Source organism: Ambystoma mexicanum, chromosome 1q (assembly GCF_040938575.1).
Source record: "Ambystoma mexicanum isolate Mex_15411 chromosome 1q, UKY_AmexF1_1, whole genome shotgun sequence".
NCBI classification, from domain to species: Eukaryota; Metazoa; Chordata; class Amphibia; order Caudata; family Ambystomatidae; genus Ambystoma; species Ambystoma mexicanum.
Window position 1 is genome coordinate 869151799 of NC_090922.1, and position 72089 is coordinate 869223887.

At 47.1% G+C, this 72089-nt stretch overlaps 1 long non-coding RNA gene and 1 pseudogene across 1 annotated transcript; one reads left to right on the forward strand and one right to left on the reverse strand.

Annotated features, from left to right (window-relative positions):
* Nucleotides 1-5361: 5361 nt before the first annotated feature.
* On the reverse strand, nucleotides 5362-7296 carry LOC138559199 (endoplasmin-like; annotated as a pseudogene).
* A 19717-nt stretch (nucleotides 7297-27013) lies between these two features.
* On the forward strand, nucleotides 27014-39052 carry LOC138521913 (uncharacterized). Its single transcript, XR_011283168.1, has 3 exons — nucleotides 27014-27053; nucleotides 37580-37730; nucleotides 38581-39052. It is a non-coding gene; the product is annotated as an uncharacterized lncRNA (long non-coding RNA).
* Nucleotides 39053-72089: the final 33037 nt, after the last annotated feature.

Consider the following 72089-nt stretch of genomic DNA (forward strand, 5'->3'; position numbering starts at 1 on the left):
CCTCAAGGACCATGTTCCTCCACATTCCATCAATAAATGCTGAAGGGACTGGTTTAGTGGATCAGCACATCCTTCGCAATATTTCACTGCATTGGCCCGATGTTTCCGAATTTCTAGTATCTCCCCCGTGGGCAGAATGTTAAGCCTGGCCCTAAGAAAGTTATTCTTTATCTTCCCATCCATGAACTTTTCTAAGAATCGTGGGAGGAATCTGATATATGATACCCTATGGGAGTCTCCTTCCAACGAGACCCATAGGGAATGTAAGAGCAATTACTGTGAGAATCCATATGGAGAGAATAGAACCCCAGAAAAATGTTTCCATCCCTCAGAAAGGGAGGATGATTATGATCAGATCAAGGGTGAGTCCTTGGGAGAGAATGTCAAGCTTCCCAATACCCTCATATCACTGAAAGGTTTCTTCCCTCTGGAAATAGAAAACGTGGAAACTCTGGAGTACAAAGTCCTACGGTCCTCCCATAGATTTGATAACATTATAGAACCTGGAGGTAATGAGAAATCCACTTTATACCCTGAGAAGAACAGAACACCCGAGCAACCGATAGTGGTATCTCAACCCACCCTTCAAACCACTGAAATCTGAGTCGGAGCCCCTATTAGAGATAAAAACAGTCTTCCCTAGTCCCCTCCTTCTGGGTACATTTCTTGTCTGTTAAAGACAGAGAACTGTGAGACTTCAATGATCCCTGATCCCAGGTGTCCTGTCCCTCATCCTGGACAAGACTCCCATTACATCTAGGAAAGAGGGGGAAGCTATTTTTTTCCCAGGAGAAGACACCCTATCAGGACTATCTGTTTCCCGTGTAACCAAGAGACCCTTGACGTAGGAGGAGAAGATGGAGGGATCCCATCATCTAAACCATCATCCCCTACAAGAGGCGAAATAGATCCCTTGTGGGAAGAATTTTAACCATTCTCCCCAGGGACACAGCACCATGATAAAGGGGGATCGGAGACACCAGACCAACCTAAAGGTAATGGACCAAGTGTGGACATTAAAATGATAGGGGATAAAAAGGGAGCTATACCATTCCCTTTATGACATGATATGATATGATAGTTTAAATTTATGGAGCGTCAATACACATTGGGCCTCATTACACGGATGGCGGTAATGGTTAACGGCCGGTGACCGTTAACCATTACCGCCTTACTACGAGGTCCCTTAGCGGGTTGGTGCTTTAACGCCTGCTTTTTGCAGGTGTTAAAAACCAACCCGCTAAGGGACCTCGGAGCTAATTACGGCACCGCAAAATTGCGGTGCCGTAATTAGCGCCTTCCCCATTCCCATAGAGCCCTATGGGGCAGAAATGGGAATGGGGAAGGGCAATGGCGGAAGGGGGATTTACCGCCCCTCCAACCTTGGAATGGGGCGGTAAATCCCCTTTCCGCCAAGGCGGTGCCAGTATTTTACCGGCATGAGCCATGGCGCTAATAGCGCCATGGCTCACCGCCTACCGTGTAATGAGGCCCATTGTGTTTCAAAGCGCTTCAAGGTAAGGGAGGGAACAAGGGAAAATACAATGACATTCTTACAGGCCATGAACAGTAAGGATGTGAAATTAACTATCGTACTGGGCCTGACACCATTTCAGATAGTGCAAGAGCTAAGATATAGATAAGGAAGGGAGGGGGAGAGTGGGAAGGAAATGGAAACAGACAGGTGACTACCGTACTAGGCCTGACGACATTTCTGGTAGAGCCGGAGAAAAACAAAAGGTGAGGGAGAGGGGTGCAGAAAGGGAGGGGAGGAACAAAACAAGAGACTATCATACTAGGCCTGACAACGTTTCAGATAGTGGTGGAGGGAGGGGGGAACAGTAAGGGGATGGGGGAGCGACAGACGAGGTTGCTATTATACTAGGTCCAGGGACAATTCTGATACAGTAAGTGCGTAGAAGAAAGTAAGCGGAGGAGGGGAGGAGATAGGAAAAGGGAGAGGAGGAGAGAACAGAGAGTAAGCAGTCAAAAAGAGCGGAGAAGCAAGAGGGGAGAGCGAATACAACTGCAGAAGTCAGTAGTAACACAGAGGGCCTCATTACACGGAAGGCGGTAAGGGTTAACGGTCACCGGTAATGGTACCGGTGACCATTAACCTTTACCACCTGATTACGAGGTCCCTTTGCAGGTTGGTACTTTAACGCCTGCTTTTTAGCAGGCGTTAAAAACCAACCCGCAAAGGGACCAGGGTGCAAATTACGGTACCGCAATTTGCGGTACTGTAATTAGCACCTTCCCCATTCCCATTATGCCCTATGGGGCAAAAATGGGAATGGGGAAGGGCAATGGGGGAAAGGGGAATTACCGCCCCGCCAACCTTGGAATAGGGCGGTAATTCCCCTTTCCTCCAAGGCGGTGCCGGTATTTTACACCGCCTACAGTGTAATGAGGCCCATAATGTTGCAAGTCAGGATACAAGATGCAGATGGGAACAGCATGATTCAGGGTCACCATGAGTACAAGATGCAAAGGAAGTCCATCATGAGAGTTGAGAAAGGGTAACGCACTGTGAATCAATGAAGTCCATAAAAGTAAAATCCAGCATTGGCCACAAGATGGTGATGGTGAAACCAGAATGTAGCATGACAGACTCCTGTGTGTGGGAAGGGGGGCATCGCAAGGGAACAACATGGGGGACCAAGGAGGGTGGGGATGACCTGTGGGGACAGAGGGTGTAAACACATGTTGGTGCATTCTTACCTACTGTCTTAGCAGGGGTTTGGGTCCTGGATCCTCCTGGTCCGAATAGGTCCAAACAGGAGTTGCCCTTTTCTTTGACTGCCCTTCACTTTGGACACCCGGGTGAGAGACGCCCTTGATCTAAGAGTTAAGAGCAGGTGTAAAGCTCACCTGATATCCACGGGGACACCACTCAGTCTGGTTGGACCACTTCTGACCTTGAACCCCCCCCTTGGACTCTTGTTCGCCGAGGAACGGGTCTGAAAACACAGGAATTTGGGTTTAGTTTTATTGTCTCTTCCAGCCTGGAGCTCACCTCCCTTGCGCACCCAACGACCCCCTTGGTGCTCTCCTCACCTTGCTTTATTATATGGTGTGCTCTCCGTCCTGCTGCTCTGTGCAGGGACACGTTGTTGGATGGGTGCAGCACAGCCTAGTTGCTTCACTGGTGCGGGCCCTCAAAGTCCAGACCTGCTGCGACTCCTGTTTGTCCAGGTAAAACTGCTGGTTTGCCAGTTTGTCCTTTACTTTGAAATTGCCCCAATTAATGTATCTCCTTCTTCCTTAGGTGCGATTGGAGTTCTGGTGGTTCCGTGCTGCTTGGGACTGTGCACCAGATGGTAAGTGAAAGCGCAATGCACAGTGGTATGAGCCTTTTCTTGTGCTGACCTGTTTGTTCCCTCTTCCTTACAGGCCGCTGCAATGTCCCGGAATGGATGCTGCCGAGAAGATGAGGAGCGGTGAGTAAAGCGGAGCACGTGCCGCATTATTGATCTCTGGTGTGATAATCAGTATTTTCTTCTCTCTGGCAGGTCGTTAAAATGGCCCGGAATGGACGTGGGCCAAGGGCGAGTCAACCCCAGGTAAGCGTGCACTTATTTTGATTGTTTTCAATATTAGAGAATAAACGCTTACTAATGCTGCTTTTCCGTTCTCTTTTCTTCCCAGGTGCGGCTTTCCAGATCGAAGGAGCGCTCGCTGAGATGCTGTATATTCAGGGCCGAGGAGTGGAGGACAGAAACAGGATTCGCTCGCAGGTAAGTGTATACTAACAATGTTCTTGCAGGTAACAGGCTCAGGAATGCAGATGAGGATCCGAACAGAATGCGGTGAGCGTCACGCTGCAGCTAGCAGAGTAACGCGAAGCGTGTTCCTCAGCTTGGGCGTGGCTTATATAGCCTGCAGATATCCCAAGTGCCCCTAGGTCTGACCACACCTAAAACACTAGACCGCATAGCTCAGTTCTGGGACTGAGCTATGGGGGGCATCCATGTTGTCTAAAGGCTATTGCAAGTCCCAGTTCTCAAGTTCTCTGGCTTCACATATGAGCCTGGGCCAAAGGCGTCACGACTGACTCCAAGAGAGTCTTGGGTAGAATGGTAAGGCCCTTGAGGCCATGATGGAAGGCCGTGCTGCAGCCCAGATGGCTTGCCTGTTAGGGCCAGGGGCAGGGGTCATGACTGGACTCCCCACCAAGGCCGCTCTCTGGGTAGCTCTTTGGTCTGGCCCTGGCTTGGTGGGATGATTGTGATGGAAACGCCATATCAAACGTGGTGCATGGATATAATCACAGGGTTCCCATGTCCTCTCCTGTGGGCCATACTCCTTCCAGTCCACTAAATAATATAGTTTAGCTCTGACATACTTTGAGTCCAGAATGTTCTTGACCTCGAATTCCAGTTCTCCATTGACCATTACTGGTTTGGGTGGTTTAGTGACGTGAGTTCCAGATTGGACAGGTTTCAAAAGAGACACATGGAACACAGGATGAATGTGCATGTTGGAAGGCAAGGCCATTTTAACTGCTACTGGGTTTATAATAGATTCAATGGTGAAATTACCTAAATATCGTTGGCGAAATGTCTGGGTTCCTTTTATAGGCACATGCTGTGAGGTCACCCAAACTTCATCTCCAACCTGGCAGTTGGGTGCCCTTTCACGGTGCTGGTCAGCGTATTTCTTTTGGCGGTCTTTAGCCTGGTGTAAATGTTCAACTGCTTTTGGGAAGGCCGAGAAATTAAGGTGTGCAAAGTTTTAATAGCCGGCATTTTCAGAGTAGTGGGAACATCCAGTTCAGAGGTGTGTGGATGTCTGCCGTATATTGTGTAAAACGGAGTCTGTCCCGTACTGCTGTGCAACAAATTATTATAGCCGTATTCAGCAATCCACAGCAAGTATTTCCAACTTCCTTCCACTTGATGTAGCATACAGCGCAGGTACTGTTTGAGCGTTTGATTTGTTCTTTCAGTTTGGCCATCTGTTTGGGGACGGTGGCTAGTGGATAGTCAGAAATCGATTTGAGCCATGGAACAGAAGTTTCTCCAGAAGTTGGATACAAATTGGGTACCTCGATCAGAGATTAGTACCAAAGGGAACCCGTGAAGATGTACGATATGTTCCAGGAAGACCTTTGCCAGGATAGATGCATCTGGGAGACCTTTAAACGGCAGGAAGTGGGCCATTTTAGAGAATAAGTCCACGACCACTAGAATGGTATTGTATCCTTGACTGGGCGGTAGATCAGTGATAAAGTCAAGAGATAAAGTATGCCATGGCAGCAGTGGAAAATGCTCCCATCTCCTTCAAAATACTAAAGCAATTCTGCTGAAGGGGGCCGCAAACCCCACAAAATAGTTGTAGTGGAACAGGATGAAACGAAAATTGTTTTTGGAACATTTATTTGTTCACATGACAAGATTTTACATCATAAATAGTACACATTTACATTGGAGGAATGGTAAAAAAAAAATTAAAAAAAACAATCTGCCCCTCCAACATTTTACAGTGAACCGAGTAGCCATAGGCCCCTCCGACCCAGACACTCAAAAACCCAAACGATGAGGTCCCATTTACAATTCATCCTTCACATCTGTGGATTCCTGTGCGCCTGTCTGTTCTGTCTTTGCATCAGTCTGTTCATCACCTTCGGCTTCCATGTCCAATTCTTCTTCATCAGGTTCCTCTCTGTCATCAGTTGGGTCTGGCTCCTCTTCAGGCTCATCCTCAACCTTTGCGATAACATCAATGTTCAAGCTGAGCCGAAGCATTCTTTCTATTCGGTCTCCGTATTCCTTGGTGTCTTGTAACTGATAGCCCGATTTTATCGTTGCAGTTTCAAAGAGGACCACAGCAAGATCAGACACAGTTTGATCATCTTCATTTTCCTTGACTCTGCGGAGCATGTCCTTGATGAGCGGATGTCTAGGGTTCACTTCAAAGGTTTTCTTCTGGCTAGCATAGTAATTGGTGGAGATGTCTTTGCCAGTCTGGTACGCCTGAGCCTTCATGATCCTTTCCATATTTCCAGACCACCCATACTGACTTGCCACAAGTGCACAAGGGGAGTTGGTTAAATCGCTGGGAAACTATGGCCTTCTCAATCTTGTCTTTCAGAGCATTGTCCTTCATCCAGTTCAGCAGCGGTTCGTACTCCTTCTCCAAAGCTTCACAAGCCTCCTTAGTTTTCTCGCTTTCATCAAATTTCACACCTTCTTTGGCCACATTCTGGAATTTCTTGCCATAAAATTCTGGCAGAGCCTGGATGCAATATTCATCCACGGGCTCAATCAGAAAGACCACTTCATAACCCTTCTTCAGAAGGCGTTCAACAAAGGGAGAGGATTCCACCTCCTTGCGACTGGTTCCAGCCATAAAATAGATTTTATCCTGCTTCTCCTTCATGCGCTCCACATACTGCTCCAGGCTGGTCAGTTCACTAGAATGGGAGGACTGGAAGCGTAGCAGTTTAGCCAGGCGGGTCCGGTTGGAGTGGTCTTCAATTACTCCAAGCTTCACGTTTGTACCAAACTCTTTCCAGAACTTGTCATTGTATTGGTCTTCAGCTATCTTCTTGATCATGTCAAGGGTTTTACGCACCAGTTTCTTTCTAATAACCATAAGCAATTTGTGCTGCTGGAGCGTCTCTCGGGACACGTTCAATGGCAGGTCGTCAGAATCCATCACGCCTTTGACGAAGTTGAGGTACTTTGGCATCATGTCGTGGAAGTCATCTGTGATAAACACTCTGCAGACGTACAGCTTAATAAAATCACTCTTTTTAGAGCCATATTCATCAAAGAGGCCACGGGTGCAGAGCTGGGAATGAAGAGGATAGATTTGAAGGTGACCTCTCCTTCAGCAGTGAAGTGGATATGCCCCAAAGGATCGTCACTTTCCTTGGAAAAGGACTTGTAGAAGGCTGTGTACTCATCCTCTTCTACCTCCTTAGCCGGTCGCTGCCAAATTGGTTTGATGTCATTCATAAGTTCCCAGTCCCAGACAGTCTTCTCAACCTTTTTAGTTTTGGGCTTCTTCTCCTCGTCCTCCTCTTCCACTGTAGCTTCTTCATGAGATGACCTGTTCCTGTAGTTCCTTTTTGGGCAGTAATATACGATCCCTGAAATATGGTAGTTGGTCCTTGATAGTATAGTGTTCTCCCCATGTATTCCATTCTTGTAACAACTCGGGATTCATCACGCGTCGGATCTCTTGTTGTAGTTCGTCCTGAGTCATCGTGGTTGTGAGGCCCAGGAGCTTGTCATTTGGGATGATGGCCACTGGGTCGGTGGTCGTATACACCTGTTCATCAATACCCATATGGGAAAGGGCATCAGCCTTTCTGTTTTTGACTCTGGGTCAAAACGTGCTCACATAATCATACTCTGCAAAGAAAAGGGCCCAACATAGCTGTCGTGAGGATTGAGCCTTTGCTGTCTTTAGATATTGTAGATTTGCATGGTCAGTTATAATGGTGATAGTGTGCCTGGCCCCTAGAAGATAGTGTCGCCAGGCCTTAAAGGCTGATTTGATGGCTAGGAGCTGCTTGTCCGTGATAGCGTAGTTGAGTTCAGGTGGTGAGAATTTACACGACCAGAAAGCTACAGGATGTAACTGACTGGTTTTTTGGTCCCTTTGCGAGAGAACAGCACCCATCGCCATGCTTGAGGCGTCTGTTTCCACCACATACGGAAGATCTGGGCGAGGATGTCGTAGGATCAGGGCATAAGTGAACCTCACCTTAAGTTCCTGGAAGGCCTTTTCTGCCTCTTCCATCCACTGGAACCTCTTGTTGCTCTTTCTCAATAGTGATGTGATTGGGTGCACAATTTGAGAAAATCCCAGAATAAACTGGCAGTAAAAATTTGCAAAACCCAACATGCTCTGGATTCCTTTGAACAAGCTTGGGGCTGGCCAGTTTAGAATGGCGTCGACCTTATGCACATCCATTCGAATTCCTTTTGGGGTGAGGACGAAGCCGAGGAACTCTACCTCGGTAACGTGAAAAGAGCATTTTTTGAGTTTGGCATAGAGGTGATGTTGACGGAGTTTCGTAAGAACGGAACGGACATGCTTGATGTGGTCCTGTCTTGAACCCGAGTATACTAGAATATCGCCAATATAGACTAGGGCACAGACATCAATCAGTTCTCTTAGCACATCGTTCATGAAATACTGAAATGCAGCGGGGGCGTTGCAAAGTCCAAATGGCATTACCTGGTATTCGTATAGGCCATTTTTGGTACGAAATGCGGTCTTCTGTTCATCCCCCTTTTTTACCCGAATGAGATGGTACGCTCCTCTAAGGTGCAATTTAGTGTAAATTTGGGCATCTTTGACATGGTCTAACAGTTCTGGAATAAGTGGCGGGGGTAGCGATTTTTAATGGTGATTTGGTTCAATGCGCGATAGTCGATGCAAGTCCTCAAATCTCCTTCCTTCTTCAGCACAAAGAATAGGGGAGATGCTGCTGGTGACTTCAAAGGGCGGATGAATCCATTAGCCAGGTATTGATCTAAGTAGAACTTCAAATGTTGGTTCTCAGGTTCGGTGAGCGCATAGATCCGACCACAAGGGATTTGTGCACCAGGTACCAGGTCGATCTGGCAATCATAAGGCCTGTGCGGTGGCAAGGTATTAGCTTGTTCCTTCTGAAAGACATCTTGAAAGTCCTGGTATTCACTTGGTAGGGTACCGGTCACACCCAGAGTTACTGTTGCTGTTCCATGGACAGATCGGCTCGTATTCGTTGACTTCCTTCCTGTATAGTAACAGGTGTGAGTACAGCCCTCGGAAAAGACCAATTCCCTTGCACGCCAATCGATATGCGGATTGTGCATGACCAACCACGGCATCCCTAAAATCAACCGGAATTGAGGCGCCTTGATGAGGTCGAAAACAATAGATTCTCAGTAACCATCCTGACACAGAAGGGTTAAGACTGTTGTGCATTGGGATACTGGACCAGAATCTATTTTCTTCTTTGCTGCAAGATCCTGGTCCATGTAATTCCCAACCACTCCGCTGTTGATGTATGCTTCTATGGTATGCATCCTAGACGGTTGCTGGTGGTTGATTAGGATCATGGGCAGCGCAAAATGGGAGGTCTGTAGTTCACTTTCTTTGCTCGACAAATTGACCCCTACATTTGCTGGACTTGGTAGTTTTCCTACTCATTCATTCGTGTTTTCCTTATCCGTGGCTCCTACGATTCTCCTCGGCGGTTTTACTGGACACCCCTTGAGTAAATTACCTGCTTTTCTGCAGTATAGGCATAAGATGCAGCTCCCTTCTCTTGTCTCTTTCAGCTTTGGTCAAGCAGGTCTTACCCCTCCTAGTTGCATTGGTTCCACCAAATTGTCTGCCACCCACAGGGCATTGTCCCTTGACCGTACGTACATGGGGCGAGTGTCCGGTGTACCCCGATCTCGCCCTTCGATCTTGCAACCTGTGATCTAGTTGAACCACAAGGTTAATAAACTCTGCACAGTCTTTCGGTGGAACAACCACTTGGGCAAGAACATCTTTTAGCTCCCCCCATAGGCCGCGGTGGAATAGTGTAGTTCTCTCCTCCACAGGCCACCCTGCTTCGACAACGAGCCTGTTGAAGTTTGCTATATAAGTTAATAAGTCTTGGTTTCCTTGACAGAGAGACAACAGCTTGTTGTCTAGTGCCTGTCCATGAGTACGACGAGCAAAGAGCTTTTCCATCTCCTGCTGGAAGTTCCTGAAGTCACGTGGCAGTGGATCATCCTGACTAACGAAAGGTACAGACCAGTCCGCAGCACTACCACTCAGATAAGATAGCACAAAGGCAACCCGCGACTGATCATTAGGGAAGGCCCAGGCCTGCAAAGAAAATGGAGGCGACATTGGTTCATAAATGTTGCATACCTCTTAGGATCTCCCATGAAGCGCTCGGGTGGGGCTAAAGGAACTGCTCCTGGCAGGGTTATCTGTACCGGATTGGTTGGTGGCGCTGACATTGATGAGACGTTCCAAGGCAATGGGGCTTGTCCGGCCTGTGACTGGAGGAGTTGTCTACTCAAGTCGTCAGTGCGTTCCTTAGCCACTATTAATTCCCTCCACAGGGCATTGGTTTCCTGTTTAGCTGAATGAACCTCAGCATGTAACTGTCCCAGCATCTGAGCTAACTGGTCGGTTTCCGACGTTTCCATGACGCCCAGGTGGATTATAGTTTGTGAGGCTTCGCGTTCTGTAACGCTCACCTGATATCCACGGGGACGCCACTCAGTCTGGTTGGACCACATTCGACCTTGAACCCCCTCCCTTGGACTCTTGTTCGGCCGAGGACCGGGTCTGAAAACACAGGAATTTGGGTTTAGTTTTATTGTCTCTTTCAGCCTGGAGCCCACCTCCCTTATGGACCCAACAACCCCTTTGGTGCCCTGCTCACCTTGCTTTATTATATGGTGTGCTCTCTGTCCTGCTGCTCTGTGCAGGGGTGTGTTGTTGGAAGGGCGCGGCGCAACCTAGTCGCTTCACTGGTGCAGGCCCTCAGAGTCCAGACCTGCTGCGACTCCCGTTTGTCCAGGTAAGACTGCTGGTTTGGCAGTTTGTCCTCTACTTTGAAATTGCCCCTATTAATTTATCTCCTTCTTCGTTAGGTGCGAATGGAGTTCTGGTGGTGCCGTGCTGCTTGGGGCTGTGCACGAGATGTTAAGTGAAAGTGCGATGCGCGGCGCTATGTGCCTTTTCTTGTGCTGACCTGTTTGTTCTCTCTTCCTTACAGGCCGCTGCGATGTCCCGGAGTAGATGCTGCCGAGAAGATGAAGAGCGGTGAGTAAAGTGTAGCATGTGCCGCCTTCTTGTTCCCTTGTGTGCTAATCAGTGTTTTCTTCCCTCTTGCAGGTCGTTAAAATGGCCTGGAATGGACGTGGGCCAAGAGCGAGTCAACCCCAGGTAAGCGTGCGCTTATTTTGATTGTTTTCAATATTGGAGAATAAACGCTTATTAATGCTGCTTTTCCGTTCTCTTTTCTTCCCAGGTGCGGCTTTCCAGATCGAAGGAGCGCTCGCCTAGATGCTGTATATTCAGGACCCAGGAGTGGAGTACAGAAGCAGGATTCGCTCGCAGGTAAGTGTATACTAATAATGTTCTTGTTCTTGCAGGTAACAGGCTCAGGAATGCAGATGAGGATCCGAACAGAACGTGGTGAGCGTCACGCTGCAGCTAGCAGAGTAACGGGAAGCATGCTCCTCAGCTTGGGCGTGGCTTATATAGCCTGCAGGTATCCCAAGTGCCCCTAGGTCTGACCACACCTAAAACACTAGACCGCATAGCTCAGTTCTGGGACTGAGCTATGCGGGGGCATACATGCTGTCCAAAGGCTATTGCAAGTCCCAGTTCTCAAGTTCTCTGGCTTCACATATGAGCCTGGCGCCAAAGACGCCAGGACTGACTCCAAGAGAGTCTTGGGCGGAATGGTAAGGCCCTTGAGGCCATGATGGAAGTCCGTGGTGCAGCCCAGATGTCTTGCCTGTTAGGGCCAGGGGCAGGGGTCATGACCGCAGGAAGGAAGAGGCAGGGCTAAGAAGGTGGGTGGTGCTTAGGCAAGGTGACCTAGATCCACTTACACCTGCTCGCCAAATGCAAAGGAAAAAAGGCTGGAGGGCTCCTTAAGTAGGGAAAAGAGTGGCAAGCAGGAAGGTAGCAGGTGGGCGGGGCTTGGGCCAGGTGACCTAGATCCACTTGCACCTGCTCCCCATCTGCAACGGAAAAGAGGCTGGAGGGCTCCTTAAGTAGGGCAAAGAGCGGTAAGCAGGAGGCACCAGGTGGGCGGGGCTTGCTAAGTGGTGAAAAAGAGCAGCAACCAGGAAGACACCAGGTGTTCAGGGCTTACCCTAATTCCCTACCCAAGACAAATTATGTTTCTCTTATTTAGAGTCCGGCCATCCAGCAAGGAGTTGCCCATCAAACTGGGATAGATTTCACAATCATACCATTATTGAAAGAACCCAGCCAAAATAACCAAATTATGGGCAGCATCCATAGCCATGTTGAAAGACACTTGCACACACAAATTGCTGTAACCATCTTGGGGAAAGAATTTAAACTTATAATGCCAACTTGCCAGGCCCATTAGTTATAGGAAGTGACGTTCCCCATTTTGACCTATGGGTCTCAAAGATAACCCAAATAAAAATAAGAACCCAGATGGATGGACCCACAGGTAGGAAAAATGCTACCATATTTCTTTAAAAAAAGAGAACATCAAACTAAGGCACTGGTCTCTTGATCTTCAAGAGCCCAAAGAAAATAGAGAGTCAGAAAGATTAAAACTCTTAGATAATTTTCCCTTGAAGGACAAAGAGATCAGCATCTTAATAGGAAGGGTATGTGATGAATTCAGCAAAGCCATCCATACTTCTCTGTGGGAAATCTTCCCTCATGTGGCCAGAGGAAGGCAGAATCTACCGCACTCTGACCCTGGGGGTAGCTTTCTATGGGAGGACCACATGGGGGAGGACACAGCTCGGGGAGATGAAGTGAAACCGCTAGGTCAGACCACACCCCTACCCGTATTCCTTGGTGACACCCAAGGGCCTTTACCCCATTCTTCTATGGCATATTGTGGAGTGCATAAAGAATCTCCATCTTTTTTGGATCACCAGTCTTACTTATATTACCCCCTCTTCGATGATACTGAGGCGAGGAAGAGGGATGGAGTAATAAAGATCACTAGAAGCGGTAAACCAACACTGCAATCTAGTCAATAGAGGGTGTTAACAAGTGCTGGGACATTTTAAATATGGCACACCTGAACAGAGAAAGAGACTCACGTCTCCTAACGTCGGTTGGGTAATAGGAGGTGAGAAAGCTCCAGAGCGGAGCAAGGAGACTGCCGAGAGCGGCGTGCAGGCAATTTGGGCAGAGAAGGGTTTGCTGCACCATTGCCACAGAAGCAGGAGCTGCTGAATGAAGGAGAAGGCAAATCAGGTACCGAGGAGACAACGAGACGCGCTCCCAGTCAGCAAGTAAGCTGTGAAGGAAACGGTGAGACGCAAGGGATGCCGAAGCTGCCAAAGAAGACCGGTAAGCCCAGATAAAGAGATTGGGACACCAGGGCATTCAGGGCGAATGCTGCATACCATTAACGAGCGAGTGAGCACATATAAGGGAGCTGGGACATTTTGATACAGAGATTGAAACTGCTGGAAAGGGGGCAGTGACCCGATATATGAAGAATAAAATTTCCTGGATACAAAAGAGAGTGAATTCTGAACTGAAGAAGCCCTGGAAGGAAAGTAAATGTCACACCTCGGCGCGTTCCACACTACGACCCCGTGCTTCATACTTACCTCAGGGCCGACAGCGGAAAAGGACATCTGGCAAAACTATTGCGCTTCACCGTTCTGTTCGGCATTCTGCAGCGCCATTCTTGATAAAGTGGAGTATGCCCTGGAGGCTAACGACTACTGCACCAGCCAGACGGTTTCAAACTACGATTCCCATGAAACCTAAGGGAATTCGTAGTCCATAACATCACGTGTGCCTCCCCTCACTTGGCTCCACCTCCGCATTGATTTAAGCGGCTGCAGCCCGGAGGACGCTGCTTTTGTTTGAATGTTACAGCCGGCACTTAAGTTCCGTCTTTATCGCCTTGTTCCTGAAGCTCCTCTTTTCAGTTTCCAGTCTGCTCAAACGGAATTCTGTTTCCTTCTCCTTCATTCCGTGCTCCCGTGTACCGAACCCTCTTTTGAACTAAGGACTGCCTGTCTGCCGTCTGTTACCTTCTTGCTCGCCCGTGTACCGACTTGAGGATTGTTGTAAGGACTGCCTGCCTGCTGATTCTGTTACCTTCTTGCTCTCCCGTGTACCGACTTGAGGATTGTTGTAAGGACTGCCTGCCTGCTGATTCTGTTACCTTCTTGCTCACCCATGTACCGACTTGAGGATTGTTGTAAGGACTGCCTGCCTGCTGATTCTGTTACCTTCTCGCCTGTGTACCGAATTGGAAAACTGCCCAACGGACTGCCTTAGCACTTTTTTCCAAAGTTCTAAGTATTTGTTTTTTGTGCGCCTTTTCCACGCACCCTACCCTCACCTGCACTCCTCCTCTCGCTTGTTCTGGAATCTTTCCATTTGGCTCCACTATTAAAGGACGTTTGCTGTTACGGATTCTACCTGGTTCCGCCCTATAAGTGCACTTTGGGGACGCCTTGCAGTTGTGCACCCACCCGGATCTAGTGCGTCCCTCGTTCTGCCCGGGACTAGCTACCCGACTAACATTCCCCGTTTATTATTTTGCACTGTCGTTGTGTTCTGCATCCTGGAGTACAAGGGAACTTTGACTTCCTAGGGTAAGACTTTCAGTGCCTTTTTCTCTTTGTTATTTACACTACTCAGGATAGTGTCTAATTCCTTGTCTATAATTTCAGGGGATATCAGGGCATTGTAATTTCAGGATCCAGGGACTGGGATGTTCAGGTACTATTCTGTCTTATCTCCATCTATTGGTAGTTGCTGTTATTCCAAGTGATTAATCGTGTGTTGTTTCTTGCAGCTGGGTCCGTGGCAGCGTGTTTCTCCCCGCTCTTTCGGGTGATCGGTCCCTCTGTCTGGCACACCTATCAGCAGTGGGTCATATCATCAGAAAGGTAATTTTCCCTCATAGAGAGGAGGCTTGGGTGGAGGCTCCAACCCGAGCTCTTCAATCAACGCACAGTCTCGCTGGTCAGACCTCCTGTCTTGTCTACTCCCGTTCGGTGAGTAACAAAAACAGAAGCCATGGAAGAGACGGACCCTTTGGCTGCTCTGGTCCGTTTGGTATCCGACCTACGGTCGGATATGACGGCAGCACATGATGCCTTGCACCACCGAATTGATGGTTTGAACGCTTCCCGCCTCCCCATACACTGGGGGTTGACACGTCTGGTGCAACTGCTTCAGGTTCCGGTCTCTCTTCGGCCTCCACGTCGGGATTTACGGCAGCCCCTGTTCTCATGGCCACACAGTTTCAATTGGCACTGCCGGAACGCTTCACTGGCGATCCAAAGCATTATCGGACATTTATCAATCAATGCAAACTGCACTTTCTTTGCCGCCCCACAGCCTTTCCCAACTCGACCTCGAAGGCGGCTTTTGTCCTCTCACATCTAGGGGGGACGGCTGCAGCCTGGGCCAATCCGTTACTCGACGCAAATAGCTTTGTCTTGTATGACTGTGATGCTCTCATCACCGCCATGAACACGGTTTTTGATACCCGTTATAAATCCCAAGCTACAGACCTAGAGTTCCTGAACTTACGTCAGGGTACATCTTCTCTGTTCACTTACCTTACCAGGTTCAATCAACTCGCTGCTGAGACAGACTGGCCCGAAGAAAAGAAGTCAGCAGTGTTCTATAAAGGGTTGTCAGAAGAGCTGAAGGACACCCTAGCCACGGTACCAGTAGTTCCTACCGTATTCGGTTAACTCCTGGACTTGGTATTACAGATTGACGCTAGAAGAGCTGAAAGGAAAGGAGAACGCAAGTCAACCACACCAATACCCCCTCCCTTGGATTCTGTCAGTCTTCCTTCCTCTGTTCCGGAACCTATGCAGGTGGGGGCCGTCCGAGGTCCTTTAACACCTGCACAACGGGAACACCGGCAATCACACAATTTATGTATGTATTGTGGGTCGGCCGAACATGTGCTAAAAGACTGTCCAAAAAGACACAACAAAAAGGTGGGAAACGCCAGAACCCGGCGATAGATGGAGTCCCTACGCCGGGGGTATACTCTTTGGACTCTCACGGGGTCGCTTCCGCCCCAGTCAGCCTGCCGGTAGTCTTTACCGTGACCCCTGACACTTCATTTTCATCCCTTGCCATTATTGATTCTGGGGCCACCGGTAATTATATGGACTTTGATTATGCTGTAAAGAACAACGTACCAGTCCTGTCCAAAGCCTAACCCGAAATTGTACATGCAGTTGACGGTACATCCTTGATCTCCGGTCTGGTTACCCAAAACACGTCTCTGGTCCGGATGCAGACAGAGGAAGGGCATGTGGAGACCTTATCGTTTGATTTGATCAAAGCTCCTCAGTTTCGGGTCATATTGGGAATCCCTTGGCTACGACACCATAATCCCGCTATCGACTGGGCAAACAGGGTGGTTCAGTTTCCTTCCTCCGTGTGCAACGAAAAATGCTTTCAGAACACAAGTGTGTGTCCAGAATCATCCTCTCAGGCGTTGGTAGCTTCCATGGCAGTCATCGGGGCTGTTTCTATCACTACGCACATTCCTTCGGAATACCTCTCCTTTCGGGATGTGTTTGACAAAGGGGGGGCGGATCATCTACCGCCTCACAGACCATATGACTGTCCTATTGATCTGGTGCCGGGATCTAAAATCCCGGTTGGGAGAGTGTATTCTCTTACCATACCCGAGGACAAGCTACTGAAGGAGTACATCGACAAATCTTTGGTCACTGGGTTTATTAGACCCTCTAAGTCTCCTGCAGCGTCTCCTCTCTTTTTTGTCCCGAAGAAAGAGGGAGATCTCCGTCCTTGTGTTGATTATAGAGCATTGAATGCTATTACGATAAAAAATCAGTACCCCCTTCCACTGATTTCGGTCCTTTTGGATCAACTTGGTTCTTCTGTTATCTTTACCAAATTGGATCTCTGGGGCGCCTACAATCTCATCAGAATGCGTGAAGGGGACGAGTGGAAAACGGCATTCAAAACCCGGTATGGACTGTTCAAGTACCTAGTGATGCCCTTCGGAATCTGCAATGCTCCGGCCACTTTTCAGGCCTTTATGAATGACATCTTTCATGACTGTCTTGACCAGTTTGTTGTTGTTTATCTGGACGACATCCTGATATACTCACCCTCCAGTGAACAACACACTGAACACGTACGCTTTGTATTACAACGACTTAGGGAAAACCATCTATTTGTCAAAGCAGAGAAGTGTGTATTCAACTCTACCGAGGTCGAATTCCTCGGTTATGACCTTACCAACCAGGGCATCAGAATGAGTCGTTCCAAAGTTAAGGCAGTACTTGAATGGCCTGTCCCTACCTCAACCAAAGCCTTGCAGTCCTTTCTAGGATTTGCGAATTTCTACAGGCGTTTTATCCACTCGTTTTTGTCCATTTCAGCTCCCCTCACGGCTCTGACAAGCTCTAAAAAACCATATCGATGGAATGAGGAGGCACAGAACGCCTTTGAGGCTTTAAAAGCTGCGTTCTCCACCGCTCTGGTGTTACAACATCCTAATCCTCACTTACCCTTTCTAGTGGAGGCTGATGCTTCTGGTTCCGCCATTGGGGCGGTTTTGTCTAAGCGTTGTCCTGACTCAGGGGAGATTCATCCAGTTGCATATTATTCTAGAACACTAACCCAATATGAGCGCAACTACCCCATCACTGAAAGAGAACTCTTGGCCATTAAGGACACCTTCTCAGAATGGAGGCACCATTTACTGGGTGCACGTCATCTGGTCACAGTCTTCTCTGACCATCGGAGTCTCCTGGCGTTTCAATCAATGAAATGCCTCACCGCTCGGCAGGCCCGCTGGCATCTCCTCTTTTCCCAGTTCAACTTCACCATCACCTTCCGACCGGCCCGGCTCAACACATGTGCCAACGCATTGTCGCGTCTGGATCACAACCCGGGCAGTTCTGCATCAGACCATTCTCTATTGTTGCCTTGTAGGGTGGTTTGTGGTTGCACACCACAAACCACCCTACAAGCCTTTGCTTCGTTCCCTGGTCTCGGACTGGGTTTCCTCACATGCAGAGGAATGCATGGCCCTCAATCTCGATGTAGTACAGGGATTGCCATACATTCAGGGTCATTTATACTTGCCGCCTGGGGAGGCGCGTCTCCGCGCCCTGGAATGGTCTCATGACTCATTGATAGCGGCCCACCCGGGTCAACAAAAAACTCTGGACTCCTTGCGTCGCTGGGCATGGTGGCCCTCTATGTCTAGGGATGTGGTTGACTATCTGGCCGCTTGTTCTGTGTGTGCCCAATGCAAAATCTCACGTTCCAAACCAGTGGGTTTATTGCAACCACTTCCGGTGCCGCACAAGCCGTGGTATATGGTCTCCGTGGACTTCATAGTGGATCTGCCTCCGGTGGACGGTTTCGATACCATCTGGGTCGTTGTTGACTATTTCACCAAAATGGCACTCTTTATTCCATGTATGGGTCTGCCTTCAGCACCAGTTTTGGCATCTTTGTTCCTCAAGAATATCTTCCATTTCTTTGGCCTACCGTCCATCGTGGTGTCAGATCGCGGCCCGCAGTTTACCTCGCGATTTTGGAGAGCCTTAACTGCATCTTTACGCATTGACGATCGGTACAGCACTGCCTATCATCCCCAGACAGATGGGCAGACTGAGAGAGTCAACGCTACTCTAGAGCAGTTCCTCTGTTGTCTGTGCTTACACTTTCAGTCTTCCTGGTTGACGATGTTTTTGCCAGCTGAATTTGCCTATAATAACTCTTTGCACTCGGCTTCTGGTGTGTCACCTTTCTACGCCATGTATGGGCAGCACCCACAATCGTTGCCCTTGGATCCTTCTGTTCCCTTGGACAATCCGGCAGCTCAGGCATGCGTTCGGGACATCAAATCCGTCTACATGGCAGTTCGTTTGCATTTCCTTACTGCCCAGAATAGGGCCAAGAAACATGCTGACCGGCTTCGGATTCCTGTGCCGACATACAAGGTGGGCATGAAGGTCTGGTTGTCGACACGCAACCTGAAAATCCCTGGTAAACGCATGCTTTTGCCCAAATTTGTGGGTCCCTATTCTATCACTGATGTGGTTAGTCCTGTGGCGGTGCGGCTTTCTCTACCCGCCTCATGGAAATTGCATCCGGTTTTTCATGTATGCCTCTTGAAGCCCTGTCCTCCTGCTACTCGCTTACCACTCCGCCCTTCTCCCGTTCGGGTGCAGGGCGATGTTGAATACGAAGTGGCGGATATCCTGGACTTCCGACTACGCAGGGGTCGCCCGTTCTACCTAGTTGACTGGAAGGGCTACGGTCCTGAAGATAGATCTTGGGAACCGCTGCATAATATACATTCTCCTAGGCTTCTGCGCCGGTCCATACACGCAGGGGGTTGGTGCCGCCTGTGGGGGTGGATGCTGTCACACCTTGGCGCCGTTCCACACTACGACCCCGTGCTTCATACTTACCTCAGGGCCGACAGCAGAAAAGGACATCTGGCAAAACTATTGCGCTTCGCCGTTCTGTTCGGCATTCTGCAGCTCCATTCTTGATGAAGTGGAGAATGCCCTGGAGGCTAACGACTACTGCACCAGCCAGACGGTTTCGAACTACGATTCCCATGAAACCAAAGGGAATTCGTAGTCCATAACATCACGTGTGCCTCCCCTCACTTGGCTCCACCTCCGCATTGATTTAAGCGGCTGCAGCCCAGAGGACGCTGCTTCTGTTTGAATGTTACAGCCGGCGCTTAAGTTCCGTCTTTATCGCCTTGTTCCTGAAGCTCCGCTTTTCAGTTTCCAGTCTGCTCAAACGGAATTCTGTTCCTTCTCCTTCATTCCGTGCTCCCGTGTACCGAACCCTCTTTTGAACTAAGGACTGTCTGTCTCCCGTCTGTTACCTTCTTGCTCGCCCGTGTACCGACTTGAGGATTGTTGTAAGGACTGCCTGCCTGCTGATTCTGTTACCTTCTCGCCTGTGTACCGAATTGGAAAACTGCCCAACGGACTGCCTTAGCACTTTTTTGCAAAGTTCTAAGTATTTGTTTTTTGTGCGCCTTTTCCACACACCCTACCCTAACCTGCACTCCTCCTCTCGCTTGTTCTGGAATCTTTCCATTTGGCTCCACTATTAAAGGACGTTTGCTGTTACGGATTCTACCTGGTTCCGCCCTATAAGTGCACTTTGGGGACGCCTTGCAGTTGTGCACCCACCCGGATCTAGTGCGTCCCTCGTTCTGCCCGGGACTAGCTACCCAACTAACATTCCCCGTTTATTATTTTGCACTGTCATTGTGTTCTGCATCCTGGAGTACAAGGGAACTTTGACTTCCTAGGGTAAGACTTTCAGTGCCTTTTTCTCTTTGTTATTTACACTACTCAGGATAGTTTCTAATTCCTTGTCTATAATTTCAGGGGATATCAGGGCATTGTAATTTCAAGATCCAGGGACTGGGTTGTTCAGGTACTATTCTGTCTTATCTCCATCTATTGGTAGTTGCTGTTATTCCAAGTGATTAATCGTGTGTTGTTTCTTGCAGCTGGGTCCGTGGCGGCGTGTTTCTCCCCGCTCTTTCGGGTGATCGTTCCCTCTGTCTGGCACACCTATCAGCAGTGGGTCATATCATCAGAAAGGTCATTTTCCCTCATAGAGAGGAGGCTCGGGTGGAGGCTCCAACCCAAGCTCTTCAATCAACGCACAGTCTCGCTGGTCAGGCCTCCTGTCTTGTCTACTCCCGTTCGGTGAGTAACAGTAAACACGGCAAGCAGTGAGTCTGGGCCTTGCACCCACGTGAGCAGACAAAAAGCCCTGACTGAAAAGTGAACAGGCGCACTGCGATTGTGGGGCCCGCACCCAAGTAGCAAAATCATAAGACCCTGACACAAAAGTAAACCAGGGACAGGAGGAAAAGGGGAAAGGTCCCTGATTGTGAAACCATGGAAAATACTGAGAAGGCTCAGGGACAGAAAGTCCCCCTCATTCAATTGTGGAATAGTAACATTCTGAAAGGGAAGAACCATACCCCTTTGCAAAAGAACATTGAGGTCCAGAAGGCAAGAAACTGAATATCTGAAATAATTGTGTGATTGAAGGAAACTCAAGGGAAGAGTTGTCCCCCTTGAGATTGTGGAGTATATTAAAATATTGTGTGATCAGAGAAACTCAAGGGAAGAGACATCCTCCTTGAGATTGTGGAACATTATTTGTTTTCTTTTGAAAGGGACCGTGAAAAGCCAGAAGAAATCTTGGGGAAGGGAAGACCCCTTTTCTGGTCAAACTTTATTAGTTTTAATTTTTTTCACTTTTTGAACTTCATGTTTGGAACTTTGAAAGGAAGCTGCAAGTGTACAGTTTATAGACACCCCTATCTTCACTTTATATTGAGTTTAGTGTGTGAGGGTCAGCTTGGGATTTTGGACAGACGGTGAGGACTCTTTGTGATTCAGACATCCTGATACAGATGTTCCTTAGTTTTGTTGAGGCAGGGAAACCCCTCCTACAGTTAGGGACAGATAGGATTTCCCCAAACCCTTCTTTTTTTGTGAGAATAAAAGTATTTAATAATCAAAATAACCTTCCTTTGTCCGTGTCTTACTTCTGATTGCTCACATACAACTTTGACTGTGTCTCTCACTCTGCCAGGCAATGCCCCCCACCCCCTTGGTTGCATCTGCTCCCCTGATCTCTGTTGGCCCCCTATAAACTCTTTGACATCTACTGGCCTCCTTCCCTGTTTCCCCCTTCAGAGGAAGTGCCTCCCTTGGCTGCAGCTAACGTCCATGACTGCATCTGTCCACCCTTGACTGGTATTGGCCACCTGTACGGAAATGCCATCTGAGAAGGATGTAGAGCCCTGGCTTTTTTAAATGTGAATTAATTAATAAAACAATATGGATGATTCCGTCTCAGAAAGGGTGGTCTGCTAACCAGACTGCCCGTCCTTTCCTTGATGCTGCATGCCAAAAGCACAGTGACACATGTACCCTGCTGCATCAGTCTACTAAACTGCAGCACCTGCTCTCTAGAGGCACAGAGCAGGTTCAGAGGTCACAAGTGCCCTTTTGACAGCTGATGTGACAGCCAAGTCACTACAGTGAAGAGGCTGCCTTTATAATCTGCACCTCAGTTCCAGAGCTACATAATTCTGGGAGTTACCATCCTAATGGCAGTTTAATCTTTAAACATAAGCATATCTGAATTTTGGGTGTGGTGGCAATTAATTTACATAATTATTTAAGCCACATCTGATCTGTATCATACATGTGTCAACACTGTGAGACCAGGCCAGATTTGGAAGGGTTGTGTGTATGTTAACCACACACCCTGTCTCTGCCAGCCAGCAGGACAACAGACTGAAAGACTATGGGCCTCATTACACGGTAGGCGGTGAGCCATGGCGCTATTAGCGCCATGGCTCATGCCGGTAAAATACCGGCACCGCCTTGGCGGTAAGGGGATTTACCGCCCCATCCCAAGGTTGGAGGGGCGGTAAATCCCCCTTCCGCCATTGCCCTTCCCCATTCCCATTTCTGCCCCATAGGGCTCAATGGGAATGGGGAAGGCGCTAATTACGGCACCGCAATTTAGCGGTGCCGTAATTAGCTCCGAGGTCCCTTAGCGGGTTGGTATTTAACGCCTGCAAAAAGCAGGCGTTAAAACTCCAACCCGCTAAGGGACCTCGTAGTAAGGCGGCAGGGATTTACCGGCACCGGTATTTTACCGGTACCGGTAAATCCCTACCGTCTACCGTGTAATGAGGCCCTATGCCTCTCTTTTAATCCTTTGTGAGGTTGGGTTCAAAGGTCATATGTGCCCTCTGGACAGCATCATCAACAGCTACATCACTTCATTGTAAGGGCTGCATTTAGAAATATGCACCCCTGTTCCCAAACTACATAATTATATGAAATCACAATCCTGGTGGCAGTTATAATCTCATTTTATTTCCCCAATAACCTGTTATTTGCATTTTTTTAAACAACCAAAATTCTTTCAACATGTGGATCCCCCTCCGCTTGCCCCACCCCTTCCTAGCCCCTTCCTCCCTCCCCCCTGATCCGAGATCTCTCCTTGCTGTTGTCTTTTCTACCGAGGCATTTGGTTTCAACGTTGAAGTCCCTGTTGCCATTTCTTATGAAGTCCCCCTTTGTGTCTCTGCTTCTGTGTGAGTCTTTTATGGGTTGCTCTCACTTTGCGGATCGATTATTCTCAGAAGACCCATAGCCCTGGGGCACCAGGCATGGCATGCTCCAGTCATTAGATATCTCAGTAGGCTTGACCAGTCTGTGCTGAACTTTAAGTGTTCGCCTTGGATCGAGTATGTAAGCCACTCCATAGCCACTATTGACCACATTTTTGCAATCCATTCGTGTTCATGTGGAGGGTCTTTTGATTTCCATTTGTGCGCCAGCACCAGCACTGCCGACATCATCATTATGATATAAAGCTTACGGCTTGGCTTGGATATAATGCTTTCTAGAACCCCATTCAGTCCTATCATTTATATGCCCCTGTTCCCGCCCCCAGTGATTCCCAGGACCTGGCCTATTGCCTCATGTATTCCTTACCAGTACTAATCTATTTTTGGGCAATCCCACCAGATGTGGGCCCAGGTGCCTCCCCCCACGCACTCCCTCCAGCAGTGGTGCGAAGTCTGTGGGTACATTCTTTGCAGCCTGACTGGACTTAAGTGCCACTGAAGCATCAGCTTCAGCCAAGTCTCTCTGATTTGGAGTGGGCATTTATAATCTTAACACGTAAGCCATGCATGAGTACGGTTATGGTGATTGGGATTTCTATTAATTATTAAAGTCATATCAAATTTGTATAATACTTATATGAGCCTTGTGGGCCGAGCCTAGCCATGAACAGGCTATGCATATTCTCCATAGACTGGCTGTCTTTCTACACACAGTAGCACAGCAGCTAGTGGAAGCAGTCTCCCTTTTGATCCTTTGTGAGTCCAATTTACACCTCTCTCTAGCAGGTCAGCCTCTCAGCAAGAGCTGTCCTGGTAAACAAGAATCAAAGGGCATGCCCTAAACAAAGGGACTAGCTTTACACCAGGCTGTTGCATAATAAAGGGCCCATGATGCTATCAGTATGAGAAGGGCATGGGGTAAGTGCAATCAGAGGAAGCTCAGCGCAGTCGGGGAAGGATTCCACCATCTTGTTTCCCTCTGTACCTCTCCTTCTTTCCTTTCGTCTCCACTTCCTTTAGCAGAAAGCACTTTGGGTATGATGCAAGAAGGCAAAGACCACTTGTCACAAGAACAGGGATTCAACCCGTTAAAGCAGGTTTGCTTTCGTCCAATCAATTGTTAACATTTGTCTATAAATAGGGGGTCTCCCACCCATTCTTTGATTCAATTTTGGACCATCAAGAACACAGGGAAGAATTCATGTGAACCTCTTTTAGTGAAGTTGGATCTTTCCAATGCCCTCAGCCATTAACGTGAAGAAGGAGTTTTGCAATACCGAGGTAATTTCGGCTCCCTACCCATTACCAGGGCACTTTGTGGGTGACGCCTGTCGAGGACCATGACTTGCCACTCTGCCCAAACCTCCATAGGATGGGAGAGCATAACCTGAAAGCACTCACCCTGTGTTCGAGCCCCTGCCATAGGTCTCACAGCATCTGGAGATCTAAGATCCCTGTTCCACTGCATTGGACCGTTTGAACTGTGCTCACCGCACTTGAAAGAAAGGAAACTATCGGTGCTGCTTTTGGCATGCAATCAAACCTTAAACAACCTTTTACATCTGTCAAACTAGCATGCCGATGCATCATTCCACACTGAGCATGTGACCTATTTAGCTCGAACAATCAGCTCGCCACAGAAGGCAAACCCAAACCTGTGCTTCTTTGAACCCTGCATCAGATCACCAAGGTCACAGCATCGAACTGACAAACCTCCAATTGAACTGTTTAGCAGTGTGTCAGTCATCAACCTGAACCAGGAGTTACCACTGCCTCAAACTGACCTGACACTCAAACCGACCCTGGTGAGTTATCTCAACTGTATGACCCAAAAACTGCATTTGACCTGCATGAAGCTCCTGCTTTGATCAGACTAGATGCCAGCTCACCACTTCAGCTAGAATAATGTGCTGCACCAAAACCTGATTGGACCTGCACCTCAGTACAGCTCAACGGGTGGTTTGATGCTGTCAAACTGCCAAACACAAAAATAAGGTACTTTGAGAGGCCTGTACCCCTTGCCCACTTTTTGGATCTTAGAGATTAGTATGCCACCCTTGTTGCACCTTTGTCCTTCAACAACATATGTTTTTTTTAACCATTGTTGCATTTCCTGCCTTCTTACCCCTGAATCAAGTATCCAGAGTGCATATACAGTCTTGCTCATTATGCCTCTGTCTTCTTTTGCAGGGGTGGGTTTTTATACTGCTTTTAAGTGTTATCTGTACAATTGTTTAGTAATATATTTATATTTTCATAGAACCTTTAATGGATATTATTTTATTGTGTAACTGTGTTACTTTGCTAATTGGGTTGCTACTGGATTAGATTCACACTCCTATCAGTATAGCCTTCCATTGGCCCACATTACTACGTGGCCATGTTTAAAAGACTAAATAGGTATATTTCTTAGTGTTCTAGTTTTACCTTTATGACTGAGATCACTATTGGTTTGTTGAAGTGTAGTGGCTGAGTAGGCGGTTTAACCACTACTCATCCTTATACTCTTGCACAGCAGAAGACATTTTGCCACAATCCATTGACTGTAGCTGCCCCCCAACCTTGACAGGTATTGAGCTCCTCGACTGTACCTGCCATCCTTTGACTGCACCCCCTCTACTAGCAGGTAGTGTTTGCCTCAACTGCATCTTTGCTCTATGGTCCTTCATTTGCTGTGTAGGCAATCCTGTGTACCCTACTTGACTGTTGTACAACCACCTAATCTTTGCACTCCCCACCTCTCTAGCCACTACCATGCACCCCTGCTGCCTTCAACCGACATACTTGCCCCCAAGTCACCTCCTTCCCATCTCAGTCAGCTCTCATGTACCACAGTACACCAGACAATCCCCTGCTCTTGCAGTCAGATCCTGTCGCACACTTCCTGCCCAACCAGCTTGCCTCCTTCACTGTCCCACACTATCAGGCACCCACTAGTATCATGACACAAAGAAGAGCACTGAGCGTGAGCTAACAGCCCTGGTGGAGGGATCAGCGGTCGAGAGGGAATCAGAGGAGATAAGCAGGTGAGCAGACAGCATGAAGCACATGGAGCAATGTATGCGATTGCCATTATATAGCAATCCCACTTTTACCACAAGTGGTAGCCCCCTGTACTTTATGCTGGCTTAACTGGGTTTTAGACTTGTTTTCCATCCCAGTCAAGTTAAATCCAAAGCCTGTGGCTCGGAGGTTTATGTGGTCTGACTTAACAGTCCTTATGATTCCCAAGGTGAGGAAGCATAGGCCACGGGCAACGCATTTGTCTTAGAAGCAAGAAAACGCAGCGCCACAGAGGTTTGAATCCTGACCCCGTGCTTAGAAACCACAATGCTGGTATTAAGTGTGTTATAAATGAATAAATAAATAATAAAAAAAAATAAGGCACGTGTACTCCCAATGGGCCACTTCGTCTCCCAGAGCGTGGCATCTGTTTCTTAGTCCTCTGGCTAAGCTGGTGGTGGCCATTTCACTTCTGTAAGATGGTTCCACTGGGTGGAATTCATATCTGTCTGGGACTCCCTCATCCAGGTATCAAAATTAAGGTTGTCTGTATTTTCTTTGAAAACTAGAAAGGGTCACATGACTGATTATCCGTGATTTGTTCGATATCGAAAATGTCCAAAGGTTTTGTCTCCCGTGGACATTTCCGTCTTTTGCCAAAGGTAATTATTTCCTGCCAAAGTCTAGCCTATTTGCACTATTTGTCGCTCTTGGACTCCACTTGCACTTGCCAGCCTAAATAGAAAAACCTTTGCATACCTGTTTGTGTTACTACCTGATCCATTGTGGCATCTTCTGTTTTACAAGGTTACGTACCCATGATTGCATTCTCTCCTTGCAATATCTAACATAAGATTACAATACATTGTGTGGACCTTCTCTGACATGATAATAACGAAAAAGTGTGTACTTGTGAACCACCCCACTCCTCCTCCTGAGAGTTAGACCTGGGCTGCTCTGTCCCGTCTTCAACTTGGGGAGCCTGGTGAGAAGTGGCCTTCTACGAGCAGCAGGCTGCGTTATTACGACGGGTGCTGGGTGTTAGAGAGCAGATGCTCTCTAACACCCAGCACCTGATGTAATTCTACTAGCATTAGGCAGCGTTATTACAGCGGGTGCTGGGTGTTACAGAGCAGGCGCTCCTGCTGGGATCGATAAACAAAGCCAGAATCATTGGGTAAGGAGCTGATGTACACGTTTTAGGCTTTATTTCAGAGTGAGCCTTTTGCATAGTGATGAGTGTGTCTCTCGGGAGTCAGACAGGTTGTGTTGATTTATGAGGCAGACTCTGCCTTAGTGCGCGCTCCCCACGTCCAGCGCCCCCATCGGCCTCATTGGACCAGCGACGCCATTTCTCCGTGAGCCTCCAAGCATGGAGCACTGTTGCAGACCCTTGGTGTATATCATATGTTCTCCTAAAGGCCGGCACAGTGCGTTTATCTGCAGGACACCGGGATGTTTTCCTTCCCTGGATAACAGGCTGGCACATTTCATTACAGTTCACACGGTGCAGCTCTAACCTGCTTTACAAGTGATATTAAAGCAGGCTAGAGCTTTACAGGAGAACATATAATATACACACGTGTCTGCAACATTGTGCTCCATTGTTTTCATACGACTTCAATGATCCAGCGTCATATATGCCAGCTATGGCTTTTGGGAGTTTCAGTCCAAAACACATTAACGTACCATGCAGCTGCAATTGTACTCGGAGCTGGGATTGGGTGTATGTGTATCATAGGCAGTGTGGGAGGGAAGGGGTGCAGTGGGCGCGCCTAGACATACTGCAATTGATTTACTGGCACAACTGCACTTTATCACAAAACCAGCTGAGTTTTCGGGAGGGGCCGTTGTAAAGGACATAACCTGGGCATTTGTCCAATAGCTATGCCGTAGTATCCAACATTACTCATTTTGTCAGCCCCTTTCGTTTCCCCTCCAGTAAGGTGCTGCATGAGACATTTCCTTTGATTTGGCATAACAAGGCCGCAGATTTATTTTTACATATACATAACCACTGCAAACAGGTATTAAAAATTAGTTCCAAAAGGTGTGGCGACTGCTCCTCGTCCTGCTTCCCCCTTTACCTCCATATTGTTTGCAGGCACAACTCCCCCAAGGCCTTCGAGTCTGAGAAATCGCCTGCCCCTGCAGGTCTTTGCGGACTGGGGGAGCGCCGTTTGTTGGGGGGAAGTTGAGCCCCAATTGCTACCGCCAGACACCCCCGCCGTTTAGGCTCCCAGGAGGCGCTGTCTAGAATGGGCGAAGCCCCTTCCGGTTTAGCAATGGCTCATTCGGAGTCTTTGTCTTATCATAGGTTGCCACAACCCGCCTGTCCATCCTGCGACAACGACGTCCAGGCTCTGTCATAACTGTAGGGTGGGAGGGTGGGAAAACGAAGTCCTCCACTTTTGGCGGGCGCCCGGCTGCTGGGAGAGCTGCAAGTGCCCCTGCGCCGGGCGGCCGCCGCTTTTATGTCCCAAGCCCCGCCTCCTTCCTTTGTTGCCCTTCGCGGGCTTTCCCGGGCTCTTGGCGCCCTCTCCTCTGGCTCCTTTGCCGCCCTCTCCCCTGCCCCTGGGGGGGAGGGGCAAGAGAGCGTCAAGGAGGAAGGCCCCTGCCCCGGTTATCGGGGTGCCTCCTCCACTTGCTGCGCTCTCCGTTCGTCACCTTCATAACCTGGGCATTTGTCCAATAGCTATGCCGTAGTATCCAACATTACTCATTTTGTCAGCCCCTTTCGTTTCCCCTCCAGTAAGGTGCTGCATGAGACATTTCCTTTGATTTGGCATAACAAGGCCGCAGATTTATTTTTACATATACATAACCACTGCAAACAGGTATTAAAAATTAGTTCCAAAAGGTGTGGCGACTGCTCCTCGTCCTGCTTCCCCCTTTACCTCCATATTGTTTGCAGGCACAACTCCCCCAAGGCCTTCGAGTCTGAGAAATCGCCTGCCCCTGCAGGTCTTTGCGGACTGGGGGAGCGCCGTTTGTTGTGAGGAAGTTGAGCCCCAATTGCTACCGCCAGACACCCCCGCCGTTTAGGCTCCCAGGAGGCGCTGTCTAGAATGGGCGAAGCCCCTTTTGGTTTAGCAATGGCTCATTCGGAATCTTTGTCTTATCATAGGTTGCCACAACCCGCCACGCCAAAGGTGGGTTACCGCCCACCGTGGCTCCCCCTTTTCCTATTTTGTAGTTCTAGCAGTTCTGAGTACACCTTGCTGCCCAGTGCAACTCCGTCTATCCTCCTTTGACCAGGGATTTCACCTTTGCCCGTTGTGCCTGATCTATGGATACTTCAGTCCCCTCCTTCTTTCCGTCGTACCTTGACCTGCTCTTGCACAACCGGCTCCCGGTTTGACCACCGCTTTGAGGCCAACTGCCTCCCCTTTCCTCAAACCATCCCTTTGTAGCCCCAACTCTCACAACCCTCCGTGCCTGCTATCCCCCTGCCCCTGCAGGTGATTCTGGGCTGAGAGAGAGCCATTTGTTCGAAGAAGCGGAGCCCTCGTTGCCACCACCCGACGCCCCTGCCGTTTTAGGCTCCCAAGAGGCTCTGGCCCGACTCCGTTTCTTGCATAGTCCAACCACCTCCTTTGTAGACACCGCTCTCTCAACCCTCCATGCCTGATACCCACCTGCCCCTGCAGGTGTTTTGGACTGAGAGAGCGCAATTTGCTCGAGGAAGCGGAGCCCTCGCTGCCCCCACCAGACGCCCCTGCCGTTTTAGGCTCCCAAGAGGCGCCGGTCCGACTCCGCTCCTTGCCCAACCGTCTCCTTCGTGGACACAACTCTCTGCACCCTCCGTGCCTGATACCACCTTGCCCCTGCAGATGTTTTTGGGCTGAGCGGGTGCCATTTGTTCGAGGAAGAGGAGCCCTCGTTGCCACCACCAGACGCCCCTGTTCTTTCAGGCTCCCCAGGGGGCTGGTCCGATTCCGTTCCTTGCCTTGTCCAACCATCTCCTTCGTAGACACGACCCTCTCAACCCTCCGTGCCTGATACCACCTTGCCCCTGCAGATGTTTTTGGGCTGAGAGAACACCATTTGTTCGAGGAAGCGGAGCCCTCGTTGCCACACCAGACACCCCTGCCTGTATTTGAACAGAAAACAATTTGTTATCCACCCAATGCAGACATGAGGCATACTGTGGACACTTGTAGGCTGTGTCCCAAAAGCATTGCCTCGTGGATAGGTACCTTCCCTCATACATAAATGCCTTTGTCAGCTGAGTGAATAATTGACCACCCTGTCATCTCCGGGAAATCTTGGTTGGTGCAATCGCTACCTGTCCGTATGGGTCATCTCCCCCAAGAAATGCCTCCCGGAAAAACCTTTCGAATGGCTCCTGAAAACCAACCAGCCTATTATCCCTCGACCTTCCTCATAACTACTAAGTACTCCCATATCTAAACAACTTCAGGCCATGCTACAGCCTTCTGCCGAATTGCATTCTGGTATTTGTAGTCTCGTTATCCAGAAGTGGGGCTTATTTGTATCCATACAACCTATACTATTAGCCATAATTTTATTATCCACCCGCCATGTTTCCGCTAATCTTTCAGTAATTGTGCCTCTTAAAAGAATGTTAAGTCCCGTGGCACGCTATCCTGTCCTAAAGACGTAGAAACCCACTTTAAGAAACCTTTACTCGGTCCAGATGCACCCTAACATTTTTCTTGGATGTTGCATAAAAGTCCAGACACGCAAGTTCCGCACGTTGCTGTGCTATGGCAAATGTACTTAACTATTCACCTCCCGCGGGAGGGACCAGTGACTCACTACGCGCAGCAGTGCCCCCCCCACGCAACAGTACCCGGGGCTGTCCCCCCAATTGCCTGGCCATATGCCCCCCTGCCGTAAAGCCAAGGCGCTCAACCCAGGAGATATACCCGCACCCATCTCTCAAACCCAACAGTTGTGGTCTGTGTATACGCCTAAGGGATACGCCAGGCACAATCCCCTGGCCATGCACCCTTCTTGCACCTGTTACCATCGATGGCTAGTAAATACCACAATATTCCATGGCCATGTGCGTACACCTGTTACCATCAATGTACAGTAATACCACGGGAAACCATATCCCATGGCCATGCACTTACACCATGTTTGCACCTACTAACATCAATGGTCAGAAATCCCTATTCGTAGAAAGTATTCCCTATTATTCGTGTGGACATTACTGGAAACCAACTCTGATTACTTTTGTTTTTTGGAAAAACCAATCCCATGCTTGAGAAGGCCGTGATTAACCCCTTCGCCAGACCCTCAACCGCCACGTGAAACCTACTGAAACCTGCGGTCTTTACGGTCATAACTCCCCCATGGCCACATTAATCCCATCTTTAGGAACCTGCTATGCGCATCCGTTCCCAATGTGGTGAAAGACATCGTCTGGCCACCATGCTGGTTAATGCCCCATGACAGTAATGTAGGTGATCGTAATAGTGAACACCTTCCGTTCACAAATGTAACCCCTAAACTGATGGTGATACTCCCAGCCACGGCTGCCGACCCTCCTGCACCCGGTGAAGCCTGACATTTTGAATAAGTGGCACACTAGCCGCTCGAGGCCCCCTGGTTCCTGTTTCCCCTTCACACGGGCCTACCTCTACGCGCTATCGTGCACTAAGGCTGTTCATCCAATGAACTCGCAGTTGCCAACTGGTGACATCCACTTCTGAAACAATTGAAGGATTTGCCCAAAAGCTTTCTCCCCAAAAGACATCACCCATAATACTAGATTTTAGTGCGTACAATTCCCTTCTCCCTACGACATTTTTCTCAGCACACCAGTGCCCTAGAAACCGTGTGTTTTTAAAACCAAAGGGGGCCTTCCACCATGCTGTGCGTGACCTTAAAGGAACTCCCTTTCTCCTGCCTACCTAATGTGCAGCCTAGCGGCAAATAGCCAAAAATTAAACCCCCCGACCGCACTGGGGATGCACCCTGTGGGCAAGGGGTGACATGGAGTGTACATCGTAGAAACCTACCTTCCTAACACAACAACGACCCTCCACCTGTATTACAAATGCACCCAATGCGCAGATGCCTTTTTCTCATGAACCAAGCCGAACGTTCCAATTAACTCGCTACTTGACGTCACTGCGTCACTATTTGCTTCAATTCCCAGTCGTCCCCCTCCGATGTTCTTCCTCCCATCTTCGGAACTGCCTGCTACAACGTGGACAGGCATCCTAGTTCACATTCATATGATCACCCACGACACATATTCACCCCACTCGTCAACCGCCGACTTATGAAAATACCTCGTGTGTGGCGGAGGTCCTCGCTCATGCCCCTTGCGACTTTTCTCATATATCGCGAGACCTCTTCACAAGTTAAAGATGTTGCCCCGCGTTGATACACTGCTACTGGATAATTCCAAATCGCACATTACAAAAGCGCAGGGTCATTTCGGTAACTCATGTCATGTACTGCATTGCCGTTCTATGAGCTGTTTATGTTAGGAGTGCTCTATATATTTATCCCAGCCTGCATTTCCGCCACCCATGCGGGGTGGTTACATAACTTCATGCCTTGCAATATTACACGGACGTCCTGTAATGGCAACAGCAACCCCCTACACCACTAGCCAAGAGTTCCCAACTGGAAATATCGCCTGATGCCAGAGCAGGTGGCAATGCGGTATACAACAACACCATACACGCTGCAGTACAAACTAAAACAACTCCCAGCAATCTACCAACACTCCAATATAGCACAGAACGCTGCCAGTGATGCCCAGACGCCATGACCTATACTACTGCAAGCCCCACTACAGGTTGTAACACTGAAAATCCCTAGCTCACATGTTAACACACGAGCCGTGTACCATCCTAATATTCGCTGGTGCCACCGCGCAAGGTTTCACCCCCCTGAAAGTCGCTGATGCCACAGCACAAGGTTTCACCCCCTGAAAGTAGCTGGTGCCACAGCACAAGGTTTCACCCCCCTGAACGTCGCTGGTGCCACAGCACAAGGTTTCTCCCACCTGGAAGTCGATGGTGCCACCGCACAAGGTTTCGCCCCCCTGAAAGTCGCTGGTGTCACAGCACAAGGTTTCACCCCCCAGAAAGAACAACCTTCCTTTTATCAAAAAAGGGGGGGCTTGCTACAGCCGTTTCATACCCCTGTACCATACAACAGTTATGAGTCTACGCAATTTCAGTGCCACTCATTATGTTCATTCCCGTAAAGCATTAAGTTCCCATCAAAATAACACTCGGCTGAACTAACAGTCTGCTGATACAATTTGCACAAACCTCGATACGAAATATACACAGCAGTTTCAAACGTGTGTATTTCCAAAATACATCGACTCTGGTGCGACCCGAACCCACAACCTTTGAAATGCTTTCCAGCATCCTTAGCAGTCCAACGTGCTATGCATTGCGCAACAGAGCCTCCTAACAGGCTTAGCACAGTGTGCATTTTTATAGCGCTATGAATTTTTACCCACAGTGTGCGGTGCTCATTTATCGACCTCGGACGGATGAAAGGCAGAGTTGGGCCCCGCCGGGTTTCAAACCTGCGTTCGCATGTTCTGCACAGATGTCCAAAGCTAGCGCTCTGCTCGCTGTGCCACCTGACTGGCTGGATGGGGGCCTCGGGCATTAGCAGAACCCCAGTACAAAAGTCTGTAAATTTGAGGCGATGAAGCCTGGGCTCGGGGACTATTTATTTTCCGCCCCTATTAAAAAACGGGTGGGCCGTTTCAGATAAGCCCTGCCATTCGATCGCCTGCGAGCAGGGCTATACTTCATGCAAACATCCGGAAAGTCCAACCCCCGCTCGCGTTATCTCTTGCCTGCCCTGCAAGTGCCATAAATTCCCCCAACTCAATTCTAGCGGAGGAAATGCCTGCGGACTCTTGGCCTCGCGGCATAAGTGGCGCCTAGCGCCACCCATCAACTCCACACCCTACCTTAGGTAAATCTGCCGAACTCCCGAATAGACGCCCTGCTCTCTCCGCCTCGTGAGCAACTGGATTCGTCCCTGGGCTGGAATTTCTGCCGCCACTCCAACCGGACCGCTTCTCTCTCCATAACCCCCGACAAGGAACAGGAAAACTGGAATCGGTCCTTTCTCCCCCAACGAAATCCTCCTTCCATGGCATGAAAACGAAGTCCTCCACTTTTGGCGGGCGCCCGGCTGCTGGGAGAGCTGCAAGTGCCCCTGCGCCGGGCGCCCGCCGCTTTTATGTCCCAAGCCCCGCCTCCTTCCTTTGTTGCCCTTCGCGGGCTTTCCCGGGCTCTTGGCGCCCTCTCCTCTGGCTCCTTTGCCGCCCTCTCCCCTGCCCCTGGGGGGGAGGGGCAAGAGAGCATCAAGGAGGAAGGCCCCTGCCCCGGTTATCGGGGTGCCTCCTCCACTTGCTGCGCTCTCCGTTCGTCACCTTCATGACGCTTGGGTGGCACCTCAAAGAAAAGGAGCCTACAGTCGTAAATCCTACTTTGGAAGCTGTGCAGTTAGAGCAGCATCTGTGGAGTTCAAGGGGGGGGGGGTAATTTAATGAATATGTTGACCCAACTGTGCATTTTGAAAGCTCACTGAGGCCACGACTGTATTCAAAACGACCACATCCCTTTCAATTTACCCGCATTTGGCTGTCCTCTAAGAAATTCATACAGATTAAGAAAGTTCGTGCATATGTAGCCCCTTTTTCCCCAGGTCTAACTTGGGAGCCTGCACTTGACTGGGACAATAAGTGGGGGGGGGGTTTGGAAAGATAGCCACAAGGATAACCTGAGGCGTTTCACACGAGTACACATTAGCTCTACATCATGTGCCATCATCTGGGTGTAGTTGATCACAGCTGTTTCACTGCATTTGGTGAAAGGCCGTTTTGCCAGGTTTTTTTTCTGCATTTTTGTTATGGGGTTTGGGGTAGGGGAAAATTAAGTAATTGTGGGTGTTGGGAGTGCGCCCCCATAGATAAATGGGGCAAAATGGGCAGGCGCCGTGGTGGTCCATAACCCCTTGAATCATCTTTCCATTCCCTGTTGATGCTCTACATTCTTGGCTGCCTCTCCCTTGCCTGATGCCTTAGAAATATTGCCTCCTGCATTCCTTAATCGGCTGTTGCAAGACCCCCCCTGTGGCATGGAACATGCATATTCGCAGCCACTGGAATGTAAACATGTCTGTCTTCAGCACTTAGCAATGGCTGGTTTGCTTTCGTCTTTGCACTTTTTTTTGGCAAATGGCCTGAACGATGGCACATGAATGCGGTTGCACATTGATGGTGCCATTTCACGACCAGGTCCATTCCACTGAATGCCCAGCACCTCTGAAAAGCTGGTGGAGATGATTGATCAAACCGCAGTCGCTTTGACAAATCCCGGCAGCCCCAAACTCAGCCTTTTATCCTTCCGAGGTCGATAAATGAGCACCACACACCGTGGGTAATAATAAGCAGCACTCGGATACCTGAGGGTTCGTAGCACTATATAAATGCTAAATTATTATTATTATTATTATCCTGGCTCGGTTTGTTCGATCAGCCTGACAAAAGCACAATGTTGTATTTGAACAGCAGAAGTAGTTATAAAGCAACATACATTTGAGTAAAATGGTTATTCTTTAGGGCAGGGGTGCACACCTGATTTTGACAGTGGGCCAAAAGTACCTTACATGATGGCTATAGTGGGCCGAAAAGTAAATGTGGGCGGGGCGGTAGGCGCAGCAGGCGTGGCGTGGCGGGAGGCTTGGCCCCACCCCTCAACCAAACACTATGCCCCATGGCGCTCAACCAAACTCTATGCCCCATGGCTCCCATCCCTCAACCAAATCCTATGCCCCATGGCCCCCACCCCCAACCAAACACTATGCCGCATGACACCCACCCCTCAAGCAAACACTATGCCCCAAGGCCCCCACCCCTCAACCAAACACCATGGCCCCCAACCAAACACTATGCCCCATGCCACCAAGCATGCACCATGCATACATACTCATACAGACCCAAACCCCCCCACACCCAACTCGGCACACAAACTCACAAGCACACACCAATACACTATGCACCCATACAGACCCGAACTCCCCACCCCCCAACTCAGCACTCACAAGCATACACCAATACACTATGCACCCATACAAACCCAAACTCCCCACCCCCCAACTCAGCACACAAACTCACAAGCATACACCAATACACTATGCACCCATACAGACCCGCACCCCCTCACCCCCAACTAAGCACACAAACCCACAAGCATACACCAATACACTATGCACCCATACAGACCCGAACTCCCACCCCCAACTCAGCACACAAACTCACAAGCATACACCATGCACCCATACAGACCCCCACCCACAACTCACCATACAAACTCGCAAGCACATTCAGGCAGACGCGACACACACACCCCCTCCGCATCTCGACACACACTGCACTTGCACACAAACACATTCAGTCAGACCCGACACACACACCCCCTCCGCATCTCAACACACACTGCACTTGCACACAAACACATTCAGGCAGACCTAACACACACCCCAACCCCGCATCTCAACATACATTGAACTTGCACACAAACACATTCAGGCAGACGCGACACACACCCCAACCCCGCATCTCAACATACACTGGACTTGCACACAAAAACAAACATTCAGGCAGACCCGACACGCACCCCACCCCCGGATCTCAACATACAAGCAGCACAAAGATCCGACAAACGCGCACACACACACACACACACACACACACACACACACACACACACACACAAATATCCCCCCTCCCAAAAATAATCTGTACTTACCGGACGACGTGCTGGAAGGCAGGCTAGCTGGAACGCTGGCGAGGTCCGGTACTACGGCTGGCGTGGGCGGGGCAAGGCTGAAATGCCTTCCGCATCAAGCCTTACTGGCCACACCAACCGTAGTGCTGGCACTCCATTGGATCAGCACACGCGCACTACGTGGCTCGTAGGAGCTGCGTGGTTCGTGTGCACTGAACCAATGAGGGCCATTGTTTTGTCCGGCCCAGAAGACAACAAAGACTTTCCTAATGGAGGGGGGCGATGCTGCTTGCGGGCCGCCCTCCTTTAGGAAAGTCTTTGTTGCTGGCGGGCCGGACAAAACGGCATGGCGGGCCGCAACTGGCCCGCGGGCCGTATGTTATGCACCCATACTTTAGGGTATATCCTACTTTTTTCATCTTAACACTTCCAGACTTGTTCAGTTGCTTCGTTGAACTGCTTTGTGGCTGAAGGCAGACCTGGTTAAGACATTTTTTATCACACCAGTAGTGGGTTTACAACTCCAATTAAGTAATTAACTCTTAGAATACTGCTTTGAAAATCACAGGCATGCACTTTAAGCGCAAAGTCTGATAAGGCTTGATTAAAGTGAGCTCAAAGTTCCCATAAGGAGGTATTTTGGGAGGGGCAGGATCTGGGTGTAAATGGACATAGGGATTAAAATGACCATGGGCAATCAATATTTCGGCAAATAACCAAACGCCTACTGGCTTTGTGTGCCTAGGTGTTCACCATTTCAGAACTTCAGGTAAGAATGGCACCTGCCCGAGACTCTTCCATGGGTGGGTTCCTCACGAACTTCCTTACTTGCTGGGATGTGTCTGGGTACCCATCTGGCTCCCTGCGCTGGTTCTGGGTCTTGGTAATTGTCATTAAAATGCGTACTGTATTAAAATGTGTAATATTAATATTTGTGCTATTATTTCAGCATACTGGGACACAGTGGATTCCTGTTAGCAGGTAGCAGTTGAGCACTGCTTGGAACTGGCCCTTCAGTGGATATAGAGGAGGCGGACAGGAGCCACAGAAAAAGTTTTCCCGATGCAAATCCCAACCCTGGTCCATCAACTGCATCAGAGGTAAGTGCCATTAGAGTTGACCAAAAATTAGTTTGTGCCCTTATGAAATAAATAAATGCTTTTTCTCTATCCAAATACTATCGGTTGTAGGCTTCTGTGTCTCCACCCCAATCTCAAACCCTCCTCCCCAACATTTCTATTAAGCCATAGGGCTTCTAGACGACTGTGTCAGAGGGTGGGAAAAGGTAGCTCAAATACTGTGGCTCATGTATTAACCGGTTATTGTCCATCACTCATATGCCCACATGCAAACATATTGCTTTGTCCATTACTTATGACCCGTTAAGCTTCAAATGTCATAGTGGTGTCCTATGTTATTTTTTTAGATTGTTACAAAAGCAAGCACGCACATAGTTAAATTCCCATAGGTATATGTTATCGGCATCAGTTGGCCCGGGAGCCAAATTTAGCTCCTGGTAGGCATGGTGTAAAGCTAACCAGGCTCTTCAAGGCTACAAACGGGGCTAAATAGCCCCCAGCTCCGCTCAATTTCAAACCATGTGTATTTGTTTTGCTTGTATGGCTCCTTTACCAATGCACTGTCCATGGGGGAAACACAAGATTGGTAATTTCTTCACAATATACCAATTATGCAAAGAAATGGGAAAGAAGATAAATGGAGAGCCACTTCCTGGGGAAGTGACACTAATCTATATTAAATTCTAAGGAATTGCCATGGTTTCATCCATATTGACAGCTTTGAGAAATGTAGTAATTGGAATTACGAAAGCACATTAGAGGGTGTACAGTGAAAATTGTCTATGCTTTATTTCTCACAGCCATGTGTCAACCAAAAAGTACTTTGCTTGCTCTTTTCAAACTTTTTACACAAATCTTTTTTGCATTTCAGAATGTATCCATGTTAAAGCCAGGGAAATGGGCTTTCCAGTGCTCTCTGCATCCGAGTGCAGAAAAGCCCTCCAAAACAAAATTGGGAACTACCGGATGAAGAAGGAGCCAAACCTCGTCTTTTCTACACAAGTGTAGTTCCGCATTCCCTTGCTCTTTTACCTCGTCCTGGATACTATGTGACTCCCTGGACTGGTTCTCTTTCCCCTCTCAACCTTGCTCCCTGGGCTGGTCCCCACCGGACTCGCTTGCTCCCTAGGCTGGGCCTGTATACTCGTGTGACACCCCTGGACTGGTTCCGTGTCCCCTATCACCCTTGCTCCCTGGGCTGGACCGATCCAGACTGGTTCTGGGTCCCCTCTCACCCTTTATTTTTAAATTGTGAAGCACCCGTGTTTGGGATTGCTACAGTTGTGTTTTTGTGCTATGTACGCCGTGTCCGATTGAACCTCTGCCTCTTTTTAATAAATATAGTGGGGGAAAAAAAACCGTGTCGCTTCTTTTTAAATATAGTTTATATGCCATTACATGGTCTTGACTTTCATGGCCTTTTTACCTAAATGACTGTGACCTAATTAGTCATCACTATTGTTCTAAAGGCAATTCAAAATGCAACTCTCTGAAATGGGCAGCAATTAAGCCACAGTGATGCTTTTAAAGCCCAATTCAACAAGGTGCACCAAATGTGTTTTTAAGCATTTCTTTTCAGGATTATAGTAAACATTATTTTTGTTAAAACTCCTAAATTTATTTCCAGCTCATAAACCGAAACAATGCCTATATTGTTAAAGGATATTTTTGGGATTGCTTTGTTGTTTTGATTTGTAAAGTATTATTTGGTGACTACATTAATTGCTTTTGGATTTCAAAAGGTTTATTTGGGGATTGCATTGCATTGCTTTTGGATCAAGGGTACGTTTAGCCAAAAGGAAGCCAGCTGGGGATTGCATTGTTTTGGGATTTTTGCTGGATTGTTTGGGGATTGGATTGCTTTTGGATTTTTATAGGATTGTTTGGGGATTGGATTGATTTTGGGTTTGTAGTGGATTTTTAGTGGATTGGATTGCTTTTGGATTTTTAGTGGATTGTTTGAGGATTGGATTGTTTTTGGATTTTTAGTGGATTGTTTGGGGATTGGATTGTTTTTGGATTGTTTGGGGATTGGATTGTTTTTGGATTTTTAGTGGATTGTTTGGGGATTGGATTGTTTTTGGATTTTTAGTGGATTGTTTGGGGATTGGATTGCTTGGATTGTTTTGGGATTGCATTCCACCGAGGATTGCTAATTAACATATTTCAGGGTGCATGAAGCCAAAAAGAAGCCAAAAGCAATCCACTGAGTACAATGGGAGTTTCTGGAGTTAAATAGGATTTAAAGAGGATTTAAATGTTTGGGAAAATCCAGTAGCAATCCACTTTCAATCCAGATTTGTTTGGTAGGGTCTCTAACACCCAGCACCCGATGTAATTCTACGAGCATTAGGCAGTGTTATTATGGCGGGTGCTGGGTCTTAGAGAGTAGCCGCTCTCTAACACCCAGCACCCAGCCTACATTTGAAAATCAAAATTCCTGAGATTTATGCCCTGCCCACAGTCACACAAAACCCCGCCCATTTTCACCTGGCTGCGCCAACATGTCAAAAAGGTCAACTCTGTTGTATGTGATGTGGCGTCAGAAATTTGCAGTTCAAATTGAAATATGCATATTTCATTAAATTGCCTTTTCACATGTAAACTCCAAGAACCAATACAAAGGTTTTCCCTGAATTTTTCAGTACCGAAATTGGACATTTCACCTTAATTGTTTTTCATCAGGTTATGTAGTGCAGTGGTGAGTTGTCCAGCCTGCAAACCTGATGGCTGTGGTTCAGTGGGGCTGAGTCCACCCTAACCTGGGCAAAAAGAATGAAAGCAAAAGAAATGCGCATTCGCATTGAAAGTCGGCAAAAAAGAATGAAAGGTGAAGCAAAAAAACGCACATTATTTTGCTTCACCTGCATTCCTTTTGTGCTGGAAGCGTTACAGTCATTGCTGCAGAGATAAAGCCACACTCAGGCAGGGAGCCGCGGCGGCGCAGTCCTGCAAGCATAACAAATGGCTGCAAGCTGCTCGATCACTACTAGCTTTTAGACAAAAGGAGTATTGCCGTGTGATAGGCAGACATTGGTCTCAGTGAGTGTCACAAATAACACCACGAACAGAGAACAAGGTCACTGCTCGCCTTAGGTAGGGGGTGACAAGGGGGGGCACAGGATTTCAGAGGGGGGCACTCTCCCCCTCCTAGCGACGCCACTGGTAAGACTGCATACAGTGAAGGTCATTAAATAAGAGCACATTATTGACGCCAGGGTGCAGGACCAGATATAGAACCGTGGAGGGGACTCTGATGTGTGCCCCCTTGCCTCACCGCTCCACAGTGAATGAATTCATTTTGTGACATTGTTTGAATAACCCAAGGGGGAGGTGAGGCAAATTGTAAATTTTAGAATTTAGCAAAACTGGTCAAAACTATTGGGCCAGTTTGATGAGTTACTGGATTCCAGTAACTCATCAAACTGGCCCACATTGGCCAAAAGGTGGCTCACTTTGACCCAATAAATGGGCCCACACAAGCATTTTGCGTTCTTGGTTAAGCCATGGGCCTATTTCCCTGTATAGGCCAGTCCGAGCAGTCTGCAGTGGTGCATGGAGGTTAGCTTCCAAATTTATCACCAGGCAAGCAGCCAGAGCCAGTAGGAAGCTTTAGACTGGCCAGTTTGCAGACTGGAACCATGGGGGCAGTTGTTGGACCCCCCCCCAGAGGCTCGAGGCCTCACATGTTTGTAAAGGCAAAAGGCCCCAACGCTCTCCCCGATTGCTGGGCTGGGTGTTGGCAAGTGGCTGCGCTGGCATTTGTTTGGCTGTCGATTCTCGAGGACTCCCCACACCCCCAGAGTGAGTGTGCATTGTTGTGGGTAGCCGGTAAATGAATTGCTTTTTGCCTATTTTGTAGGAATTGGTCTGCAGTGTAGAGGAAGATTAAGTAGAGAGGTCCTTCCCACTTGATAACAACAGGCCTGAGAGCTAAGCCTAGCCCAACGTTTTATTCCAAAAATATCTTGCAGTGAACCTTTACATTTTACAGACATTGCACTGATGTTATACTTCAGAGGTACATAGAAATAATTTCTGCATTCTTGCTAATTCTATATCTTGGGGTACAATTAATTCTGGTGACATTCAATATTAGTAAAAAATTGCTAATCAAATTAGTTAATTTGCTAATTAAAAAATGTTAATTACCAAAATCAGCTAATCAATTTTTGAAAACGAATTAATTAATGCCTTGCGCTGTACTATCTGACCGACATATATCACAAGGCATATCCACCTGCACTGTACAATCATTCACATTTCTATCATTTACCTTTGAAACATCTGCCACCCAAATACGCCTACACAGCCCCCTCAACACATTCCTGATATATTGGTGGCTAGGCCCTTTAAATTTCCTTCTTCTCTTATGTGGACCTCATGTTGGATTTCATTTTTATTGAAGGACCAATAGCATTCATAGATGACTCTTAACCCCCTAATATCTATTCCACCCATCAGGGCTGGACTGTGGTCCAGTGTGAATACTAATTTGTCAATCCCCCCCCCCATCATGTTGCTAACTACAGCGGCTTCAAATGTTGTGTTACTGCCAAGATTACATTCCTCTGATCCATAAAGTGTGCTACGATTTTCAGAGGACAATGTGCTTCCTCTCTGTGCAATAGGATGCATCACATGCTAGGTAGGTGTGTGATAGCACACATCTGTGAGGATGTAGGGTTTCAGGAACATACTCAGCAACCATGCCCATTATTGCAGTAATCCCTCCATGATTTGGGCAATTTTGCTTTTAGCCGCATCATGGAGTCTTGGGTAGAGCTGGAATTTCTGGCACACTGTGTGAAGAACAGGTCAGCATAACAGACCATCTGCACATTGATGGAGTGTTGCATGAATCTGTTTCAGAAGACCAGCTCTTTTACCTGGGTGGTACAATGACCATGTGTATGCAGTCCAGGGACTCGATGCCGTTGGGGAAGCCTGGTATGGCATAACACTGGGCATCAATAGGGCTGTGTGGCCACTGGGCCATGGGGAAGCTGATGTGGTGCTGCTTCTATCACCTCAACACCTGTGAGAGATGCAGGCAATAAATGGCTGTGTGATGCTCTGGGTGGCCCAGAAATGGAGTACTGTAAACAGCTTCTTTTTATTTTATTTATTGTGTGCATGTTTTAAACAACCTTACAAAAGGCGTACAAGAAAAGTTGATAGTTAACTAAACAGATCCAAATATGAATACATTATAAATAAACAGTTAATATCCCAACAGATTACAATACAACATCAAGGAAATCTGTCATTATAAATAACATCACATGCTTCATACCAGGAAATCTCCTTAACGAGTTTCCTTTCAACAACAGTATGCGCTTATTACATTTAATCTACTTCAGAAACGAATTACTGCCAGAGATGTCAAACTTCCTTCACACATTCTTACCAAGTTGCAGGCTATTTAATATTGGACAATATAGCAGCAGGTGTTTCGAAATCTCTCTTTCTTTAGAGCAATATCTGCAATGTGCAGGGACTATATATGAACCTTCACGAATACTTACCATTTCTCTGGTTAATAAAAGATTAGACAGAAGTTTCATAAAAAAGATCCCAATTTTGCAATAGGAAACCTGATCAGGTTTGATTGATTTATTTTCGAACAGAAACCAAAAGGTTTCCTTACAGAGGTTACCGCATGATTTTTGTTTTTTTAGAATTTATAACCAATGAATTTGCCAGTGTGTATTGGGAAAAGGAATCAAACAGCCTTTGTGGGCCGATTTGGGTGTTTTCTATAAGCACACCATGGTCTGCATAAGTGAGGCAAAATACTTTTAGCCCATATAGATAAAGGGGATATAAAAGCAGCCTTTTTTAATGTGTTGCCCATATCAGAAACATGCAGGTTGAAGCGGCAGGGTGTGAGCATGCAACCTGCTTCCCACCTCTTGACATTGGACTATCTTTAGAAAGGAGTTCCTGAAGTTTTAAACTCACTTGTAATGATGTATCACAATGCAGATTGATTAATATATTCAAAAGACCCAAATGTAGGCCCAATGGTTTCAGCTTTTGCCACAAAAGGTGCCCAGTGGCCATGTCAAAAGCCAGTGGCAGGCCAATACCTGGGTTCCATGTGATAAAATCGTGGCAAAAATTGCTGTTTACATAACAAATCACGACAAAAAGGCCTTGGTTTTGCAGCCGCAATCCATGTAATGCGGGGGACACCCCTACAACCTCCGGACCCATTATACCATTAAAAGGGCGCAGGGGACAACCCCCGCAACCCCTGCTCCCCTTAAATGGTATAATGGGGTACACCTTTACCGGGTCAAGCACTGCATTTTTTCTGCTATTTTATTACTGCATACCAATACATGTTAAGAAGAGAGGAGATGCCTTTTTTCCATGCTGTTTTTTGGAGGCATTCAATTATAAATGAATTGAGGGTAGTAGTCACTCCATGAGGAAGAACAGTTTGGGAATTTTTAGGCACCCTAATTGTTTGGCCCAGAGTGCTAGAGCTCTGAAAATCCAGAGCTTCAGTGGGTAGTCTGACCATCAGGCTCAATGTAGCATACCATTTCTGCTAGGTGGCTAAAGTTGGTGGCATTGATTCGCTGGTCTGTGAGTTGTCTGGCAGGACAGCCGGTGCCTGTACACCCACGTTGTGTAGGGAGTTCCTGCTCTCCTACACCCCCCCTGGGCCTGGCACTGCTTTGAGTGGCTGGATTGCAGGCTGATGGGCTTCCTGAACGGAGTAGTCGAAGTACAGGCGGTTGGGATGTCTGGGTACTGGGGTGGAGGTTTATGGACTCCCTGTAGGGGGAGGGCAGTTGAGATGGTGTATGAAGGGCCAGCTGTGGTTACTTCTGCCATCCCAACTGTTCCTGTAACTGGATTATTTGTAGCTGCTTGAGGTGCAGCGAATATAGCCCTGCTCCTTCCAAGAGATTGGCAAAGTGAGTCTGAGTTGTGTCGGATTTGTATGTGCTGTACCCACAAGCTAATTGGTAGCTTTTACCAGCTTGGGCTTGTTGTAGGTGGTGGGAGGGCTTGCTGAGCTGATTTGGGTCACCTGTGTAAATGGCCACCTTTGCCAGCAGGTGCTGCTTGTATGTGCAAAGGTGGGTGCTAAATGAAGTGGTATGGTGTTGCATCCTTGGACGCGGTTTGACCGCCTGGTATTTGCCCTTTGTTTGTATGGCATTATGTGTAGAAGTTAGGATGGCATGGAAGACTATACCAGAGAGGCGTAAACCATTCATGCATTGGTTTTCACAATGTGGCTTTGCACGTTGTGAGCTTGTAAAATGACACCCAATGTATTTCAGTATGTTTATGCATAGGTCTGTCACATTTTGGTGGACGATTAGGTCATTCTTGCAGGTACCCAATCTAAACGTTTCACTGTAGCTGCAGATCTTAAAGTGTTAGGCGGATGGGGAAGGTGCTTGCAGATCTGCTGCACATCCTTGAGTGTTCGTTGGAGGGGACATATTTGAAAGTCTGCTGGGTATCTCATAGCGTTCAGTGGAGGTGGTACAGAATAATGTAAAATCAGCTCTTTCTCCGAACCCTATGATAGGTGTGTTGTTCGGTGGAGTCTGCAGATGTGTGCACACCTCCTGCAGATACTTTAGTGCACAGCTGAGACGTTTGCAGGGCTGTCGCAGATCCCTTAACATTTGCTGGAGTGTGCTAGAAGTTTATGCACCTGCTGTAGTTCCTTTAATGTTTGCGGAGGGAGCGATGTTTGGAAATCTGCTTCTGATTCTTCAGTGTTCAGAGGAGGGGAGATATTTCTAAACCTCTTACAGAGCCTTAACTCTTCAGTACAGTGTGAGATGTTAGCATACCTGACGCAGATCCGTTAGTGGTCAAGGAAGGGTGAGATATCCATTGTCCACACCTGAGAGCAACTTTCACACATCATTCAGTGCTGATTATGCGCTGAGCTACTCATTTGCATGGTTGCCATACAGGAGCCTCATGGGAATTGTTGCACTTCCTTCACAAAATGGAGCATGCACAGGGGCGCTCGAAAGCCCGAGTAAGAGAGCCGCCCTTTAGTGATGATCTTGGGAAATGGACCTTCGAAGCAGAATTTTCGCCGTTATGTAACCATCCTGAGCGCTATCGGCGAGGGTAATGCTAGGTGAATATGATGGATCCACCACCTGTAGGGCACGGGGCTCAATGTACTAGAGCTTGTGTGATTCTCCTGCAACCTGCACCATTGCTGAGAATATGGCAGAGCGGTGCTTGGTGCTGCTGGACTCTGTGAGGCCGTATTGGAGGAGTCATGATGGGCTGTGGTCGCCTGAGGCTCCCATGGCGTTGGGTGCTGTTGAATGCACCGAACATGCTGGCCTGCAAATGGATGACAGGGTGAGTGTATGCCATGGGCATGCTGCTTCGGCAGCTTTGTGTTGACTCTGCTGCATTATCTGGCACATGCCAAGTGAGCTAAGCTTATAGCGGCCCAGGAGGAGAGCGGACAAGACGCTAAGGGTACGGTGTAAAGGCGGTCCCCTATAGGAGTCTTGAGATGGGGCTGGGTGGATCTTACAGCAAGAACATAAATAAGTGCTTTTCATATCATGGCCAACTCATTCAGTCCTGTGCTGTGCTGTGTTTCTTTGGCCTGAATCGGTATCCTCTGAAGGCGTCTATTGAGCATCCCAAATCTCCCTTGCTGATGTTGCACCACATGTAATCAAGGTGCTGTGAGCTAATATCAGCCCCCTGTCCTGGTTGAAGGATGACTATTGGGGATGAACTTACCATCAAGCCTTTTTTTTCTTGAAGCCATGAGAAGATAACTCCAGCCAATGTTTGTACAGTATGGAGATTTGACCCCGCGCCTGCTACTCAGTGAAGTTCCTGGGATGGCAGGGCTACCTGTGTAGGTGTACACCCAGATATGTCAGTTCACCCCTCTGGGCCAGCCACAACAGTTTTGCCCGGGTTTTGAGGAATAAATCACCATAGCTTTCAATTCCCACAGAGTGAGGCACACGAACAAGATGGATGCCTCTTCGCAACTGCCGGCTATATTGGCGGAGATGAAGTTCATCGATCAGCGTACACAAGAGACTAACACAACAGTTCTGGACATTGTGAAATAGATAAAAGATATAAACAGTTACATCAATATGCAAGCCGAGAGCACCACGGAGAATGAACAGTGGATTGGTGCGGTCCAAGATGATCAACGTACATTGGTGAATGATCTAGATGAGGCCATTAAGGAAATACAGTGACTTGAATCAACTATAGAAGACCAGTAAAATCGATCCTGACGTGATAATATCAGAGTGGTGGGTGTTCCTGTGAACCTGGAAGGTCACAACATGGAAGGCTTCTTATATTTTCTGTGGCAGGCTGATCTACGTATTGAGAACCCTCGATAATGCATAAATGAACGAGCACACAGGGCACCCATCCCTAAACCCACCAAAGGTGAACAACCTAGAATCATAACCGTACAGGTTCTTAATTTCCAGCACCCATGAATAGTACTGAAGGCCTATAATACAGGTGGCGTGATCCTGAATGATGGGCTGCAGATTCATATTTCAATGATTTCTTGGCACAGGTGTCCAGGCAACACATGGAGTTCAACCCAATTTATGAAGCTCTGAAAGGATCAGATCACTGATACTACCTGCAATCTTCAGGAAACAAATGGGTGTAGATGATCAGTGGTGCAAATCGGTGGGATCCCAGAATCACTGGAAAGAATCTGGATGGAGGCCTACTGGTCCGCCACGCATGGCGGGTGACGACGCGTGAGGATGGCCACCTACCTGATTGCCGGTACGTTTTCTTCTCCAAAGAGAGCGAGGGCTGTTAAATTATGTGGCCAAATGTGCCAGAATATGTGGCGCCTATTCACCTCGGTGGATTGTGTTGATTTTGTTTTCCTTTTTCTGCTCTATTTGAACACTTGGCAGGCGCCATGGCTTGCCCTACACTGAATGCTGTTGCTTGGGAGGTTCATGGCAGATGCGTGAACTGTTTCAAATTAGTGGCTCTTGGGATGTAATTTGCAGGTTTCCACCGAGAAAAAATGGCTAAGCGCTCACACTGACATCAGGTGGGTTGTCCCTAGCCCCCACTGTTAAAACTGAACTTGCTTTCATTCTGGTTACGCTTCTATGTACGGCAATAGCGATACCACTTTAGTCTATCTTGTTGGCCATGCATTGGTAATACACCATTCTTATTGGGCCTCTGCTGAAGGGTCCTGATGTTTGTGAGCTTCTAATATCTTCTTTTCTATAGGGTATCGGTATCTATGTTTGAGGTTTTGTTATGGTGCCTATCAGGGAACTTTGCTCAAGACAGGGTATGTCAAGCTCTGATGGTATTCACAGAATGCTATGCCAAATATGAAATGCATTGCAAATGGGTTGCAATTGACGTTTGTTGTTTTGGGGATATTAATTCACATGGGGGATCTTAGCTGCACAGCATTCATTTGCGGGGGGCACTGCTCAATGGAGACGAAATAGCTTAGACATCCAATGCCCTTCACCTCTTGTGACATGTCTACCCTAAGGTTTATAACTCTGAAGATTCAGTGCTTCATAACTCTGAACAGTGAAGGCTTCATAAATCTGAACATTCAGGGCTTTGGCGATCCAATTAAATGGCACAGGTTGTTACATCATTTTTTTGAGCGACACGCAAGGTGATACCATATTTTTGCAAGACACTCACTTAGATAAGGTGGAATCTGGCAAATTGGCGAGGGGCTGGGTGGACCAGGCGTTTCACGAGCGATGTATCATTGAAAGAGGGGAGTGACTATTCTGTTACACAAGTGTACCCCATTTATTGCTCTAGATACTCTGATGGACCGAGAGGGATGGTATGCATTGGTTCAGGGTACTTTGTATCAACAACGTATTACCCTCTTAAATGTTTATAGACTCACAGAGGATAATGCTGGGTTTTACACACACATGTATTCACGGAATGCGCACCTTGCAGTGGCTCCTTTACATTTCTTACACTTCCCCACCTGTGTGATAGACAATCAGGTCCTGCTCCGAACCTTGCTATGCCTCAAAATACTAAGACATTTCTGCTCTTGATGGAAGATTTCAGATTGAGGGATGTATGGAGAGCGCTCCACCCGCTGCCTAGTGACTTCTCTTTTTACTCACACCATCACAGAGTATGCCGAGTCTTATTACTGGCTCTTAGTGTCCACTTTGCTATCCATGGTTGACCAGTGTGAAATTCTCACCATTACAATCTGGGATCATGCCCCAGTTGTCCTGCTGATTACTTTCTGTTCTGTCAACAGTCTCCGCCCTGGAGGTTGCACTCAGCATCATTGCAACACCCAGATTTTGTAGAACACCTAGAGCAATCTGACTTAGGCGACTTTAATTCACTGAAGCGCTGGAACGCCTTTAAGGCATATCTCAGCGGGCAATGTATCTCAAGATGGACTTACAAACTAAAAAAAGGAATACTCGAAAGCAGCAGCTTTTTAGAGGAGCTTTGGCAGGCAGAGCAGGCACATAAAAAGTCTTGGGATCACTCTTGCCTTGCTTAAGTATGAGAGCTTCGGTCAGATGTTAAAGCTGTCACTACCATCAGGGCTCCAAAGTATTTTTCTAGATGGGCCCAATCGTTCTATAAGGAAGGGAATAGGCCACTTCGCTCAATGGCCTTCTGTCTGAAGGAACGGCAATGTGCCCACCTTATCGACACAATCAAACATAAATCTGGCATCATGCTGGCTGGGATTTCTGATATTAATGATCATTTTATTGAATTTTATTAGGAGCTTTATACCCCCTGCTCTCTATTGCAGGCAACCTGATTCATACCTTTTTAGAAGGACTTCAGATGGCGAGAGCCTCTGAGGTCGACCTACTTCCATTGAACGCCCCGATTGCGGAGGCACAGGAGGTTCCTGCTATTGCTGGACTTACAGTGGGTAAGGCGACTGGGCCGGATGGTCTCCCGATCGATTTAAATAAAGAGTTGGTGGAATCTCTTGCACCAAGATTGATGGAGGTGTTAAATAAATCAGAGAACACGGGGTGCCTCCCAAGCTCAATGCTTACTGCTAATATAGTGGTTTTCCCCGACGTCGACAGAGATACCACAGAATGTAGCACATATAGGCCCATCTCCTTCATTAATTCTGGTGCAGAAATACTGGCTAACTGCTTGGCAAGGAATCTGGAGCAAGTGCTGCCTCGACCAGTCCACCAAGATCAGCCAGACTTTATTCTAAACAGACACTCTAATGATAACATGCAACAACTTCTGAACATCGTTGCCAGTTGTGACGAACCAGACGATATAGTGCTATCCCTTGATGCCGAAAAAGCATTCAATAAGGTCAGTTGGGACTATATGTTTTCTGTCCTATGGAAATTATGCATCGAGAGATATATTATTGACTTGGTTTAATTGCTGGATTTTAATACCATGGCATTGGTGAGAACTAATGGCTATACGTCTGTCCCATTTGCGCTACATACAGGTACTCGACAGGATGCACTCTGTCAACTTTGCTGTAAGCTTTTGTAGAGAAGCAGAAGTACACATAATTTATAGAGCCCACCCCTTCACGTCCATCACACTGGAAAAACAGCACGAAAACACTGCGTTTGACAACTGTATCATCCCAATACCACATCGAAGATCTGAGAGGTGTCATGCACTTAGACAACCATATCAACTATATCCTAGAACTGAGGTAGTAGATATGAGTCTGCAGACACCACTGGAAATAGAAGAACTATAAATGAAGTTCAACAGATTAAAAGTGACACTATTGAGAAGAGAAGATTCGTGGTTGCACTAAACGTGATGTATAGATTTATAGAGAATGAAAATGTGACTGAAGAAACAAAGTACATTTAAATATGAATATAAAGAAAACCAGATACACTTAGAAGATAAGTAACAAGAGATGCAGTAGATATATATACGCAGAAACATAAGGTAGAGAAGACATTGTAGAAGCTTGCTAAAGTAGGGAATATAATGCGAGGAAAGCAGCCATGTCGAGAAAATAGACGTCGGCATTGTATAGTAGTAACAGAGAAGCTTTGAGAAGGGAAACCAAGGCTGCAGAGATGACAGGCGCTGGAATACAAATTCATGCAGAACAAAGGATATTTGCTTGGCTCAGAAACAAGGATGCTGCAGCAAGAAGCAACTGCGAGGCACGAACGTAGTTGAAGAGGATAAACTACATACGAGGACATATTTCTCTTAGATTAAGCAAAAGAGTGAATAATTGTAAGTGACAAGTATTGAACAATCAAAGATAGAGAACATACATGCATAGCAGAGCAACCAAGTCTCCAGAGGCAGAGGAGAGTAATAGCACCCAATATAATTGAATATAATAGCACTAAATAAAAGCACAGAAGGGGCAAAATCATAATCTCCTCAAACGTGGTACAATTCCAGAAGACAAGGCCCATTCATAAATCTCCAGACGAGGATAGCTATATACCTTCACTCTTTAAAGGTCTGAGGAAGAGAGCAGCCAGCAAGGTGAACTACAGAGAAGAAGCCTTGCCATAGGTATAGGACCTAACTGATGAGGGATGGCAGGCATATTAGCTAAGGAGGGTGTTTGTCTGATGATCTTCCTTTGCACCTGGGTTTCGTTACTTACGTGCTGCTAATGAGCCGAATGGCCAAGGTTGGAAGAGAGTGCCAACCAATCATGTGGGTCTATTTAATGGTGGACTATACATCGCTGCAAAAGCCTATCCACTGCTCGTATTATGTTACTATCAGTGTTTTACGTAGTTAGAGGTTGTTCAAGACTTGCCTTCCAGATAAGGGTCATCCACTAATGATACTAAGACTCATATAAACTGTAGGTAGATATGTTCCGTTAACCAATCCCTCCACCTGGTAGGTTTGTACTGTTTGCCACGTAGGATGACATAATAAAACCTTTTGTGTTATTGAAATAGATTGAGCATGTGTGAGCTACAATTTGTTTGTTAGCCAGGTTTCCCTACTTTATTGAACCGATAATAATGTAGTATTTTAACATATTCTTTGAGTCTGTCGGGGTATTTGCATCTGAGATCATTTATTTTGGTAATCCCATTTGGCACTTCGAATGCTCCAGGTGCTACTGCACATTTTGGTAGCGGGTGTTTCAGATCCAGATTCTAAAATTCTTGACGTCTTCATTAGCCAGAAGTTTGCAGAGTTTCCTGTAGAGAGCGAAGAAATCATGCGTGTATAACAAGATGGTCGGCAGATGCTTCTTTGAAGAAATTCTTGTCTGGTCCCCCTGGGCGCCCTGCAGACTGAAGCCGAAGTGGCCGATTGGAGAAGAGTCGATACTAAAGGGCTCAAACTGAGCAACAGACGTAACTAGAACATCGAAAGTGGCAAATAAAAGGGGAGGGATTGTAACACATGTGTAAATATATATAAGGGGGAAATGTAATGGGATTGATTTAAGGAGAGATACCTCGATACCTATTCTCAAGGAGATAGAAGGAAACGTATCACACTCCAAGTGGGGTATTTTTTAGGGATTCCTGAGGTAAGGCTGATATGAAGGATCCGTTTCATACTCCAAAATGGGGTAAAATGGAGATGAGATACTTTTGCTAGAGACAGTTAGGAAGAAGATTGTAGAAATGGTTGTGCCCATTTTGTTTGGGGTTATGAATATGCTAGTGTAGTCATGATAATTTAGGTTGTAGGCTGAAAATATAGAACAATAGTAATAATCTAACTGCTTATCATACTCAAACCTATGTTTCCATGATACATCTTACCATCATTGCGGGAAGGAAGGAAAAATAACAGAATCTAGAAAGCCCATAAGGGCACAAGAGTTCAGAAGTAAGGAAGACCCTAATTTAATCAAGATACAATCCACAATCCAAGGCACACGCTCCTTCCCGATTTGCTCTAGTCCCCAATGGTTCAAGGTTTGCACCAGAAAGAACATGATTAATTAAAATGTTTCCAGATAGACCAACATTTCCAGTATGGGGGCCAGTGCTAATTGCAATCCCACTGTTGACAAACAATAGATAATCCCCTGATCTGCCCAAAACACCACTGGGCACTCTCTGGTCCCGAAAGTCCAGTTTTACTGAATCATGAGGGTTGTTACCATCGCTATTCCTTCTGTGACAGCCCACCAAAGTTTCTCTAAATACAAAAGAACAACCCCCAGTCTTATGAAGCCAGTGCATTTGTTGAATAGGGCCTCCGTTGGTTCTCGCTTATTAGCAGACAGTTTGGGTACCCCACGGAGGAATATGAGACGCTTCCCAACCCCCCCATGCCATGACACTTAGATATACTTCCCCTGAGGCATTGGATATATGTTCTAGGTTTCTTCATACTGGGGTGTCGGTTTCCCATTGAGCATTGCTCACCCGCCACCAATACTGTGGTCATCATATGGGAATCAGGGGGGTTTAGCAGGCATAATGTACTGCTTTGGGTTCTCTGGTTGGGACAATGTCATCTGAGAATGAGTATAAACATTGGAGTTGCAGGGGACAGTGGCCTGGAGGGATCTTGCATAAACAATATTGTGGCTTTTGGCATTTTCTTCAGGGGGCAACCAACCTTGAATGTCCTGGCTGATGAAATATTCCAGTGATGGAATATTGGGTCCCTTGACAACTGGTTGGGCGGTGAGAGGGCTCCCCACGAAAAAAAACCCTCCTTCCTTCCCCTGCACTTCCAGCATAACTTGGAGCAGTTTATTTATAGCTGCTAACTCCAGGAGCACCTGATTGCAATTGCATCCCCTCAGAGTGAGGCGGGTTGAGTACCTTGGATAGTTGGCTTAGAAGCCTCGAGTGAATATAATCGAAGGTAGGAACTTGACCCTAAGTACACTGATGGCGTGATCTCACTCCACGTGCTACACGTGGGGCTGGGAAAGGACTTGGCTCTAGTTGTTTTGTCAGACTCCTTGTCCTTTGGGTCAACATTATGTTGTGCTGAGGTGGCAGAGGAATAGGCCTGAGTAGATCCAAGCACACGCAGACAGTCAGAGGCAAAACAAGAATTCATGGTGGGTACCTTAGATGACAGCCCCTGCCCCAGGGTTGTGACATAAGAGCCACTAGGAGGCTGTAATAACGAAGCTGTCATATCAACACCCACCCCTGGTGCTGACAGTTTCTCCGTCACATAGGTTACCAAGTCAAATGGGCAGTGTAGGGTAAGCATTGCAGGGGTCATTGAGGAAACAGAATGGGCACCGACTAAGGAGATTTTTGTCTGCAAAAGAAGACCAAAGGTCTTTACTGATAGCGGGTACTTCATCTTCAGCAGTGTCTGTGCCACCAGATTTGTCATCAGTGCTAGCTTGGCTTTCAGGTACGTCCTAGTTTTCCTGTACAGTGCATTCCTCCTGGAGTGGAACAGACTGACCACCTGGATTGATGAGATTGCCAGAATTCTCGCCTCCCATGGCGGTCCTCGTCATGCCGATCATGTTTATCCTCTATGACCGGAGCTTCTGTATTTTTCCCCAGGGTGGGCTCAGCTCTTTCAAAGAATGTATTGATTTCCTTAATTAAATTGTACACATCTCCTGTTATCATTGCAGGGCTATGGGGTCTAGTCTTGTTGTCACCTGTCTCACAGTCTAAGGTAGGCAGGTCTGCTAGCCTCCGCTTTAGGATGAGAATTTCCCTCCTGGAAGCCCTTTTGTTCTTTCCATGTTGGGGAGGGTTAGGGTGCAGATGAAAAAGGATTTGGAGAAGGTGAGACAACCACATCTGCCGCCACGGCTGTTGTTGATATATTCATGCAGGCAAGGGGGAGACAACAGTAAAGATGTGGCCAAATCAGCAAGCAAAATCAAGCACCAGCAGGGAGCCAGTTCGAGTAGCCCCCTCCCCCTCTTTGCACTCCTCACCTGCAGTCGAATCCTTGGGGCGAAAATGCTGCTTTCTGTAGCCAACATGGATTCTGGTACTAGATGACACCCCTGCAGTCGCTTAAACCCCCGCAGAGCTCAACACCCCACACTCTTGGACCCCCGGCGGGCTTCGGCCCTAGCAGGGAATGCAGCTCCAGAAGAAGAAAAGGGGCGGGGCCTAACACTGATCCTCGAGGTGTGGTATGGAGGCCGTCCTGATCCAAAGCAAGCTGCTGCTACTGCTGGATACCCCACACCCTTGGAACCCCAGTGGGATTCTGCACTGGCGGAGAATGCAGCTCCAGAAGAAGAAAAGGGGGTGTGGCCTAATGCCGATCCTTGAAGTGTGCTATGGAGGCCCTCCTGGGCCAAAGCAAGCTGCTGCTACTGCTGGACACACCGCTCCTTTGGACCCCCGGTGTCATTTATAAAACAGCAGGACAGTGAGAATCGATAGAATTATAACAAAGAAGCAAAACAGATATTATGTATAGGCCTGAAAATTGTTTGAAGAATTGTTTTTGGGAAATGTGCAGTGATTGATGGTGCTTGCTCAAATTGATTGTTGTGATATAATTAATTAAAGTAATAGCAGAATAAAATGTCAGGTAAGTATCGACAGTTAAAAATGACTTATCATGGAGGACACTCCTCTTTTACACTTGTGCAAAAAATTACCGAGGTACACACCTAAGATCAGGAAATATAATGCTGAATGGGTAAGAGGCACGGCTGACAAAATGTTTATGCCTTGGCCTCAAGAGGGTTCCCTATCAAGAACAGTAGTGCAACACATGACAACATGCTTACATGCAGTGTATACAGGGAGAAGTTGCAAAAAGAGTTAGCTATTTTAGACCTATAGAAAATGTATCAGAGCACGAGAGAAGACCCAAAAGAGAAGGAGTGGATGCTTAATCAGCATTAGGGGTGGGCACAGCGCCTTCGTCTCCTCTTTCTCCTTGTGAAGACAATAGAGCAACTACTGAGAAACAGGGATTCTATCTTCTAAAGGAGTTAAACGCAACAACAGGGTATAATAATCCGATATGTGCACCCCCGCTTGAACGAAAATATATGTCCAGACATAGTAAAAGTGAGGAGCGTAACAAGAGAAGGGACAGACTGATATAGATCGAAGAAGAGACCAAGAGACAAAAATGAGAGAAAAATAAAGCCAGTGAAGTGACAATTGTACAGCATGAGTGGATGGGAGGACAAATATTACTAAAATAAGACAGAAAAGGTATAGATGAAGTTAAAGAAAGAGATGAGAGAGAGGGAAAGGAATGAGAAAGGGCATACAAATCTGAGAAGGAAAAAAGGAATTGAAAGGAAGAACGAAGAAGGTATGAAGAGCAGGTAAAAGATAAAGAGAGAAAAGATGGGGAAAAGACATGTGAGGAAATAGAAACACAGAAAGAGAACAAAGATCACATTGTTAACAGATGTGTAATACCAGTTGATGAGCGAGAATGATGGGAAGAAGAGAGAAGGTCACAACAGCCCTGCAGGAGCTGCACGAGATACCTAGAATACTGACATGGGGTGATGAGCATGAGACAGAAGGCACAGGGAAAAGGATCGGGGAATTATATAGACAGATGAGGAAAAAAGATGGTTATGAGACTAGAGGGAGTATCGAAGGATCTCCAGAGAGAGAAACAAAAGGTAGATCAGATGATGTAGTGATGGACAAACATAGAACGATGTCCCTAAGCAGACTAGATTTTAATGACAAAGAAAGGGATAACAGCCATAACAGTTGGGGTATAATGATGTCAGGCGAAGAAAGGGAAGAAAAAGAGAGAGTGTGAGAAGAGGGTGCATGTGGCCCTTGGATGGATTTAGATGTAGGAAAGGGGTAAAATGGTCAGATTTAGGAGAACCGGAAATCAAAACACCTATATAATATCCTGAATGACCACAAGAATGGTTGCATAGCATAGGGGAAATGTCCCCACCTTATGTAAGTAGATTAAGGTAATTGCCAGGGCAAAGATGAACGGGTGAAACTAGCCCCACCTAGAAGAGAAGAAGCGTAGGTGGATACAATTGTAGAGCAAGGTTCACACAGTTCCTGTTATTAGAGAAAGGGGGGACAACCACAATATATACCATGTCCAAAATGGATAAAGATAATTTGAAATTCAAGTTACCTAGTTTGCCTGCGGGTACATGGATTTATGAGTTAGAAAGAATTACAGTGGAAATAACATTAGGAGTGGGTGACATAAAAGGCTTACTAGAAGCTATCCTAGGGGAGAGAGCTGACAACATTTGGAGATGAACGGGATATGCGAGTGTGACAGCAAAAAACACAACACAATATGGAGAGCCATTTAATAATTGCAGAGCAGACATATGGAGGGCACTTAGATTACAGTATCCTGATTCGTCAGACACGGGCGTGACTAGGACACAGAAAATGGGAGAGAACGAAGATCCTATTTTCTTATATTCAGGCGATTCAAGAGCGTTGACGTCTTTAGACAAGAGAACCATGGGATAAAACAGTTGCATTATTTGATCATATTTGAAGTCAGGCACTGCCTGAGCCAGTGCAATGCCAGAGGAAAAAATAGGTAGAGAGGGACGCAAAGCCATGGCCAGAAATACAGTTGACTATTGTACGTCATTGTCGACTGTTACAAGAGAAAAATTAGAATAAAGCTGAGAATAGGAAGCTTGAAGCAAAGTTAGTACAGAAAAAAATGTCATCCAGAATAGGAAAGCCTATCGAGCAGCCAGATGTGTTCAGTACTATTAGTGACACCAGACCCCCAAGAGGAACCAAGGGTCAGGGTAACAATAGGGGGCAAGACATTTTTGTTTCTTATAGACCCGGGAGCGACTCCTTCTTGTGTTCGAGAGGGAAGTATTGTTCCTTTAGACCCAAAGTATTTTTGCAGGAAGTACATTTTTTTGTTTACATGGCTTCCTGGATTGCTAGGAAAATTGCTGAGGATACCTGTAGAATTTTTGTTTAGGCCAGATATACCTATGGATATGGATATTGATATTGATATTTTATTTGTATCACGATCATACACAAGTGTTCCAGAGCATGACAGGGCAAGGGAGAAGAACAAGGGAGAACAAAAACAATGATCTTACTAGGCCCAGTGACATTGAGAACGTGAAAGTGCATGGGAGAGGGAAAGGGGAAAAGTGCATAGAACGGGGGAGAAGTGGAAAGTGCAGAGCAAAGGAGAAAAGAGATAAATAATACAAAATAAATAAATAATAAAGGCAACAAACAATGGTAGTGCAGCCAGCAAGTGGCAAGTGCTGAGTTTAAGGCAGCAGGCAGGGTATGTCTGATAAGTGCAGGAAGAAAAAAAGGGGGGACTGTATGGGTAGAGATACAGACCCCAGTGCAAGGGGTGGCCCGGAGGCAGTGCGGTTGAGTGGCAGGGTGAGCAGGTACCCTGGCCCGGAAGGCAGAGGGTAGGCCAGGTGCCGAGAGAGAACAGATCAGCGGGGGAGAGGAGGGGACAAAGGCAGAAGCAAAGAGGAAGGTCTTGAGGTGCTTCCGGAACCGGAGATAGTTCTCCTCAAGTTTCAGAGAGGGAGGGAGGCTGTTCTAGAGGCAGGCTCCAGCTGAAGACAGAGATCTACCCCCAGCTCGTTTCTTTGAAAAACGACTGACCCTGAGGGAGTTAGAGGTAGAGGAGTGAAGAGCTTGAGAGGGGAGGTATTTGCGGACTGATAGCTGGAGGTATTTTGGGCCCAGGCACCAGAAAGCCTTGTGTACAATGCAGAGGGTTATTAATTTAATCCTTGCATCCACTGGGAACCAATGGAGAGATTTCAGGGCTGGATAGATATGATCCCTGGGCTTGAGGTCAAGGACAAGTCTTGCAGTACTGTTCTGGATAAGTTACAAAGGTCTGAGAGTAGAGGCAGGTAGATTTAGAAAGAGGCTGTTACAATAGTTCCACCTAGAGAGAAACAGGGCTTAGGAGACAGTAAACTTCTGGGGGAAGGAGAGGAAAGGCAGAGTATCTCTGAGGAGGTGCAGTAGGAAGTTTGACTTTTTAGACCGCAGCAATATGGGCACAGAAGGAAAATGTGGAGTCAAAGATGACCCCAAGGTTCTTGGCCTTGCAGGTGGGGGTAGGAGGAGGGCCAAGAGAGGCCGGCCACAGAGTGAGGGGAAAGGAGGGTGAAGGTGTGCCGATGAGGAGGATCTCCGTCTTGCTGGCATTCAGGCAAAGATCGTTAGCGGCACACCAATCTTGAATGGCAGTTAGGCAATTAGAGATGAGAGAAGGAGAGAAGGTGTGCCCTTAAACACTGCAGTATATTGGTGCTCTCATTCTCCCCTAGGAGAACAGAGCCAGTTTCCCTCCAATTCAACATGACAAAACACTACCAGACTACATCATGTTGTTTCAACATTAAAGGTTTGGAGCTCTTACCATACCCTTTGGAAAATCTTCAATCTGTTTAGAAGAAGGTTGAGTTTGCCTAGGATTAGGTTTTTCACTAAATTATTTCTATATAAAAAAAATGAATATAGGCATTGTTATGACTGAATACACTAAATCCCTTTTACTACCAGGATTTAAGGTCCAGATGTTCTTTATTTTTTATTTTAAAGAAATTGTGGAGTATTGAATAGTAGCAGGTTACTTACAAGAAATACATAGTCCTGGCTAAAAATGTTTTACATTAGCAAAATCAGGTCCTAGTGACACTTGTAACAGTATAGCCATCACAATAAGTGTTTTTGTTTTTTTTTTAAAAAAAGTTCCTTAATTCTGTTATCTCACTTTCAACAATTGACTACATTAGAAATTGTTTGATTAATTTCTGTCACTATAGATCTCTGTGAAATTGTTGTTGGAATCTATGCCCCTGATGAAGAGAATATGAATCTCGAAACGCGTTGGGCCAACTCGAAAATATTAAAAAGGAGAAGACCTCTCTTTCTTTAACCAAAAGGAGTCATTGAATTAATTTTTTGAATGAACTTTTCTGTAAAACACCCTTACTTATTTGATTATGTAATATCTAATGTGAAAAAGCTATTTGGAGTAAACAAACTCGTCAAAATATCTCTCAGGCTTATTGCCCTATGGAAAGTGTGCAGGGGACGTAGCTTTCCATAACTTGGATTTCTCTGTTCTCTAGAAGGAGAGAAGGTGGCCAATGGAAGCCTGAAAATGAGTTGAGTGTTGTCAGCATAGCACTGGAAATTAGAGCAGAAAATGGCAATGCAGTGGGTGAGAGTTGCCAGGTATTGGTTGAAAAGCCAGGGCGAGAGGTTAGACTCCTGGGGAACATCACAGGTAGAAAGGGAGATAGATGAAAGGAAGGATCCAATTTGGACCTGGGAGGGTCGATCAGAGAGAAATGAGGTCAGCCAGGCCAGAGCCTCATCTGTGATACCCAGGTTGTCACAGAGACGGTTGAGCAAGATGGTATGGTTGACCGTGTCAAAGGGAGAAGAGAGATCAAGAAGGATGAGGACAGAGGGAATGTTAGAGTCAAGGTTGGAGAGCAGATCTTCACAGATGTTCAGGGGAGCAGTTGCCATGCTTCTGGCAGCTCTAAAGCCAGACTGATGGTCGTGGAGACAGCCAACAGAATCAGAAAGAAGGTTAAGCTGAGGGATGGCCAGCTTTTCCAAGAGTTTGCCCAGAAAAAGAGTGATGGAAATTGGGCAGTTAGCGGGACAAGGATCAGCTGTGGATTTCTTGAGAAGAGGATGCACAAGGGAGTACTTCAGAGGGGAGGGGGAGGCTCCTGAGGCAAAGGAGAGGTTGCATAAATCAGCAAGAGCCGGAGCGAGGGTATCAATGTGGTCCTTGATGGTTTTAGAGGAACAGGGATGAACCTGTTTTGGTGAGGCTTTCATAGATCGGACTTGTCTAGCGACCTTGTCAGGGGAGAAAAGAGGAAAGGAGGAGAAAGAGGGTGGGGGGGGTGTCTGAGGGAGGGTCAGCATACACAGAAGGAGAGGGGAGAGGAGGGGCAGGGAGGAGAGGGCGGACAGGATGTCCTGGGTTTTTGAGATAAAGTGAGAGGCAAGAGCATTGCAAAGAGACTGGGAGGCAAAAGGAGGGGTAGAGACTGCAGCAGGATTGGCCAGCTCCTTGTAGATTTTAAAGAGTTCGGCTGAGATGCCGCAGAGACATGGGCTTGAATGTGGGCTCTCTTCTTGGTGATGGTGAGGACAGAGAGCAGGTATTGCCTTTGGAGCAGGCGATGGGCCAGTTTGTCAGAGGATGAAAAAGAAGCCCTCCATTTCCTCTCAGCCGCCCTACACTTAGGTTTAAGTGTGCCAGAGTCATACCAAGAATTGCACTTGGCTTTGAACTTCAAACGGATCATCATGACAGGTGCAAGAGCATCAAGATTATCAGAAATCGAAGAGTAGAGTAGAGCAGAGACAGGGCTGTGTCAGAATGTGGGTCAGCCAGAGGTGGAAGGGGGGGGGGAGAAGGTGGTGGTGAAAGCCTCAACAGAAACACGCGTCATGGGCCGGATGTCCTAGAAGGTAGGTAGCAGTGTTGGGGTAGGCTTGGCCTGGGGGGAAGAGAGGGAGAGATGAGAGGAGGGAATGATCACTCCCGGAGAGAGGAGTGGTCAGAGGGATGGAGAGGGAGAGGTCAGAGGAGATCAAGACATCAAGTGTGTGCTTTGCAGAGTGAGTCAGGCCAGAGGGGAGGATAGAAAGGAAGAGGGAGTCGCAGAAGTCACAGAAGAGTACAGAGGAGGAACAAGGAGAGTCTAGATGGATATTGAGGTCCCTGAGGAGGAGGAGTTGAGTGGTAGAGGCCAGGAGGGAGGAGGAGAGGTCCGCCCACTCAGAAAGAAATGAGGTCATTTGACCAGGAGGCCAGTAGATAGTAGCCATGGTAAGAGAATGGCTAGGAGAGAGAGAGAGCCTGCAGTCAAGGCATTCAAAAGAGGAGTAGGTCTGAGTGGGAATGAGAGAGGCAGGAATCCACTCAGGAAAGATTAGGGCTATACCCAAGCCGGACCGGGATGATCTGGGTGCATAGAGGATCTTGTAGCCATCAGGCAGGCGAGTGACAAAGCTCGTGACAGAGCTGGCCATGAACCATGTCTCAGTAAGATCAAGGACATCGAGGTCAAGTTCTTCCAGGAGGTGGCAGATGTCAGAGGAGTGTTTGACAGGATAGCGAGAATTGAGAGTGGCAAAATGAAGAAGGTTGCTATCCTTAAAGACCTTCTGGGGAGGGGTACAGATCAGTGGTACGCCCTGCAGAGGAGAAAGAACCCTAGGTGGGGCAGAGGAGGAGAGAGGGGGCAAGGTAGCCAAGGGGGGAGTGGAGGGGACAGCAGAAGATGAAAGGACATTGATGAGGCGAGGGATGCACCTATCAAAGACGAGGCTGAAGGCCTTGGACCATGACAGTGCCTTAAAGGTAGACATTAATGATGACTTTAGAGGAGTCAAAGGAATCCATGAGAACTTTCCAGTGAGTGCCACCATTAATGGGAGAGGAGGAGACAGGACAGAGCACAGAGATCATATGAGGAGCCCATAGATCTGGCGAAGGAATGACAAAGAGGATTTCAGTCTGGAGGAAGCGTTGGAGTTGGTGTTGGTGATAGGAAGACCAGGGTTGGGGGCCAAGATATCCTTTTTGAACTTCTTCCTACCAGACTTAGTGAGAAGGGAAGGATAGTCAATGGAGAAGCAGTTGGAAAAGATAGGAGAAACTGAAAGCGCCATAGGGGTGGTAGCGGGGAAAGGAGGGAGGCAGGGGGGGTAAGTCAGGTAGGTGTGGAACAGAAGAGAGCGGTGAAGTCACTGGCCCGGCACGTTACAGAGAAGCAATTGTTTACAAGCAAAGTACAGAGAAATTAGCAATGGACAGCAAAATCTGACTTTCAAACCAAAAGCAAAAACAGCAAGATTTGACTTTCAAACCAAGAGCAAAAACAGCCAAATTTGACTTTCAAACCAAAAGCAAAAACAGCAAATTTTAACTTTTAAACCAAAAGCAAAAACAGCAAAATTTGACCTTCCAATTGGGTTCAGATGTTAGCAAAGAGTTTTAAGAAGCAATGCAATCAGAATGACAACATGAGACAAACAAGAAAAGTGAAAGTCAAAGGTGGTTGGAGTGAGTCCAAAGGGGGAGAACTAACCCATAGTTAAGGAGGTGATAATGTGAAGTCAGTTTGGATTTCCTAGAGGAGTGAGGTGGCAGCATCATTGTAGTTAAGTTGCTCAGGAACAGAGAGGTCCCAAGTAGCATGCCGGCAGCAGAAACGGAGCAGACAGGGCCTTAGAAAGTGGGCATTGGAATAAGGCGGCTGGCTAAAACCTGCCGGTCCACCATTAGGCCACTTCAGTAATCGAAGAACCAATCACTGCAGAGAGGCGTCCCGGAGGAAAAGCAGTTAGGCAGCAGGCATTCACAGCTGCAGAAAGGCGGCGGCCATCTTCGAAGGTGCCACAAGGTGGAGAAAAGCACAAAAAGATAACTGCAGGCGAAGGTAAACAGGCCACAAGTCACAGTAGCCAAAACACGAGATTAGAAGGGAAGAGGGCTCTCTTCATTCAGTGGAGCTCTATCAATGTCATTTTGTTACAGAACATGTCAAAAGAAATAAAAGCACTTTTAACACTTTTTCTTTTGGAAAAGAGCACAAACAAAATCCCACTAAGGTTGTAGGCACTGAAGATGCCTATTTCTGAAGGTCTTCCGACCTCCTACCTGAATTCCAACGGTGTTGCAGCAGAAAAGCACAGCCCGCAGGCGTGCTGCAGAGAGGTGGGAGGGAGCAAGCCAGAAATGCTCTGATGATCAGCACAAGTGGCAAAGGATAATGAGAGGCAGCCTGGAGAGTGGGCCTTGAATGAGGGGGCTGGCTAAAGCCTGCCGGTCCCCCAATAGGACACTACAGTAATCAAAGAACCAATCACTGCAGAGAGGCGCACGGAAGAAAAGCAGTTAGGCAGCAGGCATTCACAGCTGCAGAAAGGCGGCGGCCATCTTGGAAGGTACCACCAGGTGGAGAAAGGCACAAAAAGATGACGCAGGCCCAGGTAAACAGGCCACAAGTCACAGTAGCCAAAGCACGAGATTAGCAGGGAAGCACGCTCTCTTCATTCAGTGGAGCGCTATCAATGTCATTTCATTATGGAACATGTCAAAAGAAATAAAATGACTTAAATCACTTTTTTTTTCTTTCGGAAATAGCACTAACAAAATCTCACTAAGGTCGTAGGCACCAAGGATGCCTATTTCTGAAGGTCTTCCGACCTCCTACCTGATTTCCAACGGTGTTGCAGGAGAAAAGCACAGCCTCCAGGCGTGCTACAGGGAGCTAGGAGGGAGCAAGCCAGAAATGCTCTGACCCCGAGGAAGGATGACGAGGAAGGACAGGTTACCCCCATAGAACTGGAAGCAGCGGTAGTAAGAGAGGAAAGGGTGGTTGTTAATTGGACGGATGATGAAGGAAGAGCATGGACAACAGTAATAGGAAGGATATAGACTAACAGACTTGACAGACAAGAGTTGCTTGGAGATGAGAATTCAGATGATGAATTCATATTTTTTATAAAGCTTAAATATTGGATAAATGTTGGGAATAGGGAAATACCACAGAGAATGTCAGTGGTACGAAAGAAACCACCATTTTTCCAGGAAGATTTTTAAAAAGTGGCAAGTATGATGTGGGTCTATTGAGCGGAGCAGTTGAAATTAAGCTTAAGCCAGTAGCAATTTAATCATGAGAAAACAGTACCCTATGTCCAGAGAAGCAGATGAAGGTATATTTCAAACCATTTCCGCTTTAGTAAGGCAGGGAATACTGCTACCATCAGACTCCATGGCTGTGTACCCAATAAATAAATCAACAGGGGGAGGGTCGTGGGGATTTATTCAGGATCTATGCCCACTAAACAATATTGTCCTCGGGTTCCGAACCCAGCTACGATATTATGTAACATCCCAGCTACAGCTGAATATTTTACAGTATTAGATTTGAAGAATGCTTTCTTTTCAATTCCTCTTCATAAGGACTCCCAAGATTTGACCTCATTTTCATATAGAAATCAGTGGGGGAAACATACAAGATTACCACGGGGGTACTGTGAGTCTCCATCAATCTTTCATAGGGTGCTTCAGATGGACCTAGGCAACATACAACTTGAGAGCACAATAATTTAGTATGTAGATGACATATTAGTGTTGTAGTGAAAGAGAAGAAAAATGCAGAGAAGGTTTGCGCCAGTTAATGACAGTATTGGCAGAGAAAGGATACAAAGTGGACAAAGAGAAATTACAGTATTGCCAGGAAGAGGTCCTGTACATAGGACAGCTAATCTCTCAAGAGGGAGAAAGGTGACACCTGAGAGAGCAGAAGCAATCATGAAAACTTGAAGACCTGAGACAGTGCGGGAAATGCAGCAATTTGTAGGCCTATGTAATCATTGTAGCGCCTGGGTTTTTCATTACAGTACATATATAAGACCACTTTTAAAAGGACATAAGGAAGCACATATAGGTAAAGACGACATAACATGGACAGCCAAAATCCATTGGCTTATTACAGTGGGATTCTAGACCCAATAATGAGAGGGCATTACCACTGCGAGCAAGCATTAGCTGCTGCTGCTTTCGCCATTGAAAAAGCTGCAAATATTACAATGGGGTGCTCAATGACATTTATAGCATAACCAGTAGATAAGAAGGATTATGTACATGATTGCACAACGTATGATGATATTCCCCACATTAAATAAAATGCTCTAGGAATGGGGGACGTTTTATTCATTGATGGTTCTTCAAAAAATTAATCAAACGACAGGAGAAAGGATACCGGACCGGCATTAGTGAAGTTAAAAAAGGATGTGAATTTGAAGCAGTGGCAAGTGCAAAATTGCTTTCACATTGTTCAGCACAGATTGCAGAATTAGTGATGCTTGTCGCTGCACTCCAGAGATATGTGGATGAGGAAGTGACTGTGTACTCTGACTCTGCTTATGTGATGTTAACCGTACATGCAGGGTTGTCATGCTGGTAATGGAGGGGCTTCCGCCACACCTACGGCACACCAGTGGAACATGCAACGCTATTGGACAAGCTAATTAAGGTACTAAAGCTTCCATTGACCATTGCCTTGGTGAAGTGCGCAGCCCATACTAAAAGGGCAAACATGATTTCTCGCGATAACTAAGCCACAGACACTGAAGCGAAAAGAGCAGCATATTTTGCAAATATTTCTAATTTTGAAGTAGAAAGTGTTAAGCAAATGTCAGAACGATGTGTGATGATAAAGGAAGGCTTTAATATGGTATCCATTGTACAGTTAGTTGAGCTGGTAGGTAGAGCTCTGCAAGAGGAACAGGATTTCTGGAAAAGACAGGGGTGTTCTTTATCCCCCACAGAAGCTATATGGAGACAAGATAGTATTGGAAAGCCGTGTATGCCTCTAGCATTATTGAGAGTTGCGTTGGATCAGCTTCACTATCCTGCACGTACAATCAGAGAGAATCTTGCTGCCATGATTGAAGATGATTGGTTTGTGCCAAATTTGTTAGAACACGTTGCACAGTTTATTGTGAATTGCATCATTTGTAAGAAATCCACAGCAAAGCATACCTTGCGAACACCCCAATGGTCCTTTTCAGCATCTGCATGTAGATTATGTGTATATGTTGCAAACATGCAATGGTTACAGATATATGTTAGTAGTAGTGTATCCTTTTTCCCGATGGATTGAGGCTGCCCATGCACACACACCCTGATGTGCTGCCAGATTTCTGGAATGCAAGGTGTTTCCTATATGGAGTGTATGCAAAGTCGTGCGGTCTGATAACGTGTAACGCTCACCTGATTCTCGCAGAGGCGCCGGTCTTGACTGGGCGACTACCGTATCTTCAAAGGTGATGTGTAGCACCCGGTTGGCTCTTTGGGCTGGACCTCTGTGCACTGTATGCCTGACTTCAAGAGTAAGATGTCTTAGGTAAGTGAATGCCGAGCTCTCCATCTGCCTCGGGGCAGGGTGCTGTAACCAGTTTCTTCACTGGATCGGTAGCGCAGGCCTCTTGACTTCAGAGGACTGCTGTCCGTCGTTTACTGCACGAACGGTAAGTTTCGAGTAATTCTATTGTCTTTAAAGTCTTTAGTAATGATGTCTCTTGTTTTGCAGGTTCCGGCGATGGCGGATGACGGGCTGAAGTGAAATGAAGATGGAGTCCGTGTGATGAATAGAAGCGCCTGGAAGCACGTAAGTAAGCGCTTGTTGCCTGCTTCACGATGCGCTCTAACTGTCTTTTATTTTGCGGGTACGAGTTCGGAGCGGCTGCAGGGTGCCGGAATAACCACTGGGTTAGAGTAATGACACGTGAGTATTAAAGTTCCCCAATGTCTTTAAACGCACCTTGTTTTGTCTTTCAGATGCAGGATGCAGCGCCGAAGGCCTCCGTAGCGTGCGAAGAGTTGGTAAGCTTTTGCCTTTCAGATGCCGGAATGCAGTGTGAAGACCTCCGGAGCGCACGAAGAGTAGGTAAGCCTTTGTCTTTCAGATGCCGGAAGGCTAACCTGTTCTTTCTTGTCTTTATAGGTGTTGCTGAAGACTGGATTCAGGATGGTAAGCCTTTTTCCTTAGGCCAGGATCCGATGCAGAAGACACGATGAGCGTTCTGCTGCAGAGGATGCAGAATAACACAAAGCAAGATTCATCCACCGGGTGTGGTTTAAATAGCCTCCTGTAGTGCTTAGGTGTCTCCTTCCACAGCCAAGCCTTGGTAAGAAAAGAGTTCCTGCTTTCCAGAAGAGTTCCAGTGTTCTGAATCTAGGGAGTGGCTCCTGCCCCACCCAACAGGAAAAGTAGTTCCAAACAGAAGAGGATCAGAGGCTCAGCTGGCAGGCAAGTAAGCAGCATGGTCTGCTGCAGGTAAGTCCACCCAAGCATTATGAGCCCGGCGCTTCCAGCGCTGGGACTGGGCATATTTATGAGCCTGGTGCCACTGGCGCCAGGACTGGGTCCAAAAGGTCCCAATTGGGACTGGTTGGCCCTCGGAACCTGGGTTATGGATCTGCTTCCAAGGGAATTGGGAAAACCCTGACCTCTTGGAAGCAGAGATCATGACAGTACCCCCCCTCAAGGTCCCTCCCAAACTGGGCTTCTCCGGGGGTTTTGGCTTGTCAGGAAATGTTCGGTGAAATCTTTTGATTAGGCGAGGAGCGTGGACATATTCAGCAGGTTCCCAGGATCTCTCTTGGGGGCCGTAGCCTTTCCAGTCAATTAGGTAAAATAGTTTAGATTTGGAGATCTTGGAGTCCAGAATGCTTTTGACTTCAAACTCGAGTTCTTCATCAACTAGGATGGGTTTTGGAGATTTAGTTAGTCGGGTTTGAGGTTGCACGGGTTTTAATAGAGAGACGTGGAAGACCGGATGTATTTTCATGTGCGGGGGCAAGTCCAACTTGACCGCTACTGGGTTTACTATGGTAGTGATGGAATAGGGACCAAGGTATCTTGGGTTGAATGTGCGTGGCCCTTTTAGAGGTAGATATTTGGTGGATAACCAGACTTGGTCCCCTGCTTGATATTGAGGGGCTTCCTTCCGATGTTGATCTGCTCCTTTCTTGTATTGTTCTTTAGCCCTTTGAAGGTGAGAAACAGCTTCCTTAAAGGCTTGGGTGATTGTAGAATGCAGGTAGTCTACCTCTGGTGTTTCAAGATCTTGGAGGGGATCCAACTCCGAGGTTCGAGGGTGACTGCCGTACAAAAGAAAAAACGGTGTTTTCCCAGTTCCCGAATGGACAGAGTTATTGTAGGCATATTCGGCTATCCAAAGGATGTCTTTCCAAGTTTTTTCAGTTTGTTGCAGCATGCAGCGTAAATACTGTTCCAGAGTTTGATTGGTCCTCTCGGTTTGTCCGTCGGTCTGAGGGTGGTGACTGGTCGATAGTCTCACATCAATTTGAGCCGACCGACAGCAACTTCGCCAAAAATGAGAAATAAATTGACTACCTCGATCCGAAATTAGAACCGAAGGAAAACCGTGTAGTCGGACGATGTTTTCGAGAAATTCTCGGGCCAGAGTTGCTGCTGTTGGCAAGCCTTTGAGCGGAATGAAATGCGCCATCTTGGAGAATAAGTCCACGATTACTAGAATTGTATTGTATCCGAAGCATGGAGGTAGATCGGTGATGAAGTCCATAGAAAGCGTATGCCAAGGGCGAGGTGGGATGTCAATAGGGCATAAGAGGCCTCCTGGTCTTTCCTTTTGACTCTTGTTTTGGGCGCATACTCCACAGGACATTATAAAGTCTCTGATATCTTTTTTCCAAGACGGCCACCAGAAGTAGCGCTTGATCTTTTCTGAGGTCTTGGCCATACCGGGATGACCTTCCATTAAAGAATCGTGATAACAGGAGATTACTTTTTTCTGTAAATCTGTGCTGGGTAGGTATAATCGTTCTTGGAAATACAATAAGTTGTCCTTTACTGCAAAGTCCTTTCCCTGCAGATGCCAATTCTGTATGTCTGCTGGAGTTACAAGTTGCCTGGCTTTATCCTTAACTTCCTCTATGGATTCTGTGGCGATTACACCCAGAATTCTTTGTTCGGGAATGATTGGTACAGGTTTAGGGTTGATCAAGTGTTCTTCCACTCCCATCTGAGAAAGGGCATCAGCTTTACCGTTCTTTGTACCAGGTCGATAGGTAATTATGAAGTCAAACTCGGCAAAAAATAATGCCCAACGGAGTTGTCTAGAGGATTGGGCTTTTGCGGTTTTCAAATATTGCAGGTTTCGGTGATCCGTAATCACAGTAACGGTGTGTCGGGCCCCCAGCAGATAATGCCGCCAAGCCTTAAAGGCAGACTTGATAGCCAGAAGTTCCTTGTCAGTAATCGTGTAATTGATTTCAGGAGGCGAGAATTTGCGGGACCAAAATGCCACGGGATGCAACTGATTGGTTACCGGGTCCTTTTGTGATAGAACTGCCCCCATGGCAAGGCCTGAAGCATCAGTTTCCACGATGTAGGGGAGTTCGGGGCGAGGGTGTTTTAAGATTGGTGCGGAGATAAATTTAGTCTTCAAATCCTGGAAAGCTTGTTCCGCCTCGGTAGACCATTCAAAACGTTTGTTTTTCTTTAACAAGGCAGTGATGGGCTGGACTATTCGAGAGAATTCGGCTATAAACCTGCGGTAAAAGTTAGCGAAGCCTAACATGCTTTGCACACCTTTTACGGAGGATGGTGATGGCCATTTGAGAACTGCATCGACCTTCTTTGAATCCATACGTACTCCGCCAGGTGATAATATGAATCCCAAGAATTCAACTTCAGTCACGTTGAAAACACATTTTTCCAATTTAGCGAAAAGTTTGTGTTGACGCAATCTTTCGAGGACCATTTTCACGTGTTTTCGATGTTCAGATTCCGATGAAGAATAAACGAGGATGTCGTCAATGTAAACAACAACACACACATCTATGAGCTCTCTGAGGACATCGTTCATAAAATATTGAAAGGCGGCCGGGGCATTGCAAAGTCCGAAGGGCATGACCTGATATTCAAATAGCCCATACTTGGTGCGGAAGGCAGTCTTCCATTCATCGCCCTCTTTTACTCGTACCAAGTGGTAAGCTCCTCTAAGATCCAGCTTTGTATATATGCATGCTTTTCTGACTTGGTCCAGGAGTTCAGGGATCAAAGGTAACGGATATCTATTCTTAACGGTGATCTGGTTCAGGGAGCGATAATCGATACAAGTTCTAAGGTCTCCTTCCTTTTTTGGAACGAAGAACAAAGCTGAAGAAGCAGGGGACTTGGAAGGAAGAATAAACCCATTCGCCAGGTATTGATCCAGGTATTGTCGAAGGTGAAGGTTCTCAGGCTCGGTGAGGGCATAAATTCTACTACAAGGAGGAGTAGATCCAGGTATCAGGTCTATCTGGCAGTCATAAGACCTATGAGGAGGTAGAGTGTTAGCGTGATCCTTCCGGAAAACATCTTGGTATTCAAGGTATTCAGGAGGTAACTGGGGAGTCTCTGAAGAAATTGCTGCCAGTGCAACACCAGGTGGAGGGTGACAAGTAGAGACACATTCTGGAAACTGGACCGTTCTTGCTCGCCAATCGATCAGAGGATTGTGTTTCTCTAACCAAGGTATTCCTAGAATAATCTGAAACTGAGGGGCCTTGATCACATCGAACACGATCTTCTCATGGTGTCCATCTTGACTTACTAGCGTCACCTCTTGAGTGGTATGCGTTACAGGCCCGGAGGCTATCTCCGTACCATCCACTGTAGTAATGACGTCCTTTACAGCCTTGGGACAAAGAGTTAGATTCATCCTCAAAACCATTTCATGATCCACATAATTGCCGATGGCACCGCTGTCGACGTAAGCTTCAATTGCATGTAATCGATCCGGATTATCAGGGCTAATGAGGACCATAGGTATCACGAAATGCGAGGTCAGGGAACTGGTTTTCACGCTCGGCAAGAGGACCTCTATTCTTGTCGGGCGAGGTCGTATCCCTGCTCAGAGTTTGTAACTTTGGTAACTGCAGCTCCTACTGCCTTCTTGGCAGGTTTCACCGGACAGTCTCGAAGAAAGTGCCCTGAGTCTCCGCAATATAGGCATAATTGCAACTGTTTTCTCCTTTCCCGCTCCTTTTGTGTTAGAGGACCTTTCAGACCCCCTATTTGCATGGGTTGCCCAGAGTCTACTCCTTTGGAAGGAGTTGGCGGTTTGTAAAATACTCGAGCATCAAACTTGGAACGGTCGGCCTTCCTGTTCTGCAGTCTATGATCTATTTGAACGACCAAGTCTATGTAATCCGAACAGTCTTGTGGGGGATTCACTACTTGGGCTAAAACGTCTTTGAGCTCTCCACGTAGACCTCTATAAAACAGCGTAATCCTTTTGTCCTCAGGCCATTGAGTTTCCACTATTAGTCTATTGAAAGATGCAATATAAGCCAAAAGGTCTTGATTACCCTGTCGCAACGAAAGAAGCTCATTGTCCAAGTCCTGCCCCTGTGAATGTCTTGCGAACAGTTTTTCCATACTAAGCTGAAAGGTTTGAAAATCATGGAGAACCGGATCATCTTGATTAACTAGAGGGATCGACCAGTCTGCCGCATTGCCACTAAGGTACGAAAGTACAAAAGCTACTTTAGCTTGATCAGTTGGAAAGGCTGCTGGCCGGCATAAGAAGTGCAACCGGCACTGATTGATAAATACTGCAAACCTCTTTGGGTCACCAGAAAATCGTTCGGGCGGAGCCAGAGGTACATTCCCAGGTAGGTTGATCTGCACTGGATTCATAGAGGATGTTGAAGGAAGATTTGCCCCTGATGCGGGTAACGGGGTTTGTCCGGCTTGTGACTTTAGCAATTGTCTAGCAAGACCGTCTGTTTTCTCCTTGGAAATAATTAGTTCCCTTCTTAGAGCATTTGTTTCCCGACGAGCTGCATGCACTTCCGCCCTTAGTTCCCCAAGTAACCGGGCTAGGTGGTCAGTATCCGAGGTTT